At 32.8% G+C, this 63,755-nt stretch overlaps 6 protein-coding genes across 7 annotated transcripts; 3 read left to right on the forward strand and 3 right to left on the reverse strand.

The window, feature by feature from the left end:
- The first annotated feature begins 2,974 nt into the window (after positions 1-2,974).
- Positions 2,975-4,275, forward strand: LOC140811922 (probable carboxylesterase 8). The gene has a single exon (XM_073170047.1). It carries the CDS (start codon positions 3,001-3,003, stop codon positions 4,111-4,113), a length of 1,113 nt encoding a protein of 370 aa, XP_073026148.1. The 5' UTR covers positions 2,975-3,000; the 3' UTR covers positions 4,114-4,275.
- Positions 4,276-20,950: 16,675 nt separating this feature from the next.
- On the forward strand, positions 20,951-25,482 carry LOC140812109 (agamous-like MADS-box protein MADS3). 2 transcript variants are annotated; one of them, XM_073170306.1, is made up of 8 exons: positions 20,951-21,340; positions 23,380-23,458; positions 23,620-23,681; positions 23,904-24,003; positions 24,460-24,501; positions 24,865-24,921; positions 25,016-25,161; positions 25,238-25,482. In XM_073170306.1, exons 1-8 carry the CDS (start codon positions 21,159-21,161, stop codon positions 25,326-25,328), a joined length of 759 nt encoding a protein of 252 aa, XP_073026407.1. In that variant the 5' UTR covers positions 20,951-21,158; the 3' UTR covers positions 25,329-25,482. The 2 variants fall into 2 exon arrangements, with proteins under 2 accessions (XP_073026407.1, XP_073026406.1); XM_073170305.1 differs by having other exon boundaries at positions 20,959-21,340; positions 24,859-24,921.
- Positions 25,483-36,254: 10,772 nt separating this feature from the next.
- Positions 36,255-44,001, reverse strand: LOC140811692 (lysophospholipid acyltransferase LPEAT2-like). The gene is given in 15 exon segments (XM_073169744.1): positions 36,255-36,503; positions 36,505-36,564; positions 36,875-36,922; positions 37,012-37,122; positions 37,734-37,784; positions 38,095-38,161; positions 38,276-38,346; positions 38,668-38,712; positions 39,022-39,117; positions 39,269-39,337; positions 40,716-40,779; positions 40,877-41,040; positions 41,238-41,297; positions 41,511-41,691; positions 43,456-44,001. Coding segments are annotated over 15 exon segments (1,644 nt in total). The 5' UTR covers positions 43,902-44,001; the 3' UTR covers positions 36,255-36,392.
- Positions 44,002-45,550: 1,549 nt separating this feature from the next.
- Positions 45,551-48,646, reverse strand: LOC140812783 (CRS2-associated factor 1, mitochondrial). Its single transcript, XM_073171139.1, has 5 exons — positions 48,028-48,646; positions 47,120-47,247; positions 46,590-46,815; positions 46,392-46,519; positions 45,551-46,031 (listed from the first exon to the last, which is right to left on the reverse strand). Exons 1-5 carry the CDS (start codon positions 48,584-48,586, stop codon positions 45,813-45,815), a joined length of 1,260 nt encoding a protein of 419 aa, XP_073027240.1. The 5' UTR covers positions 48,587-48,646; the 3' UTR covers positions 45,551-45,812.
- Positions 48,647-50,517: 1,871 nt separating this feature from the next.
- Positions 50,518-52,954, forward strand: LOC140812979 (subtilisin-like protease SBT1.1). Its single transcript, XM_073171368.1, has one exon. The coding sequence runs from the start codon at positions 50,562-50,564 to the stop codon at positions 52,866-52,868; it is 2,307 nt and encodes a 768-aa protein (XP_073027469.1). The 5' UTR covers positions 50,518-50,561; the 3' UTR covers positions 52,869-52,954.
- A 6,077-nt stretch (positions 52,955-59,031) lies between these two features.
- Positions 59,032-60,331, reverse strand: LOC140812961 (transcription factor TCP19-like). Its single transcript, XM_073171349.1, has one exon. The coding sequence runs from the start codon at positions 60,256-60,258 to the stop codon at positions 59,221-59,223; it is 1,038 nt and encodes a 345-aa protein (XP_073027450.1). The 5' UTR covers positions 60,259-60,331; the 3' UTR covers positions 59,032-59,220.
- Between the last annotated feature and the right edge of the window lie 3,424 nt (positions 60,332-63,755).

A 63,755-nucleotide genomic window follows, 5' to 3' on the forward strand; every position in this document is an offset into this window, starting at 1 on the left:
GTTCTCCTTGGTGCTAGGAAGCTTGGGTAAGTTTTTGGTGCGATTCTGTTAAGGTTGTAAATTAAGAGTTGTTTAGATTGGTTGTTTAAGTGGATTTATGGATTATTTAGCTTGTAATCTTGGATATTTAGTTGATATTGGTGTTATTTGTGGATTATTTGTTGTAGGTGGTGATCAAGAGCTAAGTTGAGGTGTTTGTTGTGGTTTGTAAGTGGAAATTCATTCCTTTTGCTCACATGATTTTATATGTATGTGTTTCAAAGAGTTTATTGTGTTATTCCCTTTCATTTGATCCATAGTATGTATTGTTATATGTATTGGAGGCATTGATGTCTCATTATTGATTAAAGGGAATACAAAGAGATATATAGAGTTCAAAGTGATTGTTAAAACCAGAGAAGAGTTTAAATGTTTTCGGATTGATAAATACATAGTCAGAGATTGCATGCAATATTAGATGATCATCGCCCAGAGGCTTATATCCCTCAGAGTTATCGGTATTTATATCGATTTGGGATACGAGCAACCCCAGAGCAGAGATACTATTGATATCAATCCCCAGAGCAAAAGAGAAATACCATCATATTTTTATGCTATTGCTATGTTATTGATATTCAGAGTTTACAGTTCAGAGTTGATGGTATTTATGATTTCAAAGAGATGTTTTACAGAGATTATTGTTTATTGTTATATAAGAGTTCCACTTGCTGAGATTTATTCTCATTTCAGTTATTTTCATGTGATGCAGATCAGAGTGGTGCCCCGGGACGTTGACTGTGGATTTGGGGGTCATATGCATACACCGTGGAAGGAGGATTTTGGCATGATCATAGGAATGATGTTTTGTTTTTGTTATGTCATTTAAATGATCATGTATTTATTTTGTAAAGATATTTAAACAAATGTGTTTTGAAACTCCTTCCGTATATTTTAAAGAGAAAATTTTATTTCCGCTGCGTATTTATTTTAAAAGAGGTCAGGGTGTCACAAAAACCATAAATAATGTGTCATAAGGTTCAAACACTAGCTACACAAGGTTAGAAACATTTGTTAATTGATGAGAAACGTCATGAAAATGACGGATAACATTGCGTATAATTTATAAAACTCGCAATGAAAACAAAATATGATAGAAAATATAAACACTACAGTCGAAAATATGCATGAATTCATTCTCGAATTTAAAAACAATTTAATGATCGAACAATGAATGAAAAAAAAGAACCTTATATTTTATGAAATTCTGAATTTTATAGAGAATATGAAAGATGAAAAGATAGATAATATGAAATGAAACGACTATTTATCAATATGTATGAAGTATGTGACTCGTGAAGAGAAAATTGTACAAGCTGACCACTAATTTACCAACCTAGTCGAACTCGTCTTGGGCTACAAGTTAAACTGACCGACCATGAAAAAATACTATTAATTTTTTTTAATAAAAAATGTTAACATTTGAAATTCTAAGAAAATGAAAATATATCTTAATCAAATATTTCAATCAATATTTAAAAACATTACTTTAAAAAATTTAGCATTGTAATATTCCAGTGCTTCCTTTATTCAAACCATATAATATATATGAACAACACACTCAACGGTCATTTTCCAAAAGATCATTTTCAGAACTCTCAGCCGAAACCAGACCAATCTGTTATTGAGAATGTGAATCCCAACATCGGTAGAGTCCAGCATGTACCGAAATCATCCTCGGACCGACTTCTTACCAAGTTCCCGGAGGTGGGTTCGTTACCAAAGCCCAAAGTTTCGGTTAAAAAGATGGAGCTTGTAAGATTGAAGAAGAACATCATTACTGCTTCAGCACCAGCTGATCAGAGGATCTCACTTCTTCCTCCCCGGAAACAAGTGACCTTCTTTCGTCGATTCGGAGACGTGGGTAAGTGCAAGATGAGGTTGAGGGAGCTCAATACCAAATCCATAGTCGCTGCACTCGAAAAGGTATCGAGTTAAATCTATATATACTCTCGTGCTTAAGAGAACATCGTCTTCTATTTTTGGTGTTGGTCTGGTGATGCAAAATGAAATATTCTTCTTGTGATAAAGAACATCTGCCTTCATTCGTATTTATTAAACAAAATAGATTGCTTTTGCTAAAGTTTTGTATTTTCACATTGACAGAAACTCGATCGTATCATAAGTCGTATTTTATAAGACAGATATCTTATTTAAATCATCTATAAAAAAAAAAAAAAATATATCACTGACAAGACGAAAAACTTTTTTATAATATAATTTCAACGAGGGGGCTCCATTCTTTGTTAGCAAAATTTAAGAGCATTTATTAAAATATTATTGGGACCATTTCTGTAGTTGAAATAACACGACATCCATCATTGTTCTCCACAATAATGCACCTGCCCCCCTTATTTTGAGGGTTCTGTATATTAATCTCATACGTACTGAAAACTGAACCCTTTCGTTTACACGTCTATATTTCTTCAAGGCATTTATAATGTCGGACTACATTTTAATTAAGATTAAAGTGGGATATAAAAAAAATTAATTAAACTCGGGAAGAAAAATAAAAGAACTGGATCAGATAAGAAAGTCCAAATTAATTTAAATTAATTGGTGATCAAACGCAGTCCATCAATTCAAATTGATTTAGATTTGGAGTCTAAAATTTAGGTCTATTAATTATTAAAGAATTTTTTTTTTTGTTTAAGCATGCAATATTAGAAAATAAAAATTTCATGTCAACCAGTTCCCACTAGGCCACGAGGATATGGGAACTTGAACATGTGGAATGGAGTATGACCCACTCCAGTTCACATGAATTGGATTTATGTAATATATTTTTTAAAAAAGATAATTGGAAATTTTATACGTATATCCTCTCATCCTATATTTACGTATGAATTGCGGGAGTCGATGATATTACATACGTACTTTTTTTAATTAATGTTACAGTTGAGTTCATGGATGAAGAACTTTCTTATTTAATAGCACTGGTTTGCCACAAAATTTCTACCAACAATGGCTCTTCTTCTTCACACTAACAAATCCGTAGTCACTCTCGTTTTCTTCATCCTTTTCACTTGTTGCATCTCATGGCAGCAAACAATATCTGCGTCACCAAATCTTGAAGCAGGACACACATGGCAAGAAGCCTTCAAAGCCTTGGGGATCTCATGGAATGCAAACGGAACTTTAAACCGAGAGATCCAGATCCCGATGGTGCCTGCTACTCCATCCAAAGATTCATCCAATCCTCCCCCGATCGCACTTTCTACAGACATCACTCTAAGCTACAAATCTGATGCCTATGTCCGCCTATACATTCCCCTAAATCCACCCAAAAACAAGAAGCTACCTATCGTGATCTACCTGCACGGCGGTGATTTCGTCCTGTTCAGTTTGAGCACCGTCATCTTCCACAATTTCTGCAACGATATCGCGTCCCAGTTCCCCGCAGTTGTGGTCTCCGTCGAGTACCGTCTCGCGCCGGAGAACCGTCTCCCGGCGGCCTATGACGACGCGCTTAACGCCCTTTTCTGGGTTCAGGACCAGGCTAAGGGTACCACCGGGCGGGATCCATGGATGGAGTATGGTGATTTTTCCAGGGTTTTTATACTCGGCAGCAGCGCTGGCGCCAATATAGCCTACCATGTAGCACTTCGTGCTCTGGATTTTAATCTCAGGCCATTGAAAATAAAAGGGTTGCTTCTAAATCAAGCATTCTTTAGTGGAATGCAAAAAACTGAATCAGAGGCCAGGCTGGAAGATGATCCCTACGTTGCACTATACGTTAATTACGTGCTCTGGTCACTGGCCTTGCCCAAAAACGTGAACCGTGATCACGAGTTCTGCAACCCGATTTCCGGCGGGACGTACCTGGGCCGTGTCTTCCGGTTGCCCAGGGTCTACATCAAAGGTGATTACGGGGACCCGTTAGTGGACAGGTCGGTACAGTTGGCGCAGTTCTTGATGTCATGCCGGGTGCCTGTGACATATCGTTTCAATCCGGGAGGATTCCATGGAATTGAGCTTAATAACAAGACAGCTGCTCAGGAACTATATGATGATATGAAAAACTTCATCAATTCCATCTCAGAAATTGAGCCCGAGAATTCTTATGCTTCATATTGATTCAAAATCTTTCTGCATGTTTCTTATCACGGTACTAGAAAATATTCATAAATAACTGCAGATGGAAGGTTTGGATTTGTGTTCCATTTCCCTTCTTGTTTGAAAGTTGTACCTCCGCCAGTTTGTTGCCGATGAAATAAAATCGCGTATATCTTTTATTTATTGCTCCTTTTTTTATATATATATAATCAGTTTTAATTACTGAAAAAATAAACGAACACATTCACCGAATTATTTCCTCTCTTGCAATAATTGGTTTCTTTCGATTTTTTTCTATATGAAAAAAAAATTGTGTGAAACGGTATCACAGATCGTATTTTATAAGACAAATATCTTATTTTGGTCATCCATAAAAAAATATTACTTTTTATGCTAAGAATATTAGCATAAAACCCGACTCTTTCAATATCATATTGGTTTAACTGAATCATCGGTTTCTTGTTATTAGCTACAATATTTGATTTGCTATTATTTTTATTTTTCAAAAAGCAAAAACTTGTGTGAGACGGTCTCACGGGTCGTACTTGTGAGACGGATCTCTTGTTTGGGTCACCCATGAAAAAATATTACTTTTTATGCTAAGAGTATTACTTTTTATTGTGAATATGGGTAGGGTTGACCCGTCTCACGGATTATGACCCGTGAGACGATCTCATATGAGACACACTCTTTTCAAAATATACTTGATCATCTTGAATTTATTCGAGATTCATCAAATTTTACTGTTTAAAATTCTATAACGAATTTGAAATTTACACAAAGAATTCAAGAAATATTAAATAATCAAATGGCATGAAATCCTCCATTTATCCAAATGATTGAGATTCCTGTTCCACTTCCACATGTGAACCTCATAATTAGAATCATTATATTTATACGTGGCATCAAACAATCCAAATGAAAATCAGAAGCATGCATTATTATATTGATTTAACTTTTTTTTAATTTAAAAAAATGCATTCTTTCTACTTTTGACTAACTTTTACAGAGTGGAATGAAAAGAGTATAATGATATCACTCTCTGTTGTCCCCCAAATTTGTTCGGACTAATTTTGTCCTATTTTAAATTTTAAATTATCTTTTTAAAATTTGTATCCTGTTGCTTGACTTTTCAGATGAAGAGTATTTAAACAGTGATACATATTAATACCATCGAAGCATTTCAATCATGCCAGTAATATCACTTAATTTTCTGCATTTATATATCTCAGAAATGTTCACGTGCATTGTACGTGAATGATTAATAATTAAAAAATATAATCATAATCATTTAAATAATATTTTGTTTAAGAGTATTTATCAATCTAAATATATTAAAATACAATAGATAAAAATACATTATGACACTAAATCATATATATTCATTTATTCATATGATACTTTTTTACCAAAACCAAAATCACTATGTACTTAAATGTAGTACATTTAATGATTGTCAAATAAAAATTCCCTTAATTAAATAAATTATCATGATAATGTTCAAATAAAACCGATAAATTTGTTATTAAGTTAAATATCAATTGTGTTTTTTTCTAACTTTTAGTTAATTATGGATTTTGTTTAACTTTCTCTTGTTTGTTCTTAGAAAATATATTATAGATAATTAATTTTATATGATAAAAGATCTTTTGTGAATTAATATTGATTAAATTAATATGTAAACTCAGTTAAAAAATATCATATATAAAAATTTTAATCTCTAACAGATACTAATAAATTATCACTATAATTAATATTAATTATAAGAATTACCTTGTTTAGAAAAATGATAATAATTATCTCATAAATTTAATTCTAAAGCAGTAACTAATTTCCATACTTTTCAATTTCTTGTTAATTTCTCTTTGTATGAATGAAGTTGGAAGAAAATGAAACTAATCAAATAATACTACAAATAAAATATTAAAAAAATTTGCAAAAGAACATATATAATCTGTACACTCTTAATGCCCATAGAGAAGAACGTACATGAAAATTCACAGTTGAAAATGATATATTTATATATAAGTAGATTAGATGTAACGAGCTGTAATAATGTTGGGGTGATATTAGGGAGTTATATTTACACTTCACTTTGTATTATCTACATTTCATTTGATTTGTAAAATAAGCGATATATATAGAATTACATAGATCAGAGTGACATCAGCTCGCATTGGTGTCACATCATATTCGCATCTGTGTTATATCAGCGCTAAATACGTTTAAAAATTTACTTACATTACAACAAAAAAAGAGCGAACCAACCGTGAAATTTGACGACTTATATAACTTAAATCGCAAAGAGACAAAGATACATGATGAAAAAAAATACAATTTTTCATTATGTAAGCGCAAAGGTTCATCAAATTGTTTTGACTTTCAAGAGAGTATTTTCTGAGTTTCATACTCAATTCCAATATACATGCTCGGTGTATCCTTGTGAAAAATAAGCGTAAAATTTCTACCATATCTTGGCGCTACGTATTGTATTTATAACTCGTTTATCATTTCACCATATGTCTCATTTAATTGACAAGTTTTGTATATATTCTGTTCATATTTGATCGATCCAACTAACAATATATTCAAGATTCAAATTTAAAATGTATTTCATGTTCAGTTTAAGACACGAAAGGAGGAAAAAGAATTTCTCTATTATTTGTTTTTTCTTCTTATTTTTAAAATTTAATTCCTATATAAAGCTGGTACGAGAATACTTCGGTTTCAAGACTTTATATATATATATATATATATATATATATATATATATATATATATATATATATATATATATATATATATATATATATATATATATATATATATATGTTCTTCAAAGATAAGATGCCCATCCAAAAATGTGTCGTTTTGGATTACTACTAAAGTCAATGTTAAAAGAGAGTCGGGACCACGTTTAAAGTTACGTGAAACAACGTGATTATGGAAAATGGTACGAGTCATTAAAACATCCGGGAGGAGGGAATCTGACTTTTTAAATTTGATCAAATAGAGTAATTTAAAAGACAAGAGGATTAGTTTTTCATATATTTGGGATCGAATTTTCTATCTTTAGGATGAGATTTCACATTTAAATCGATGTTTTTATATTTGAGTTGAGTTTTACACATTTAAGATGAATATTTTGGGGGTGTAGTTTTTTGTTTGTGTTGAGTTTGGGGCGGTGTCTTTATTTTGATTAATTTATGTTTTTATTTTTATGAGCAAAAAGTAACATTGGGATGACTCTTTTTTTTTTATTATTTAAAATGTAAGTCGCTCGATATTCCCTCATTCCCCATCCCGGAAGTCTCCCCTCCTCGAATTGGTTATTGCATATTAAATCCTGATATTACCTACATTTAATGACGAAACGATATATTCGATCTATGGGATCCTGATTTTGATCTCTATACATTGAGAATGAAAGTGTTTCTTCTAAATCAAAGATGCTTCAGTGGAGTGCAAAAAAACTGAATCAGATATCAGGTTGGAAGAAGATTCACATGTTTTCCTCTATTCGTTAATGAGTTGCTCAGGTCACTGTCCTTGCCCACCAATGTGAACCCTGATCCTGACTTCTGCAACCTGATTTTCGGTGTGACGAATGGGGGGTGGGGTCTTCCGGTTGCCCAGGACTTACATGAAAGGTGATTATGAGTCTGAACTGTTGGCTCAGTTCCTTCTTTTCCTGATAAACCAGGTATCATCTCGCTTTTGTTATCACGCCTCGAGCTCAATTTTGTATAATAGACTCCTATAACAACTACTTCGTATTCGTCTTCGTTTTACGAAAATGATTAACTCAAATTGCTATAGAAGTTCATTGTAGCCCATTATAAACTCATTTTAAATTTTTAATTTTTACCATCAGGGACAAGAGGTATCACAATCACCCCTCCTTATGTCATGTAACACTTTGTCTCGCATGTTCAAAAAGCAGCTCACATGCATGTAGCACTTTGTCCCGCATAACACTTATTTCCCGGTGTTCCTTACCGGTGACCATCTCTAATACCATTTTGTCACGCTTCGAGCCCAGGCCCACGCCTGCGTCACTGCACAATGGACCCTATAGCAACTATTTTGTATTCGTCTTCGTTTTACGAAAATAATTAACATAAAGAAGTCCCTCGTAGTATATTATAAACTCATTTTAAATCTTTAATTTTTACAAGATTAATCACATTTGTCAAATTAATTATGGGGAGAACGACTTACCCCTATTTGGCTCCGAGATAACGTGGTCGTAAACTTGTTCTCACTTGGTTTTTCATCACTGTTGACATTTGAACTTGTGACCCTGATGTTGTAGTCAAAATACTTTACCGCTATGTCATGTTCATGGAAGTCAGTTGCGTATTCTTGATGTCCTTGACATTTGAACTTGTGACACTCATGTTATGCACAAACACTTTACCGGGATATATGCCCATGGAAGCCAATTGACGCAATTCTTGATGTCATGCATGGTCCAGTAAAGTATCGTTTCAATCAGGGAAAAGTTTATTTTTGTCAGGGGCGGATTTAGTGTAGGGCGAACGGGGGCCACGGCCCCCCCAAAAAAATTTAAAAAAATTTTTAGCGACGGTTGTAACGGAAACCGTCGCACATTCGCGACGGTTTTATCAAAAACCGTTGCTATATGGCGGCCACGGCCCCCCCAAATATTTAAAAAAAAAATTTTAGCGACGGTTATATAGAAACTGTCGCGGTTTAGCGACGGTTTGACAAAAACCGTCGCAAATCCGTTGCATATTGCGACGGTTTTAGAGAAAACCGTTGCAAAAGTGGCCCCCCTAATGCCAAAATCCTGGATCCGCCCCTGATTTTTGTGTTCCATTCTCTTCTTGCTTGAAAGTTGTGCAACACCCTTGTTTCCCTTTGAAATAAAATCGCACTAAATGCGCACAAGCTTCCCCCATCTCGGGTGCAGAAAGTTGTTCTTTGTAAAGAATCGATGTCGCCAAAGAAAAGATGCTGGAAAAGATTATGATCTTCAATATCAGAAATACGGTAATTATTCAGTACATGCCTTACGTATAAGATTTAATTGCATACCATGAATATAGATTATTCAAAGGATGGGCATTGCAATGAACATCGGTGGGAAATGTCAGAGAATTTGAATTTGAACTTTTGTTTCGGTCTTTCTGAGCCGAAACAAAATTCTTCTTTCGGTCTTTCTCAGCCGAAACAAAATTCTTCTTTCGTTTTCTTAGCAATCCCGTCATCCAATTACTTCACTCCATAATAATACATCAACTTTTTAAATTAACTATCTCGATCATTTTAATGGATGGATAAAATTACTCATTATTTCATTCAATAAAAATTATATAAAAACTTATTTTAATAAATCGTGAAAATTAAATAATTTTTTACTCATAATAAATAAATTAAATTATTTCAAAATAACTAATTAAATTAAAAATCTAAGCATCGCGTGAGTGTGTCTTGTTAGCCATTGATAATGATTTTGTAAAACTAATACACATTTGATAAGAGGCCAACAAATTATTAAGTTTTATAACTACCGATTGTTATATTTGGCCGAGCATAGGACTGATTAATATAATACAAAATTTTTGTGAGACGGTTTTATGAGTCAATTTTATGATACGTATCTTTTATTGAGTCACCTATGAAAAAATATTATTTTTTAATCAAATTATTACTTTTTATTTTATATATATATGAGATAATTGATCGATCTCACGAATAAAGATATGTGAAACCGTCTCACAAGATATCTACTTTTAGTATAATTTTATGAAAGTGTACAGATAAAAAAAATTTATTTTGTTTTTGAAGCAATTAACAGTTTATTTGTTTAATCACATATACTAAAAACTTTGAAAGAAAATGATTATTGTTCTGGAAGTTTTTGAAGCCAAGAAGTTTGTTAGATTGGAATGATATATATGGCAAAAAATTGTGTGAGACGGTCTCACGAGTCGTATTTGTGAGACGGGTCTTTTATTTGGGTTATTAATGAAAAAATATTACTTTTTATGCTAACAGTATTACTTTATATTGTGAATATGGGTAGAGTTGATCCGTCTCACAGATTAAGATCCGTGAGACAGTCTCACATTAGACACACTCACCAAACAAATTGATGCAGCGGATGAGGTTTGATTTATTATTATTATTATTATTATTATTATTATTATTATTATTATTATTATTTTTGTGGTAATTTTCAATTATTATTGTCTTGATATATTAATGAAAACTGATTAGGTGTATCACGATGCTGATCATGTCAATTGTTTTTCCTTATCTTCATGTGCTTCAAGAATTATTTGAAAAAGGAGCTGAAACTGCGAAGGAGAAGACATGTCGTCGAGGGAGAAAAGGAAGTTAACCAAGTGGTGGTGAGTCTTCAAGAATAGATGAGATCGACTAGCTAGTAGTTGATCAAGAGAGATGTTTAGAAAGTCTGGATGAGTTCGAGGAGGAAAACTTTCAACAAACTTTGATTCATCATGCATCATCCACATATGTCATATCTAAGGCTGTCAAGATAAAAAAAAATCAAAATTTGATGATCTGAATGAAAGACTGATAATTTGAACGATATAATTTAACAAATTGCTAAAGTAATCGATGCTAATTAACAAAGTAAACGTCGATGTCAAGAGTTATACTGTGAGAACCCGAATTTCCAGCAGCATTATTCAGTAGCAATGGAAAATTTCAGTAGAAGCTAACAATTCCAGTAGCAGTCAATAATTCAGAAGATGATATTTTTCCAGCAGACACAATTCCAGCAGACAGAATCCAGCAGCAGAAGAATTCAGCAGCGCAAGATTCCAGCAGATAGTTACTGATTCAGCTTAGACTTGTAACTGAAGCATTGACATGGAATAAAGGCTGTTAATGGCAGATTATGGCCATTAATTGAGAGTCTAACAGTCAGAAACATTGCCTATAAATATCACCCTCAAACACCTGAATTGGTTTACCAAAATCTTGAGTTGTCACTTGAAATATTTGAGCTAAGAGAGTGCTGATTTTGGAACAGCAGAAACCAGTAGCAAGAACAAGCAGACTTCAGATTTCAACCGAAATACTTTTAGCAAATTACAGTAAGTGGGCTTATGTATAAATATCTTGAAATCCGTTTGATAATTCTGTTTTAAAGTTCAGTTTCTGTATGATTTCTGATATATGATTTTGAAGCACTGAAACTCCCTAGTGAACTAATGGTAGGAATATATATTCTGAACATTTCTGAATTCTGATTCTGATTCTGGCCTCACCCCTTAGAGGAGAGAACATATAGGGGACTGATATCAGTTTAGCCATGAAATTCACTAACATGTTCAGTGCTTACTAATTCTGATTTCTGTTCTGAAATCTGTAAATTCTGAATTCTGATTTCTGTTATGAAAATACGAGTTTTCTGTATATAATTATATTACTGTTTCTGTTGAAAACGATTTCGAAAACTGGGAGTTATTCCCGCCCCTGCTTACTGAGTGACAATCATATCACTCACCCACCAAACCCATCTCAGATAAGAACGAGGAAGAGTTGATAGAAGAAGAGGAGCAACGTCAGTTTTGGGGCTGGTGATGAAAATCGTTGTTCTTAGTTCTGATTTATGTTTTATTTTTCCGCTGCATCTGTTCAGACATTGTAATTTTATGTTTTACATTTCCGCTGTAAAACATTTGTCATTGAGTTGTAACAGACAATGATTATTATGAATAAAAGACGGGTTTCTGAAATTCTGTACTTCTGAGGCTTGTTGTTTTCGAATGTAATATTTGAGAGCAACGCCGGTGTCAACCAACCCCCGTCCCGGGGCGTGACATATACACTGAATTGAAGAAACTGTATGGAGTTGACGAAAAATTTGTTTTTGCAGCAAAATAAGCTTGACTAGAGTGCCTAATTTCTTCTTTCATTTACTTTGACAATTAAATATGATCAATTAAGTATTTGCTTGTGTACGTTTATCTGGTGGGCTTAGCCCGATAGAATTGAGCGTTTTCCCACGGACTTTTGGCCCAGTACTTAATTGGATGACCAACCCAGTAAGATTCTCTAGGCAGTATGTGGGACTGATGAACATATGAACCTGCACAGGTAACAAGGTTTAATTTGTTTTTTAAACAACTAAAAGGTTTATTCGTTTAATCCTACACAGAAGGAATTTTTTTTTTTTTTTTTCAGAATTTAATTGCATCTTCAGTTGTGATCGTAGCTGATTACACCATATAAGTTACGAGTAGGCTTGTCAAATTGGGCTGGACCCATCAAATTAGTCCGCCCCGTTGTAGAAATGGTGAGTACAGGGTTGAATAAATCTCAACCCGTTTGGAAGCGGGCCAAACAAATTGAGCCTGCGCCGGTCGCAAGTTAGGGCAGGGCCGGCCAGCCAAATATGATTTTTTTTATATAGATTCATATTTTTAAGTTTTTTTTTATATATATGTATTTTAAAGTTTTATTTGATTTATTTTGAATGAATTTTAATGATAATTAATTTTGTAGCATTTTTTCTCATATTTTATTTAACTAGTTAATTTTATTAGTTATTAATTTCTCATAGTAATACTTTTAAATTTTAGTTGAATTATTTGATTAAAATTTATTTTTCATTTTCTTAGCATTTCAAATGTTTCAGATTTTTTAATTAAAAATTAATTTTTTTTCGAAATAAATTAGGCAAGGTAACACACAGCCGCCCAAAACGAGTCGGGCTTATGCGATTTTTTCTACCTAAATATCAAATTCTTCTTGTTCATTCAAATATTTCTCCAATAATTTCTCTATATCGGGTTCAAACTTAAAATCGATGACTAATTTTCTTCTTTATCCAATACAAATTGATTGAACATCGTTCTATATATATCTTTTTTAAAAAATTCATCTTTAGAAATCAATTAGGTTGGCTATGCGGTTGATTTTTTTAACGATGCATAGAGATATCATATTTTTAAAATATTGGATGAACCAAAGATATATGTTCTAGTAAAATAGAAATTAAATATCTGCATTAATACCTTTTAAACAAGGGAAAAAATTTAAGTAGAAGTGATTAGGACAAAGTTGCGCGCATGGGCTTTGCAATAACTGAAGAGACACCAAAGTATCTCAAAAATGTAGAATGTTGGATGGGGGGGCCCTTCTCTTATAGTACTAACAACAATTGTCAAAAGTCGCATTTTAACAGGTCGCGATTACAATGTATGTATCACATATGCATTGTAACAGTAGATTCGATCAGTCTTTTTTTTTTTTGTACGGAAGTCGCCATGCTCAGCAAAAAAGGCCACAAGTTCCAAGAAATGCTTTCCGATAATTTGCTTCATTAGTTGGCTAAACTGTCACAGTATTTGCAACAAATTAAGACCGATAACAGTAATTAAATCGGTTATATTGCTTCATCCATGACAAAAACTTGTGTGAGACGGTCTCACGGATCGAATTTGTGAGACAGATCTCTTATTTGGGTCATCCATGAAAAAACATAATTTTTTATGCTAGGAGTATTACTTTTTATTGTGAATATGAGTATGTTAGACCCGTCTCAAAGATTAGTATACATTAGACGATCTCACATGAGACTCACTCATCATCTATATATAAGTTAAGTCTTAAATAAATTTTTTTTTTGAGAAAAAGGAAATTCACGAGTGGTACCCAGAGGTGGAGCTACAGCCTCTTGTACCCGGGCTTTAGCCCGAGTGGTCCATTTTTTTTTTAAAAAAATTTATATGTAAATTTTTGTATAATTTTGGATAAATTTGATATTAGCCCGGATATCAATTTAAAAAATTAAAAGAAGTTAGAGTTTAAAATTTTAATCCGATAACGCCAGATTCTTTACTCCGCCACTGGTGGTACCATAAGGGCATCTCTCGATAGTTGAAGAAAGGGTGAAAGCTCAGGTGATAAAGAAGGGTTGGTGAAAAATGGCAAAAAGGGCAATCAACATTCCCACTTAACCATGAAAACTTTCTTTATTTAGAAGGTTTTGGCCACCACCACAGCCTACCAATGCCCCACCATACATTATTCATTACACAACTAGGCCTCATCACCCCTTTAATATAATCTTGTGACCCCATTATTCTACATTTATTGATCGCAAAAATATTCAAAACAAATTTAATACAAATACCTTTAATTTTGTTGACTGTTTACTATTTTTCCTATTTGCAAAGGGTATTTCCTTGATTATTTGTTCTTTAATATAATTAAAATACAAATATACAATATTATATGCATATATGCATACATAACATCATGGTACCAGAGGTGTTTATAGCAAGTCATCATACAAATTACTATGTTAGTGCTATGTTCAACATTATTGTATGGAGCTTGTGATTGTACTCTAAAATGTAGCCCAAGTAAATTTGGCAAGACTATAGTTATTGCCTGTCGGCACGTTGGACGAAATAAATATGTGCAGACGAAGTTGCATGTGGTGTCATGTTTTCTCTTTTTGAACCTTATTGAAAAGTGTTCTATTAATATATATATATATATATATATATATATATATATATATATATATATATATATATATATATATATATATATATATATATAAGTTTGGTGAAAAAAAAAGAATTCCCTAATTCAATGAATTCTAGTATCCTAACTCGTTTTCTACATTTTCTAACCAGTTAATTTTCAACATATTTAGATGTTTCAATATAAGACTGGTATGTCAAACTAGAGGTTCAAGTTATAAAAGCTTACATTGCTTTGATACTTACTTAAAATCTTATCATATCATATTGGATGGAAAATCTTGTCGTATCATATTGAGCAAAGCAAATCGATTGTTGATGATGAGTGAAATAACTGATAACATGATCACAACTAAAAAAAAAACAAGTTATACGATCAAAAATTGATTTTATGTTTTTACTATCAAATCAGTTAGAAGCTCGATAATCATGAGAAATCAGATAGTCTGATGATCAACATTTCTGATGCGCCAAATTGAACGTGCAAGTAGTTAAAAGCTTGAAATCGGGAGTGAGCAGACCTAAAGTCGCAATGTGTCGGAGATAATTTGCGAAGGATGAGTAGATGGTCCGAACCATGAAGGCGTTTAGGATGAGTAGATGGTCCGATCGAACTATGTTTTTGTTGTTATTATTATACCATTAAAGGTCCGTTTTAGCTATTTTAAGAGGACTGTTGACATAAATAAATTACTATTGATGCCAGATTGGACATGATATTTCTTATACAAACATGGCCGGACACACTCGGGAACAATTTAAACAGGTATACGACACGCTAAGTAAAATTCCTGTTTTCTGAATTTTTTATTCGATTCTAAGACTGATCAAATCAAACGGGGCACGTGAATTTCCCTAGTAAAAGACAATGGATAAAGAGAAATATGTAACATTAATCGATTATGTTATACAAAAGGTGTGGTCATTTCAAAGAAAGAAAAATTGAAGGATGAATAGAAGCACTGTGTTGGCTTTCGTGGAGGGAGAGGTGACCTATGTGGGGGTCCATTCTTTCTCCAGTTATATATATATATATATATATATATATATATTATAAAAGTAATACTTTTAACTCAAATCGACATATGTTATATAGTATTTTTCATAACATAATTAACCAAAAATGATAATTTTGTAGTGAAAAATAATAATTGGGACATAAATATATTACACAATATTTATTCATAATTTTTGCTAAGAAAAATAATAATTTGAACATAAAAAGAAATAAATTTTATGAATCGAGTAAGGACGGATATCCGTCTCACAAAGTTGATTCATCTTCGATTTTGTTGTTCAAAAGCGTCTAATATTTTTCAGAATTCGAAAATTGGATCCGAACATAATTATATTGAAGTATTTGATAATATAGATCGTAGGTCGTTTAATTTGATCGTCCGAGAAATATGATATTTTCCTATATGTATTTCATGTAGAATACATATATGTTGTTTAGGTAATCAAATTTGTGTGTATGTTAACTGTTCGAGGTGTATTTCCTCTCATGTTTTATATTTAACTCATATATTTGAAATTGATGAGTGGTAGTATTCCATTAACGAATATTTCATTAAAGATTGCACCATGTAAATCAAAAAATATTTTCATCAATGAGATATTAATTAGTATTTATCATCTCCAATACATCGTAAATATCTGCGTTAGTCCATATTATAACGTATAAGCTTCTTTCGAGGAAATGGTGTTTTTTCTCACGTGATTTGCACATTTTATATTTGTAGTCTCGTTTTCGGTAACTTCATGATCTTAGTTTACTAATTTAATTTTTTTCAATTTTATTTTATTTTTCAATGGAGTTCTGATATAGACATCGGACATATTAACAACGTCCGACGTCAAGACAACAATTTTTTGTCATGTCATGTCACATTATAGTACCGAAAAAATATATTTTTTCCTTCTTTTAAACCTACCTTTTGCATCACTCTCTCTTCTTGTAGCATATTTTGGGAATATTAGCCAAAATATTGGATACACAATTAGACATTATGCAAATCTATGATTAGTACTTGTTCGACTATGAATAAATCCACCTAGCACCAACTTCATGTTTTATCCTCTAATTTATGGGAAAGTATTCCTCGAACTTTAGAATAAGTAAAATGCTATTACAATATGTATAGTACGTTGGTTTGGTTAAAAAAAGAGAAAGAAAAGTAGAAGTTATATTACATTTAATTCGAGTCATGTAAGTTGTAACTAACACAAAAAATATGGAGTATGTCTCTTGTGAGATGATCTCACGAATCTTTATTTGTGATACGAGTCAACCTTGTCGATATTCACAATAAAAAGTAAAATTCTTAGCATAAAAAGTAATATTTTTTCATGGATGACCCAAATAAGAGATCTGTCTCAAAATACGACTCGTGAGACCGTCTCACACAAGTTTTTACCAAAAATATGATCATCTCTCGCCAAGAATATTCTATTTCAACTAGGGTTTTAATAAAAACTAACGATTATTTGTACGTGTTATGTGCATATACATGATATTTTTTGTGTTATTTTAAATTTAATGTTCTCTTATAAAAAAAATTTATATTATGAATGATATGATCATAAAAAAATTCAAAAGTTTGGATAATTTTTTTTAACAATATTTTAGTAGTTTAGTTTTCTTGGAAATTAGATATGTATTGATAAGAGAATATATAATTTATAAAAAAAATTTATAATTTTTTTTAGAAAATATAGTACTTTATAATTTTAAAGGGGTATTGTTGTAATTTTAAAAAATTCATCATGACATCGAGTTTAATCTAATGCTTCAAACTTAATAATATAGTATAGATAATACAATTTACTCAATTCCATTTAATTAATAATCTACATCAGATCACTTTAATACTCTAAAATTATATTGATATTCTCAGTAATCCATCTTCACAATTATTTTATTTCATCATGTATCTGTTGACAAATTTATAAAAAAAATTACACATTATATTTATGTTTAAATAATTTTATACATTAAATTGAATTAATTTCAATAATTTATTAAATCTATTTAAATAATTAATTTTACTTTATATTAATTCAAATAATAAAACTGTCTGAAAACGCAACTATTTACACTTGATTGTTTCTTTATTATTCTAATAATCTTATTGTTTATTCAGAGAATAAGTGCTTAAAGTTGAGTCTGAATTCAGTTGATTTGTATTTTCACTTTCATAACTACAAGTAGTCAAAATTAATTAAGGCTTAATACAATTGATTCATATTTTCTCATTCATCGGATTATTGACGAGACACTAGAGAGAAGTTTGTAATATCCAACTCATGTCAGCAAAATACAGCTGAGTTGTATTTTCACACCATCGGATTATTGACGAGACGCTAGGAGATACTTTAATAAAATCTTGAAATTGTGGGAAATTATAACTAGAAAATGACTAAGAGGGTCAATCTGCGGCAATTCAAAATCTCAGATAAACTCGAATTTCACCCATAATCAGCCAAATGTTCGGAAAGAAACATCATGTACAATCTTTCCTAATCGAACTTTTCATAGGTGGGTCACCCGTTCTGCCCATAATTGGGTCATTTGTAAACTTCACGCTCCAGATGTTCATTCAAGAGCGTGAGGGGGTGTGTGTTAGTTGTCTCACATCGATTGGATAAAATACCTGTGAGTTGTATATATGGTACGTCTTGAACAATCCTCCTTTGAGCTAGTTTTTGGGGTTGAATTAGGTCCAAATTCCAATCTTAACAAACTTCTCAGCTTTATTATGTTACGATAGATAAGATTTCTACTTTGGATATCTACAACATAAATTGCACACGTTTTCGTTTACATTTTCGGTTCGAAAAGGGTGGGGTTTTTCAAGTAGATTCATGAGATATATAGGTTTACTGAATGATTAATGCAATCAACCAAAACATAATAAAACAGCCAAGTATTTGAAGTTTAAATCATCAAACATTCTTGGTTCTTATCCAAATTCCAAATGAATGTAAGCATCCACAATTTGAGCCTATTTTCACATGGGGGCAGGCCAATTCTCGAATATTTCTTAAACCACCCTTTTCTTTTTCTTGTTTGACAGTCACATGTAGTACTAATTCTATCATTCAATCACTTCAGCTAGTTTACTATTCAGGAGTGAGGAAACGGCAGTCTTGGTATTGGACATAATGAAAAAGCAAACAAAAATTATTTTATATCTTAGATATGATTAATGACCATTGGACACCAACATTTATCGAAAGCACCATTTATAAGCATCAGTCTTTACACAAGAACATAGGAGTAAAGAAATTTACTTATAAAAAAGGAGATTGGTTTCGTAATTTATATTCTTTTTGTCAGGTTAATTATCCGTCAATTCACGGTCTTAGTATACCGAATTGCAATTTTTTTTTCTATTTTAGTACTTTTCCACTAGAATGATGACATGGAACCAAAACACTGATATGGTGCCAGATATAACTAACGTGTTCAGTGTCATATCAATATTCCAATAAAAAAACTAAAATATTATATATATATAAATTACAAGTTAGTGGACTAAAATCTTTAATTGATTGATAACATGATGAAAAATGGAAAATGTAAAATTTACGATATAAATTTTTTTTATACTTTTTAAAAAATGAAATTTACTTATGATCACACAATATTGTTGCTTGTTCCTACATTTTACATTTTTCCTCAAAAAAGGAAAAACTGCATTATTTGCGATTATTTACGATTTTGGTCAATAATGTTGTCCAATTTCAGTAGTAGTCATACACCTTTCAATTTTTTGCATTTTTTTTATCAGAAGTGTTGGTGTGACACTGCACAAATCAGCATCATGTTTGAGCCATAGGTGCGGCATATGTGTCACAGTATCGTCACATCGGAAAAATGAATAAAATTTCCAAAATAATGAAGATAATAGATTCAGACTGAAATTTGACAACATAGAATAACAAAATCTCAAAAAAAAACAAACAAACATACAAACTAATATTGCAGTTTTCCGAAAAAAATATCAATTAAAAATTCCTATTTACAATAGCTCACACAATAATAACTTTTAGTCCATAATCCCTTTATAATGCTACTGGTAATTGGATTAAAAGATGAAAGATAACAAAGCTAAAATTGTTCTCCACTTGTTAACAACCTATTGGACACGTAAATATCACCCGAAAGGATTTAAGCTAGGGATACAGGAATAAATATCACCACTTTTGGAATACATAACAAAGAGATATGGAGTTTAAAAGAGAATGATATATAGAAGCTTTAAACAAAAAACATTGGAGTTCTACTTCTTCAAAAGTTACATATGTGCCTTGTATAGATGAGAATCAGAACAACTTTTCCGAGAATATATAGTTGAATTTTCAAACCACCATTCTTTACACATTTTCAAGATTAGACTAAATAAAATATACGGTGGCTAGATATGAAATTGATCGATTAACATTCACATACCGTTCCATTAATGATAATGCGACTGATCACAAGTAGCTGGAAAAAACCGTCTCGTAAAATCTTATGGCCGGCGGGTTGGGACTTGATAATGAAGGTGCCGGCCATGACTAGAGCAATGTCCTCTCATATAGTTTTACGTTCTACAGGTTGTGACTCGTCTGTCAGTGATATTAATAGATTTCTATCAAGTTCGATCTCAACATTCTATACCTCAGAAATCGTAAGAGGACCTTAATTTCTCTAGGTTCAAGTGTTTTGGTCCAAAAAATGACTCACTTGCCATTCAATCTTGACATGTTGAACCACCATGTAACACTGGGTTCAAATCAAATTTTCAACACATTGGACATGATTATATTATATAACTGAGACTTAATTATTATCCTTAACACATATAGCCCTCAAGTAGAGCTTGTACACAGATCAAACTTCGCGTTATATTACTGTAATTAAATTTGTAAAATGTGGTTCTAATGCGGCGAATTAAAGATGATATAATGGCAAGAGGACGAGTGAACCACTAGGAATCTCGTGTTTTCTTACGTTTCATTTTTCGCCAATCATTTATTTTCAGTATTTAGAATTAGGGCTCTAGTCTTAACACCTAGGATTTTGAATAGTTTTCTGTAATTAGAATTAGGGCTGTAATCTTAATCTTAAAGCATAGTGTACGTATAACATATTAAATTGTACGTGCAGAGACTATTGATTCCTCAAAACTTAATGTTATCTTCTCATGTCCAAAAAATACTGTCACACGAGAAAAGGCGAGTCTTTAATTTTAGTTTTAATTTTTTACAGAAGAAATGAAAAGATAGTGTGTGCAGAGGTAAAGTTTTCAGCTTACATAATCAGCACATATTGCTAAAAGGAAAAAAGAAAAAGGGGGTGAAGAAAGAGAGGAATTATTAGATTACCATTTTCTTGCAAGAGAAAAATCCAAGAACTAAGCGTTCTACATTCACAAAGAGAAGGAATTTCAGTACCCTTTACTTTAATATATACTCACCCCACCTCCATTAATTCCCCTCAAATTCCTTTCACCACACACACATATATATACACACAGGCACGCGTTTACACTCACACTACACACTCACTACGTGAAAAAAATGGGTAGAGGGAGAGTGGAGTTAAAGAGGATAGAGAACAAGATCAACAGACAGGTTACATTTTCTAAGAGAAGAAATGGACTGTTGAAGAAAGCTTATGAACTCTCCGTACTTTGTGATGCTGAGGTTGCCCTTATCATCTTCTCTAGCAGGGGAAAGCTTTATGAATTTAGTAGCACTAGGTAATATATATACATACAAAATATTTACATATTTAAGCATACATCTATAAAACAGATCTATCTCACTTGAGTACTCCATGATTCCATGTGTGCACATAAATATCAATTCGTATTTTTACATGTTATGTATGTTTAACCTTAGTTTTCTGGTATGTTTTTTGTTCTTTTGGTTGTATGAACTTTCTGAAACACATCTAAAAACCACAAAGCTGGCAAATTTTCAAGTAGAAACTTCTTAGAATTTATGGGGACACGATGAAGAAGGATAAAAGAATTTTTATAGTTTTCTAGCTTCAAAAAAAACATCAGGATTCATATATATGTATATTTTTTATGGCTCAAAGATGGATGCTTTTTCCTACAACTCTCCCAATGAGGGGTCGACACGTTTCACGGATTTACTGGGAATCCCAGTGACGAGGTTTATTGTGAATTGTAAGGTGACCGTTTAGTTTCACTGTTGATCAATTGCTTATCTTTTCGGACCTCTGTGCAAGATCTAGGGTTTCTCTCTCCTTTTCATGCTCTCTTTCTCTCTCTCTTCAACTTTTTTTCTCGTCTTTAATTGAATGCTTCAGAATTTTAGTGGGAGAGAGACATAGAGTACCCAAGAAATTAAGCACTGTTGTTTACACCCTTTGGAGAAAATTAAAGCTTCAGATTTTGTCTTCTTTCTTGCTATTTGCACCGATCCTTATATTCTCAGTGGTTAATTGCTTCACTGGTTTCAGCCATTCCATCATGATCCCACCATGTACACACGATATATATTTATATATACATACAAAAAAATTTGGTGACACGCGAATGTTCGTGATTCATGAGGAAAAATACCGTGTTTATAAAAGACGCGCCTGTTTCAAGAAAAGACTGAAATATGTGAGGCTTATGTGTTTGTGAAGGCCATGATGCATATTTTGGTAAAAATCTTTGTTGTGGGAAAGAAGGTAAATTTATTATTGTTCTTTTGGGTTCTGTGGATTTTAGGATTTGAAGCATGAATTTGTTTCTGATTACGCATTTTGGTGAAAGAAATCTTTGGGGATGTACTGTGTGTGGAAATTCTTCATTAACTGCTGACTGCTGTCCACCAAGATTATCTTCTTTTCATTTCTTTATTTTCCTCGAAATTTTGGTGAAGTCTTTTCATCTTTAACTCGACTAGAAAAATCTCTAGTTTCCAATTTTCTGGTTTCTGATTTGTTTGTCAGCGTAGATTTTTTTCCTTCTTTTGCTTAGTCACCTAGTAAAAATTAATTAAGACTTTTAAAAGAAAAGGACACGCTAATTTTAGATTTTTTTTAATTTTTACTAAATAAAATTTCACTTGTTTTTTCCCCTCTAACAAGATATATTATTATTTTCTATTTTCCAGATTTTAAGAAAAAGATTCAGATTTCAGATCCAGGAAAGTTGTGATTTATGTTACTGGCGTAATGTCCCTGAAAACCTGATTTCTTACTGAAAGATGATGCACTCACCTTTCTTTTTCCTAGCTTTTATTACTTAATCTATGTTAACGAAATATAATATTTATATTAGGTCCATCCGTTTGGAAAATATTGAATCATAATGGCCTCGTATTTTTATAATATTCCTTAAAAAAATTCACAATTTGGGTTCACAAAAAACAATTGGAACTTAACCTCATCCCTAATGATCCGTTTAGATTAAAACTCTCTTTCTCCTGCAAGTCTAATTTGAAATTTAGTATTATAAGTTCGATCCAAATAATTAAGAACAATAAATTCATTGGATTTTAACATTGTCATAGTTAATTTCTGAATAATGTTGCTCTTTTTATATTTTTATAATTTATTATTATTTGATTCTAAGACAATGTATCACCCACTAGTTAACCGATGATCTCTGTTAAAAATGTGCAAACCATCTTAAACATCTCAACCTTAATTTAATCTTCATATCTGTTATTTCGATATATTCGCGGCCCTCGCTCATTCAACTTAACTAATCTTATTTTATCAACTATATAATTTATAATGTACATAATTTCTTCTTGATTTGTATTTTTTTGGCAGTATGACCACCACCCTTGAGCGCTACCAGCGTTGCTGCTTTACTCCTCATGATAACAGTGTTGATCAAACTGAAACACAGGTTAATTTGATCATTTAAGACAATCTAATTAATTTCAACTACCATAATTTAATTTGAACAAGATTTAATTTTATAAGTCCTATACACACACATACACACACACTCTTTGTAACTTAATCCATAAAGTTGAGATTATTTATTTATTTTCGGTGTCTACTAAGAGCTGGTATCAAGAAGTCGCAAAATTGAAGGCCAAGTATGAATCTCTTCAACGGACTCAAAGGTCATTGCCAATATTCTCTAAATTACGATGAGTTTCACTATATATAGGTTACACAAGATAAAGATTAAAAAAAAAGAAACTACCTATATTGTTCTTTCTATGTGTGGTCAATTAAAATTGAGAGTTAGTAATCCTAGCTAAGTATCATTGAATAGATGGATGGAATTATTTTAGACTGCTGATTCATGAATGAAATTTTTTGATATAAATGATTGATTATAGGCATTTGCTTGGAGAAGATCTTGGACCTCTGAGTGTGAAAGAACTGCAGAATCTTGAGAAGCAACTTGAAGGAGCTCTTTCTCAAGCCAGACAAAGGAAGGTACTATATTTACTGAAGTGTGTTTGTATAGTATATGATTTTCTGCACACATACATAGATGTGAAAATTTTCCTAATTTGTCTTCGATAAGTGTAGTGCGAAAACAATTGTTTTAGTCGATATACGCTACGCTATACCTGGAGAAGTATTCCCTATGAAACGTTAGATCTTCGATGCATTGAAAATATATGTATGTCATAAATAAAATTCATTTGAACTCATTTGTTACGGTGTTTGTCACATGGGAAGTACCACTTCCGGTCATATCGCAAGGCAAAATAGGAAGATTATTTTAGCAAAAGTTTTATACCTCAAAAATACTTTATGTTCAGGATGTGAATTGTTTCAGTTTCCTTATACTTACTTCTAAATGCATCTTTCTTATGTTGTTCTCAGTAAGACAATGTGTCAAATTTATAATGGAGTTCCTTTCTCCTGTTTTCTTAACCATTCCAGACACAGATCATGATGGAGCAAATGGAAGAGCTTCGCAGAAAGGTATATCCTCTTTCTTCCCTAAGATCTTTCTTCGTGGTATGTCATTAATGTTTCCTAAATCGGTTGAATTTGCTAGAAATGAATGAAACTTTGGAATGTAAGAAGTGGCACTTAAATTTCAATGATACTGACGTTAAATGGATCATCTGTTTTTTTTCATGAATCGATCCTCTCGTGTTGGTTCATGCCTTGTACTATATAACATTAGGGGACCTAAATTTAGTGGGAAAAGCTATCATTTTCTTTTTTAAAAGACATAAGATCAATAAATACGTAATGAATGATCGCCTACTTTTTGAAAGGTTTTACGTATGTATTTCACTCATTCATTCAAGTATTACATAAAACATTTGCCAGGAGCAGCAGCTTGGAGACATGAACAAACAACTAAAGATCAAGGTTTCACTAGAAATGTCATCGGTATTTATATTTACAACTCTATTGCTTTAAGACAAAATTTGTGTAAATATTTACAACTAGTCAATCCAGGGATTGATGATATTACAATGTGCAGTTTGAAGCAGAAGGACAGCAAGCTAGTCTAAGAACCCTTCCTTTCCCTTGGAACGCTGGTACATCGGCTGAAACCAATAACTACATCGTCCAACAGGCTTCCCATCCTATTGACATCGAACAAGAAGTACCTGTGCTGGAAATAGGGTATGTTTCAATATTTCTATATAGATATTAGCCCTTTTTTTTTCCTTTCCTACTATTTTTTTTTTCCTTTTCATAGGTATCATCACTACAATCTTGGAGAATTAGGATCATCTGTTCCAAGAAGCACTGGTGTTGAAAGTAATTTCATCCAAGGGTGGACACTTTAAGTTTCGCGTGTTTATAATTATCCGTCCCATTAGACTAATTAAAAGGACTTGTACTTTGGGGATATTTGAATCTCTATATGTGCTTTTAAAATGTAAGAATGATTGCATGAGATATGTCTTGGTGATATTAATGTATTTACGAATGGTCATGAGATCAGTTTTCCAAATTACAAAGTGAACAAGAACAAAATTTTCGAGGAAAATGAGTCAAAAGCAGCTTAAGTACAGGCATAACTATGCAAGACATGCTTCTATATCAGCTGCAAGAAGCTATTTCAATAATTTATCTTTTCCTTGGAAACCTTGCATTATCTTCTGTCAAAAGGTTGCATTTAATAATGCATCAGCCACAGTATTTCGATCACGGGTATTTTAATATTGTTTAAAATTGTTATTTTCTAATATATAATTTAATTATTTGACTTAATTATTTTAATTTTGTACTTTAAAATAATTAATCTCAATTTTTACCAAATAAAAATGTAATTAGCATAGGATCATTACAACTATACTCATCAAAGACTAAAACTTGATATTGTACGTTTGCGAGCGAAAAACACTCAACATCATGCTCCAACAAAGAAATCCTGTAAAAGTGACCCATACAACAATAAATGGCTGTTGTGACACTTTTTTGTAGACACTTTTAATTAAATGTTGTTACAAATACTTAATAATTACACTTGTAAAAATTAATAATGTGTAAAATAAAAAAAATCATATTAGATTAGTTATCATGACATTTTTAATTGATGTCATTTTTTATATGGAGGGAAACAATTATTTTTCTCACGTCGTAAAAAATCATTAAAAAACTAAAAATTGTCACTATAAATAAGTGTGGGAATATTTGGATTGGATAAATATTGGAGGAGGGAAAATAATTGTTTCTCTCCATATAAAAAATTATATCAATTAAAAATGTCAGGATAACTAATCTAATATGTTTTTTTATTCCCACATTTATTTTATCTATTTTTTTCTCCTCCTATATTTATCCAACCCAAATATTCCCACATTTGTTATTGTCACTATAAATAACATACACAATACTTTTAGTTGTCATTATAAATGATTTTAACTGACATATAAATTTGTCATTATTACTATAATAACAAGACATGTATAAATGTATTTAAAACATGAGTTTTCTAACATTTAAAATTGTCATTATATGAATAATTAGTAATACATATGAAGTTATCATTAACATCTTATAATGACATTAAAAAATGTCAGGAAGTTTAAGACGACATTGGAATAGAGGTTATTTATTGGAGGTGTCACTAAAACTTAAATGTCACTAAATATTGAATATGATGACATTTATTCATGTCACCATAAGCATTTATTCTTGTAGTGGACTAATATTTAGGAATTCGATTTCTCATAATAACACTCTCTCAAGCGGGTCTGAGCAATATAGTTTGTCCAGTGTGATTTGCAGGTCATTGTGTTAACCGGAAATTTACACAGTTGCACACGTCGTTAAAAAAAAAAAAAAAAGAGTCTAACAGTGCAACATAAGACAAGCTATTACATCAAGACTAATTTTTAACTAATTAGAAAATCAAAATCGAGCTCCCACTTAGACATTAAAGGGTAGCCCACAAAAATAAAGCCAAAAAAGTTAAAGCCACCGAAGATTTAATCTAATCTCGTTCAAAATTCTGAGAACTAGACCTACCAAATCAGGACTTTATTCTTCTCCTATAAATACCAAGTTTCATTCATTGTTTATTCATTTATATATTCACTCTCTCTGAACACACAAAGTATTCTCTCAGGTTTTTATTATCTGATTTGAGCGTCAGAGGGGCTACGCCGAAATAACCTTCTGGTCCTCTTGTTTGTGCTTCCAGATTTCGAGGGTCTGATCCGAGCTCCCCAAGAGAAAATCCAACCTCCCAGCTACTAGGGATGTTCATCGGTCGGTTCGGTTCGGTTTTCGATTTTTTATTTCGATTTTTTCGGTTTCCGGTTTTAAAAATATATAATCCGAATCCGAACCATTTTTCTTCGGTTCGGTTCGGTTTTCTACCAAAACGGTTCGGTTATTTCGGTCGGTTATTTCGGTTTTGGTATAATTATTTAAATTAATAATATAAATATATTGTAAAATATAATATGTTAACTTTCTATATGTTTTCTTAGTAAAATATTTAAATATAAGATCTAAATAATTAAACAAACAACAATCAACTAAAAATTGTTCAAAATGGTTTTTCATTCACTAAATATCATATCAAAATATATAATATAAATAAAAATATTAAAAAATTATTAATTTAATGAAATTTCGGTTTTTTCGGTTTTGACATATATAATCTAAAACCGAACCAAATAAACTTCGGTTTTAACATTTATATCCGAATTAAAAAATTCGGCTTTCGGTTCGGTTCGGTGTTCGGTTTTTTCGGTTGGATTTTGGTTTTTTCGGTTTTATCCGAAATTTGAACATCCCTACCAGCTACTATCGCAATTCTCAACAACATCAATTTCCGCCGTCTGTGGAAAATACTGTGCAAAGACATAGACATATAGGGATGAAGAGGAAGAAGAACAAGCCCTAGAGGTGATCAAGGAAGAGGTATGACGAATCTTAGTCTGGATCAACTAGCCCAGTTGATTAATAGATATGTCGAAGAGTCCCTCTGTCGAAATCAAGCTTCGCCGCCGCCGCCGCCTCCTCCACCTCCCCTGGACATCTAGAAGCAATATGGGAGGAAATCGGGAAGCTAGACAGACTAGTAGGAGGCCAACCTCCTCCACTGTATAGAGAGAGCTCGCTCTCTCCAGAAATACTGAATGAGGACCTCCCAGCTACCATCGCAGTTCTCAACAACATCAGAATGATAGACTTCACATCGACATCTCGAGATCATGCAACACTCCATCATTTGGTATATCAGCGCATCTTGCCTAACATTGCATGATCCAAATCTCATGAGATGCATGACCTCTTTGGGTATTTCATAATGATGTCACAAAAAGTGTACACCCTTCCTATTTCATGTACCCATAACAATGCTTACAAATTTGGAGCCAAATTACAATGTACTTAATTGGGCATATTAATGTTTGAGTAGGGATTTTATTTTTATTTTTTGGTATTGATATGGACCTTTAGCTTTAGGGATTCCATCTCATATTTGAGATAAAAGACACAAAATTGGGTGTGTTGGGATGCAACCAAAGTCCCACATTGGAAGATCTAAAAAAAGATCATAGGTTAATAAAGATGGAATGATATCTCCATTGATATGAGGCCTTTTGGGTTGTTTCAAAAGTAAAACCATGAGGACTTAAAACCCAAAGTGGACAATATCATACCAGTGTGGAGATATCCGAATTTCATTGGTCCTAACAAGTGGTATAGTTGAACTCTACTTTCTATAATGGGAACAACTATACCGTGAAAAAAGTGACCCGGAGTAATTTCTACCGTCTATTAATCAAAACAACAGATAAGTTTCGTATAATTGTTTTTAAAGTTTTTCCTCGGCACAACACATGATCTATATGTAATCTACGACCCTATTACATGCAAGAGCAGTGGATGAACCCTCTCCTCAAACGTTCCTGTGAATCTAAATCTAAAAAAATAGCAATAAATACAATCCATACTACGGTTTTCCAAATAAAATGCCATGATATCTCTGTGATTTATAACAGCACGTTTCAATAATTTTGATCAGAAGCTTCACAGTTCACCTTATCATTAAGAACTGATTTTATAAAACTATTCCCGCAAATTAATCAATGAATTGATTAGTTTAAAATTATTTCACACCTTTAAATCCAAGAAAACTACAAGATTTAATCTATATGTATGTACATGGTGACGAAGACATTTACGCTGTTTTTGCATATGAATGCGCTCAAAACGGAAATTTGGTTGGATTCTTTGATTTATACGTACCTTTTTTCAAGTTTCGAATGAAGTAAAAAGCGACAAGATTGACGAGAATGGTAAAAAATGTCGGTGACAAATTTGGAAAAGAAGCCAGGAGGAGATATAAGACTAGAAACTGAAGAAGCAAATCACACACACATATATATATATATATTGGGTGAGTGACATCGCATCGGTGCCCACATAAATGTGCACGATAGATGTGCATCATATCAAAACTATATATATATATATATATATATATATATATATATATATATATATATATATATATATATATATATATATATAGTTTTGATATGATGCACATCTATATATATATATATATATTTATTTATTTATCAAACATTTCTTTAATATACTGGAACATGGTGTATTGAATCTTCTATTTCAAACAATCGTCCATGTATCATGTATATCAAACCAAATAGTTAAAAAAAAAAAAGCATAGTTCAATTAATTATGATTTCATATAAATTAAAATAAAACGGAGATTCTATTTAAAAATGTCAAAGAACTAAAAAGAAACCATTGAACAATTCCCTAAATAATAATATAATATAATTTTTTTTCACGTGTCTTTTCATTTGGTAACCTTTATTTTCACGTTAATGAAATGATGGGAAGTGTAAAGATAGAGAATAGCATCAAAATTTCAAATTCGGGTATTCTTCATGTATACCAAATTTGAATATTTATTAGAAATTTGACTGCTTTGATTATTTAATTAATATACATGGTTGTGACCACCATTAATAGTCACATAAAAACTTCACAAAACACTTCAATACCATTACAGATCATACTTATTAATGACAATTAATTTTCTTTGGTCAAGCATCCTGGACCTCGATCACCTACTGTGCACAGCATCTTGCTGTGCATACACTGAATTTTTTTTATTTTTTTTTCAATTTTTTACCTCTCTTTTCCTACTTGGTTTTCCTCCATTTTTTTCTCTCTTAAGCCAAAAAAATATTAATTCTTATATGATAAAATTCATTTTATAATATTTATTCTTATTCAATGTAGGCACAATTTGATCATGCTCATCATTCTCTTGAAGCCGTGGATTTCAATGGAGATATATCCAATAATGCTCTTGAGTAATTTTTTATTTCAAGAATAACCGATTAACATTGTTAGTTGAAATAAAGTTTCAAAATGTATGAATTATTTATTTTTTATGGAAATGTATTGTTGAATTTTAGTTTTGATATTGCATGATGGAGATGTTCTAAATTTTAATTTAAGCATTAACATGTTAATAGTTTTATATTGTTAAAAATTTTGTTCATTAGAAAAAAAGTTAATAATACTCATAAAATTCGAAAAAAATGATATGGTTTTTCACATGTAAAAATTTAATATATTGATTTTTAATTGCAAAATTATTAATTTTAAATAAAAGAATTAAAATATTTATATTATTTCATAAACAATTGTCTGCTAATGTTTGTGGAAGATGGAAAAAATAGAGGAAAATTGAAAGAAAACAAAAGAGAAAAAGAGATGGAAAAAAGTGAAAAAAAAAAAGAAAAATTTAAAAAAATTCAATTTGTGCACAGCACACAGCAAGATGCTGTACAATAGGTGATCCGGGTTCCAAGCATCCTAGTTGAATGTTTGTTATCCATATTATAAATATAGAATAATTATTATATAGATTGAAGCAAACTTATACAATGTTTTGTTTAAGAAACTATAATTATTTTAAATTGTTTTATTAAAATGAGAAATTAATTATAAAATAAATTTGATATTGTGTATAAAGACCGACAGAAATGTATATATAAAATGAGGAAAATGAGTACGAAGTTACAGTCAGTCAGAATCTAAGAGATCAAAAGTAACCAATCAGAGCTCGAAACGCGTCAGCAGTCATAATAATACCATAATAATGTGTGGCCTACTTGGCTACTTTTCTTTACTATTTTGCTTTGTTTTTAATTTCTCTGCACAGTAGGACATATTGCAGTATCTTATTGCCCCCATTCTTCGTTAGACAGTGTGTATATATATTTATCATATCATTCAAAATTATTTAGTTAGTTAGGCTATACAATTAAATGTATGAAATATCAACTATATAAAGATTTCTTAAAGATTTATAAAATAATTCTCCAACTCTCAAATTCTGAATTTACTATGAATAATCATTCAAAAAAACTCAAGCAATTCAAAGTCTCAGAAAAACTAGCACACACTTAAAATTTTATAAAGTACATAACATCATTTGTGCTATTCTTATTCACATTCTTTCATTGTTCCAACTACCTGTAAAGTGTGTAGCATTTGTACTCTATGGAAAGAGTATTTCCCATAATTAAATCTCATAAAATGTTGAGTTATAGTACTTGGAGTTTAAGTAGGTAAGAGTAAGACCTGTTGAATAGGTTTGTACAAGTGTGTACCAATCAATGTCTTCTAGTGATACTTTGTGAAAACTATAAGAAAGAGAGACGTAGAAGGATTTTGTCCTTTAGACTTCTAGAAAGAAGTCTTGTATCTTGTTGTCTTCTATTTCTTTTAGTATCACTAAAGTGTTGTGAACTGATTCCGCACTTTTCAAAGTAGTCTGCTGCACTTTCAAAGATCGAGACTAGCTTCTGATTTCTTAAAACATTTCAGAAGCACACTAAACCAAAAGATCATAGTCAGCAGAGATGTTAATTTTAAGAAAGATTTTATTTCTTTAAAGGTTCACACTGTTGAAATAAAATCTATTGGAGATTTAGATGGGACAAAATGCAATAAAATTAAGGTGGATGGAGCTAACTAGAACATAATCATATGATCAAAATGAATGCTTGAGAGATAATGATATGGTTGGACATAGATACACAAGTCTCATCAAATCTACAGAATTATAAATTAGCAAGACAGAGAAAAAATGATCATAAAACCTCCTCAAAAGTTTGGGCATGCGAATTGCATGTCATATGCATATCTCTGTTGCATCTCAAACTGAAGATGAACCAGTAAACCTTCAAGAAGCTATGAGGTCACGAACAAAGGATAAATGGCATGGAGCCATGACATATGATATGGACTCCCTTAGAAAGAATAATACATGGACACTAGTTCTGAAGCCTAAAAATCGAAATCTAGTTGGATCCAAATGGATTTGTAAAAGGAAACAAGGAATACCAGAGGTGTTGAGGAACCAAGGTACAAAGCAAAGTGACCATTTCTCTCATGATGAAGGGATAGATTTCCATGAAGCATTTTAACCTATATTCAAGCATAGGTCAATCAGATATGTCTTAGCATCGGTAGCAAAGGAAAATATCGAACTTGAACAACTTGATGTTAATACAACTTTCCTCCATGAGGATCTTGATGAAAGGATTTATATACAACAAAATCATATGTTTGAGAACAAATATGATCCAGAACTAGTATGCTTGCTAAATAAATCTCTTTATGGCTTAAAGTAGGCTCCCAGGCAATGGTTCATGATATCACATGAGTTCACTAGAATTAATTAGGATCAGTGTGTATATCATAAGGAGCTAAGCACTAGGAAATTCATATACTTACTCTTATATGATGATAACATGCTCGTTTCATGTCAATGAATGGAAGAGATAAAGTCCTGGAGGCTGAATTAAGTGAAGAATTCGAAATGAAAGACTTAATACATGCCAAGATGATATTAGGTATGATTCAAAGAAACGGAAGTAAAAAATGAATTGTTTCTATCACAACAAGGATATGCTCAAAAGGTGCATGAAAGATTTTAGATGCAAGTGAAAAATCTGTGGCAGAATCTATGTCTCATCACTTAAAACTTTCAGTAAGTCAAGCCCTTCAAACATATCATGCCAAAGAATACATCAGAAAAGTGCCCTATGCAAGTGATGTAGAGAGCCTAATGTATTTAATGGTGTGTACCAGGCCTGACTTGGATTACTCAATAAGTATGGTAAGTAGATTTATGGGCAACCCAGGTGAGGAACACTGGTTGGATGTAAAGTGGATACTAAGGTATATCAAAGGTACTTTAAACTCTGGTCTGGTATTCAAAAACACAGTGAAGGGAAACTTGGTGAATGGGTATGCTGATTCGGATTATGCTGGAAGCATAGACACCAGGAAGTCTCTAACAAAATATGTATTTAGTGTGAATGGCACTGCAGTAAGTTGGAAAGCAACTCTTCAACCAGCAGTTGCATTATCATCCAAATAAGCTGAATATATGACAGTGACTGAAGCCTTCAAGGAAGCGAAATGGATGAAGGGTTTCATGAAAGAACTTGGATTTAGACATGAATCTTTGACTGTCTATTGTGACAATCAAGGTGTTATACTTATATCAAAACATCAATTCTTTCACATAAGAACAAAACATATATATGTAAAAGAATCCATTTTGTAAGAGAAATCATTGAATCTGGAGATGTGCAAATTCATAAGATAAGCACCAATAATAATCCATCATATATGGGCACTAAAGTCATATCCACATACAAGTTTCATCATTGTGTGCAGCTAGTAAATGTAGCCAAGGGCTGCATCACCTAAGGAGAAGAGGAACCTGGAGGCGTTCTTATAGGAAACTTAATTTGATGAAAAGGTGGAAATTTGTAGTTCCAATGTCAACCATTGAAAATGAATTAATTAAAGATTGGTTGGAAGAATTTGGATCAATGACTGACATGCAAATGGTTGAAAGTGAAATAGATCAAGGGGTTTTATTTTCGACTAAGGAAGGTCAAAGCATATTTATATATATGCTGGTTGATCAAGTCAATCAGAGAATATGACAAGGAGTGATCTTACTCAATATAGAATGAGATTATCTCAAAATAGCCAAGAGTGTTCTTCTTACAATCAATAGGAGAAGAACAAGAGTAAACTAGAGATTGGAGAGCAGTGTGTTCTTGTATTCAAAAGTATATTGTAATCGGATACTGTCAAATTCTAATGAGATTGCCTCTCGATCAATTTATTAATCGAACCAAGTAAATCTCATATGTCTTTTGCATTATATTCTTCACGATTCATATTTGTATGTTTATCATTGTTCTCGGGTGATTACTGAATCTATATGCAATATTAAATGCTCTGATTTTCTCAAGTTCTTGAATCATAATCTTGTTCATTCACACGCTAAGAGATTCAATCTTTTACACTGAATGAGAAAGCGTGACGTAGTCGTTATTATTTAATAATAAATCTAATAAATAGCTCCAAAATTCAAATTGTTTGTGTTTAGTCCTAAAACATCATATAATATTTCTCATCTTCTATCACTCGAATCTAATATACCAAGAAAGCTCGACTTAAATTATTTATAAGATCGAGCGTTTGTAACTTTAATAAATTTATAATTTATGATAACGGTACTCTACTAATAGAGACAATTATTGCACATAACAATATGCCTCTCAATAATTGCATTTCTTGTGATATATGAAACAAAACTTATGACTTTTGATCTGATACCAATTATAGACCAAACGTTAGTGATAACCAGTGCACCTGAAATTTTTTGAAACCACACATCAGTTTAAACTCGATGGATCTACACAAACATAGACGATATCCCACTCAACCCACACACACATATATATGTCACATAGTTGGGTAATTGAATTGATACCACAGTTTTTTGGCATAATTTATGGTATTTCTACCGTAATAGTTTATATCTAATTGGAAGTTTTCAACATTAACGAATAAAATAAAAATACATATTGCAGCTACACAAAAACATGAAATAATATAGTAATCAATTTAAAAAGTCTGAGAAAATAATAATATTGTGTTACTTTTAGATATAAATGAGCGCTACAAAAACTTGTGTGAGACGGTCTCACGGGTCGTTTTTGTGAGACAAATATCTTATTTAGATCACCCATGAAAAAATATTACTTTATATACTAAGGCATAGTTTGGTACATGGGATAAGAGAGAGATTGATAAATAATCCTCCTTATCTCATGTTTGGTACCTTTTTAAAAAGCTCATGATAATATCATGGGCCTTTGATAAATAATTTTTTAGAATGATAAAATATCTTCAATAGAAGGTGTGATAATTTTAATTTAATGATAAAATACACTACAAATGACTTAATTACCCACAATTTATAAATGATTTTTTTATAAATCTATGCTAGTAGGTAGAAATTAAAATAAAATAAATATTTTATTTATTTTTATATATTATATAATATGATAATTATATAAATGAATTCGAGATAATTATATAAATAATTTTTATAAATCTCAATAAAATTATTATTATCACTCGATTAACCTTAAAAATTGATATTTGACTTTACTCAAAAAATCAAAGGCTCAATTATGAACTCAAGCAACAACTTTGAAATTATAAAATTTATTATGATAAGGTTAATTTTGTCATTACAATCTAATATATAAATCTAATCACTCTTATTAAAATCATACCAAACATTAAATATAATATCCTACATCTTATTTATCCATAACTTATCATTATATTATATATCACATGTTTATCCTATCATGTGTACCAAACTATGTCTAAGAATATTACTTTTTAGGCAAAAACTTGTGTGTGACGGTCTCACGGGTCATATTTGTGAGACGGATCTCTTATTTGGATCATCCATGAAAAAGTATTACTTTTTATGCTAAGATTATCTTTATTTGAATATGGAGGTGACATCTACGGATACGGTGAAGTTCACAGAGACCACTTACAAATAGGGTAGATTACCCATCTTATTGATCCGAAGACTAATAAAAATGATCTGAAGGGATCTGAAAGGTGAAGCGATTTACAAAATAAAATTATGCGAACTATAAAACAAACTCCAAAAAATATACATACAGATTTCAAACACACCCAAGGTCCAGTGCTGCAGAACATTCAAAACTTTAAATTATTGGCAAATCCCTTATCTAATAAAATAGAATTTTATTTTCAAAATTACAAATGAACACAGTCTTAATTTCATGTACCACATATAACACATACGTGAACCAAGAAATCGTGCCATAACGCAGAACATAAAATTTGGGATGATAACCTTAAAAACAAAACTACGAGCCACTTGTAATACACAAGCTCTGAACACAAAGGACATTGTACATATAACACCTCTTTAATACTCACTCCACACACACATACCCCCCTTCTTGCGTTGCCATTATTCAGACCACTTCTTGTACCAAATCTGGATCCATTGCCAATGGATTTCTTTGTAATAATATGGGTGCAAAAAGGGCTATGAGTAATGGTTTGCTTCTCAAACAGGATTCGAAAGTCGGCCTTGCTAACTCTCCCATCATTATCCGAATCGAACAAACTAAAAAGGCTATGAGCCTGCAAACCTCAAAGTCAACAGTTTTCTAAGTTAGTGCAAGAACGAAGAGGAAAAACAAAACAAGGCATCCTCAATGCAGTCTAGCTTATCCTGTATGAACTAGGTAATATATAATGAGTCTATCTAAGAATTACAAAATTAGCACGATCAAATTTTTCTACTCTCAACTAATTTCTTCTGAGCTTAGATGTAGTAATTGTTGCGTATGATTAACAGGTATTATGTAGTGCAAGTTTATTGATTCAGCAAAACAGAATTATGATGTGTTTAGAGGGAAAGGGGGTCTGTGTTCTTCATCACATCAATCACCTCATCGCGGTTCAAGTTTGGAATTGCAAGTGAAACAGCATCTTGAAACTGCGACATTACAATAAGGTATTATAAGACTAAAAGGGATGAGGCAATCACGAGCCGGAGCTTTAAAGAGGTGAGATATGAGAACAAACCTCGGGCTTCGAAATGTAGTTGTTTCCATCTGTTTCGATTTTAGTAAATGCAAATTCGCAGGCATGCCAGAATAGTGGCTGCTTCAAGATATGAGCTGAACCAAGCAAGAACTGAAATAACAAATCTCCAACTGTGAGAAAGTCAGGAATCTAATAACGCCAACACTATAGTTTCAAAGACGTTATTGAAGAACTCAAGGAATATGTCATAGGACCGAGCATTAATCAATATATCAAAAACTATAGTTAGTTGTAACAATATGACTCAAATATTTTAAATTGTTCAGCAACCTAATTATTAAATTTTCAGATTTGTGCCTTGAAAGAACAATTTTTGCTCCCCCAACATATACTTACGAATTTAGAGCAATATTGTCTGATTTTGTGCTGCAAATGTCAACTTAAATAAAAGCATTGTTATCTAAATATTTAGTGCTTTTGAAGGATATAAAACCCAACAAATCTTCCAAATTAACTCTGCTGCACTCGTGGGTGGAGAGAGAGCTTCGAAGGGGTTCTCAACTTTGAAAAATACAATTTTTCCCCTCTTAAGTTTCTAAGGAAATTTAGAATAAAATTGTCCGCACTTCACCCTCCACTCTTAGCTCCAACATGGCTGCACTTGACGAAAGACAAACTCTTATGCCGTTCAAACAGGACAGCAGAGCAGCACATTTAAAGGTACGAACAGCAGAATGTACCATACAGACGTGGAAATTTACCTGTTTGAAACTGACTTTCCCGATCTTCTTCACATCAATGAATCCAAACATCTGCAAAACAGTAATGTTCCTTCGCGTTGGTAAAAGAAAGAAAACAAGAAATACAATGCCACCTTCACAATTGAAGACTGATGCTGCTGTCTTTAGTAAATATCTTTTACCTAAAATTTTACATATGGCAAGTGAATTTTCTGAAGTAAATTCAGCACGTACGGGATATAATCTATGAACCATGACTTGCAATAGTTTTAAGGTCAAGATGGTATTTGTTACTTGGTAACTAGTAAGCAAAAGATCCTAGAAATTGACATATTAACATGTATCTCCTTTAATTATCAAGTAAAGAATCATATCATATCACCTTTTCAGAAAGACTGCAAGGCTTCAGTTTCAGAACTCTGAGGAAGTCATGGAATTCAACAAGTCCGCTATAAAATCAAGGAGAAGAGAATTTCAAGTAATCACCAAAAAATAATTAATTTGTAACACCTTGGATCTATTTTCCAATATAAGTACGTGTGTGTGTTTGTGTGTGTGTGTACCTTGAATCTGGATTCATAGACAGAAATATCTCCAAAGAGGCCACAGCTTCCAAGGCTTTTAGATGAAATGTCTGAAAACAAAGTCACACCATGAATCCCGCAGTCGGTTATATTAGAAATAAGAAAAATAAAATATTCTCCAGCAGTTAGGATGAGGCAGGACTTCGAAGTACCGCAAGAAAAACTTCTTAGATTAAGACTAAATTATCTTATTCTCAAGCATCATATAAGAAAATTTAGCATATGAAGCCTTACAAAGTCGGAAGACAAGTTATGGCTGGCATCACACGTAAAGAGCCAAACACTTTGGTTTAGGTGAACTAGACTAAAGCTATAAAATGACAAATTAATCTGTTTGTCTGCCACACTAGAATGAAGAAATTCTAACATACCGTTTCCACCCACGCCATTTCTACCATGTATAGAGATGGATTTTCCTGGCAAAAGGAAATGCTTGCATTAAAGTCTATATTTAGAAAACCAAGAAAAAAACAGGCTAGCAAATGGTCATGCATAGTACCTTGAATAATACTACCATTTATCTGGTTTTTGCAAATAGCACACAACAAGAAAAAACCTAGGGAGTGAATTTTTATTCAATAACACATAATAACCTATATCACTATAAAATATAGATACAACTGGATTTCTAATTTTTTTAAACAAGCAGCAGTCTAACACATTATTGCAGTGAGTTGAGCAATTCAACAGGGCTATACAAGCAACTATGGAAAGTAACTAAAAACCTGCTTCAGCTCTGCAGCCTTCGAAAAAAGCATCGTGTCACCATACGAGTGCGACGTCTGTACTACATTGAGAGCTCTCGCAATGACATGACCAGTCTGCATTTAATCGCATATATTATGTAAGCATAGCAACAAAAGTTGAGCAGAATAGTAAAGTTGAACCTAGAAGTATGGATTTTCCATATTTGTACGGGTCAAAAATTAAAACTGGAGAGAGTGGTCAATTTTTAAATTAAACAGGACTCACCCTCTGAGCAAAATCCATAGCATTTTCCTTCCGATTTTCAAGAGGTGACACTAGTGGAAGATACTCAACCTACGATAATAATTTCAAAAAACGATGAAACTGCATTAGAATAACATGCAGCATTACAATATCAGTTCAACAAGCCATACAAATGTCAATAGATCAGTCAAATCTAAAAGCTCCCTCTTGTGACCTTTAGCAAATATGTCACCCAAATCAAATATTATTTCTTCTCCACTTTGTTATATGACAAGTAACTCCAGAGATGATCAGGAAAACATTAGAAACAGAAACATATGGATATCAAAGTGAGAAAAAACAAAAAATAAAAATCATAAAAGTTAGTAGAAATAAGGTCTATTCAGTTGATATAATTAAAAACATAGTTCAAAATGAAATATGTGGCTGCTGAGATTCAAGCCCAGATCTTCACGGCCACAACATGGAATTCTTACCACTAAACTACAGCCACCTCTTGTCCTTTTGTTCTGTAATACCATATCAATGGGGTTACCCTAGGAATGAAGGTTTGATACCTTCGTTGTTGTAATATTACACTTACTCAACATAACCGACATATCCATTTGCTGATATTCAATAACGGGACAAAAAAGACACTATTGACCAACTCGTCAATTCCTGGATTAATTGACCATTCAACTTTGAACGCTTGAAATTCTGACTTTCTAAGTATGTTAAGTTCATGCCATTTTGTTGAGTTGACTTTCCAAGCTGCTAACGTTGATCTGTATCATAACGTTTCAACTGTACTAGTTAACGGTTCAGTTTTGAAACACCCGAGGCCCCAACCTTCTAAGTTATGAAGGTAATATACATAAAATATGTATCCATGTCTTTTAAGTCAAGCCGATGACAGTGCCTGGCATGCCTCGTACACTGCATGTATTTCTTAATTGTTCGACTTAATCTTTGTCAAGGTATGGATTGTTGGATAGGACTTTAATTAAGTATGTGGAGGGTGTTTCAGCACAAAACCCATAATTGTTAGGTTTTGTAGTCCATGAATACAATGCATAATTCAAGATTCTGGCTAATTTGGCTGAGAGGACGCCAAAAAATTTTCATTATTTTTGGTTTAGCTTAATTTTTGCCAAGGTCGTCAAAATTATCAGATCAATATGGCTATAATTATAGAGTTTGTCCATAATTTTTAAATTTGTCTATTTCAAGAGTGACACAAGACTAACACATATTTCTTCTTTCATTTTTGTTTGAGTGAAATTATATCAAAGATGTAATAGTTGCTCTGATATTCTAAATAAGTAAGTCAAATTTTGTTTCAGAGTCTCAATACAGGAAATTTGCAATGAAGCTCAGCATGTAAGCATACCAAAAAACCCAGAATAGCCCCTCCTATGTGGCATAGCTCAAATTGTATGAGACGTTTGAATAAATGGAGAAGGTAGAGGACACACTTCAAGCATACCTCCATGAAATTGTGGAACTGTGTAAACATTCTGAACATTAATTTTGCAAGAGTAATATTTCCCCTGAACAAAAATGGAAAATCTTGTTCAGGTATAGATCGTAAGAAACAAAACAAGACAACCAGAGAACGATAGTGCAAAAGGAAAGGGATAGTAATACCAGGACTGATCAAAGTGTACATGGGGATAACGGACTCTGACTGGTTGCACAGTAAAACCAGGGATGAATGCACCGAGTTGGAAGGAGATTAGAGCTCTTCCATTGGTTGTTGTTCCCTCAGGAAATAAAAGCAGCCGAGGAAATCGATTGCTAGAAGCTTTTCTCTGTATTCAAATCCTAGAAAGCATATTTCTGTATCAAATAATTTATATATTTGATAAATTTGTAATCTCAAACTTCATTCGAATACAAAATATTGAACATTGACAAAACCAGGCGACCGTCCTTAGCTCATGGTTTCTTCAACTACTAATTTAGAGTTGATATCAATATTTATGGAAGTTTATACAGATGCTTTTACCTTTATTTCATTTACAGCAAGCTTCCGGGAGGATCTTGAAAATCTATTAACATATATCACCTACATTATGATAAGATGCACCAAGATGACAACGTTACTTTCAAATATAAATTATTCGGAGTTAAAATGCAGTTGATTATAAAATTTTGTTCTAAAAAATTTCTGACAGCCATCACAGGCCTTCCCAGAATTCAAGAAGACCAAATAAGGCCAATGAAACTTGTGACTAAAAGGAAAAAACTGCACACTGGTTGTCTGGGAACTTGAGATTACCTGCATGGCTCTGATGATGGTTCCAACAAAAGGCATGGAATCATGCGATTCAGAGGATACTATAGTCGGAAATAATTCATAGAAAAAGAAAATCGGGTCAATATATGATACATGATTAGATACAACTATAGGAGCTGTCTCCCTTGGAGCAGGTTTTCCTCTTCTTTTTATCCAATGATAGCTGCAGAAACAATGCAGAAAGAAGATATTTAAATTTCTGATTTAGACCAAAAATGAAAGCCAACAAAGAAAACCAGAAACATATTGCTGTGAATTATCTAGTTACTCCACCCTGAACTGAATCAATTAGAACTGTATATAAACTTAGTACTCGTTAAGGAAATTTTTATTCATTATTTGGTGTCAAAGCAGTCAAACAAACCAATTATGGTATGTATCCACTTTTTCACTGTTTATACTTTACACCGTCCAAAGTTAGGAAATGTGATTAAAAAACAGCACAAATTCCATGCTCTAGCATACATTGTGTGCGTGTAATCTTTACAAGTACAATGCATTCTGATTTTTACACATTAAAATTTAATGCATAAATTCAATATTAGAGCAAGTAATATTTTATGAAATTTAAACATTTAAGAAGATCAATAAACAATCAATCTTGTGTGTTAAAATCATATATATTCAATCTTCATATAATCATTAGAGGTGATATTTTAGAAAAGATAAAAACATAAAAATATCGACCAAGAAGTCATTTTCATCCAAGGTTATTATTGCTTTTGAAGGCGATACAATTGTCAGTGTTACCATCGATTTTTTTCTACCACTGAAAAGGAGGAGTGCCATACCAACAGACTGAAGAAGTTAGTATAACACTCACTCACTTAACATATATCAGCATATCGTAAAGGAAAAAGACAGAGAGTCTAAGAAAACTGCCGGAGCATAAAATCTGCAGTAACTCACGTCTCACGGGAAACACTACTAAGACATTAACGATGTTTCTAAAAGTGAATAAGAGTCCACTAAAAACATTCAACAGAATACACCCCTCCTTATCTTGCTGTAATTAATGGAATCTGCCATTATTCGCAGATCCTTTACCTTTATTTTTCTTTCTTACCATAGTTAGTGCGGGAATTTTCTCCATTAATTGTCTTGTTATCAATTTAGATCCTGGTTTATGGACTGAATAAGAATTCTCTCCACTAAAATTTAGATAAAAATGCCTTAAGCGCGCTTGAGGAAAGCTCTTGAAGTGTACCAAACCACCAACGTCAACAATTTCACTTTTTCAATCAATAATTTATCTTAATCTATTTACTTAAGACTACCTAAAAGCAGGACATAATGCGTTAAAGATTATCGTGTTTATCATCGTACAGCTAAAACAAGCAAAAACCAACCGGAAGAAGTCGTTTTCAGCCATAAAATTGCTTCCTGATCAAATTGTTTCTTCAAAAAATAAATAAGTAGATAAACCACAAAGTATGTGCTCATCGCATAAGCAAGCAACAAGAGTCGCCTTGATAATTCCACAAAAAAAAAAAAAAAAGAAAGCTGACAAAGCCAAACTATGGTTGTGACCTTTGTCATCCTTGCGCAATTTATACTCATGCATATCGGTTTCCTTCCACCATAGTCATTTGAAATTTGAAACTCAAATAGGAAGGTCGACTAAATCGCAGAAAAGATAAATGAAAAAAAGAGTTTTAAAACAGATAATTAAGACTTTAAAAGTGGATTTACGAGGAGGTCTTCTCCGGGGAGTATATGTTGCGAAACCACAAATTGATACATGCTCTAACAAACTCTTTTGATTAAGATCAAATCTACCAACAACAAAAGTTCAGCTTTGGCCACAAAAAAGCACCGTAAAAAGACAAATTACGTCCAAAATCTGAAATTAAAATTTCCCAAACATTACCACAAGTTCGAATATTCCCAGAACTTCAACTCGAAAGAAAGAAAGAAAGATAGATACCCAAAAGAGAACAAGATTGCGCGAGAACAAAAACGGGTGACCCACATAAGCCGACACCGCCACTTAGGCATGGGATTCTGCTTATCCTTCCACCCCTGCAGCGCCAAACGTGTGGCCACGTATCCCACCATCAAACACAGCCCGAATAAGATAAGCCGTACAGCCGCAACAGGCAAGCATATCACGATCTTTACCCACTCGTACAAACCCTCGATGTTTGGCGTTTGGTTCCGAAACGGGTCGACCGTGCTGGACCCGGGAACTTCGTAATCCTGATTTGCACCGATGAAAGCAAACGGGTTCTGACGCGTTTCGTCACGCGGCTTAAAAACGACTGGAGCAGGGGATTGCTGCGGGTCCTGGATGTCGAGGATGACGTGCGGTTGGTGATCGGACTTCTGGGATTGGAGGAGAGGAGTGGCAAGAGAGTGGTCAGCAGCCGCCATTGATGATGTTAGGGAAAGAGCAGGTTTGGCGAATGCAATTCAGACAGCAGGTGAAGATGAGGAGTCGTACGTGCGGATGATTTATTGTGTCGGCATGAGAAATGCGTAGTTGGATTTCTTTAACTATTTATAGAAAAATAATTAATTAATTATATTTAGTACAATCGATCAAATAATACAGTAGTAACTCAATATTTTCATTATTTTAGTATTTTTCATTTTATTGCCTCCAAATATAATTAATCAGACGTCATCATTCACAATTTATCATCCAAGAAAAAACATTTGATCACATCATAAAATAAAAATTATTTCAAATATAATATAAATAATCCCAACAATATCATGGATTTATTCTCTTAACGACTTCAGACGACTGACTGCTCTACTTCCTGCTTGAAGTCAAGTCAAGATGTGTGTTTGAGAACCCTAATTTTATATCTTTGGAGATGTTTTGCTTCTGGTTCTTCGGAAAAAATCCACTTATGTCTCCCTTCTTCGTTGACATGGGGGAAAAGAAAATGTCTACCAGTTGAGAAGCTAGACATCAAGTAAGTGGATTGATGAGAGACAATCTATGCCAAAATTCTTAATTTTTTTGAAAAATAAATTATTTTTTTCATGTCCCACTATATCTTATTCCGATAATCGACTTCAGAAATGGTTTTCTTAATTTTTTTAAAGAGGATTTAATTTCTAAATAATTTAATAATATGAAGACACCTGAATTATGATCACTACTTTGTTTAATTGTCGGGACGTTTCCTGCAATCAATACGTTGAAATTAAGTGTCGATTTATTAGGGTAACAAATGGACTGCTAGGTAGCACGCCACATTCGACGATCTTGTCCATAAACGTGTTTCTTTTCTATTTCTCCTTTTTTTTTAAACAACGACTTATTTAAGTTGTCATGATTTATCTATGACTGTCGTTTCTCGTACCTTTTTTATTATTACTATTGATTAATATACCAGTTAAGGACGCCAACATGTACACCATCACGAATTTTTCTCAAAATCGTCGTACAACTTATTTTTAATATTATCTTTCTATTACTATTATTTTTTACTAATTTTTATATAAATCAAATTATTTAAAAAAAAACTTTGTGGTGTGCGAATCTACTAGTAATTATGATTATTTTGCGTTTGTAAAAATGTTAATGATTTTTTACTTGCAAATCGAATAATTTAGGGTGCATTTGGAGATGGATTTGACTAACGTGTTTCGATTATAATTTTATTATAAATAATAAAATAAAAGATCAAATATTAAATTCATATTTTATTTATTCACACAAAAAATAAAATAAATTTCAAATGATATCGTCGTTGAGAAAATTTGAATTTCATCTTAATTAATATAAAACACTATTTAAACAATCAATGACGAATCTTTCTTCTCTCAAACAACGAAAATACATGTATCCATTCAAATACAACCTTATTAAATATATTATCATCACACAGAATTAAATAACTTGACCATTTCGTTTTGAAAGAGATATAATTAAATATATAATTCTGTCCCCTGAAAATTTTATTTTATTTTTTGATGAGATCCTCTGAACATTTATAAAAGACTCATTTTATCCATAATAACGCCGAAACCAAAGCAAGCTTTATAGAGAAACGGTAATTGATTAAAAATAATATTACTTTCATTGAAACATAAAAAACTATGTTATGCACAGTCTCAAAACATACAATTCATCTTTACCCTCCCGAACATTTTCAAACACAACTTCATCAGGCTTCATCACTCTTCTAGTTCTGCCATTGCAATCTCTAGCGTTTTCCAAAGCCCTGTTAGCAATCTGTTGACTGTAATGGTCCAAGATTTCCCCATTACTCCGCAAAAGTCGGGGGTGTGTTCATTCTATTCCAATTCGCGTGTACAAGATCGAGATCACTCGTCACCAGAATCACTGGAATCAAAATCTGTTTGGTCTTGATAGGCACACTTGCTCTCATTTCCATTGCTAATGCTTGTTAAATTGTCATCTGAATCATCAAACAACTCCCTAGCATTCAGAAAGTAACCACCCTCTGTGGGTTTGTAATCTTTTCCCCTCCATATCACTATCTGCTCCTTTTCAAATGTAACCAGAATGCAAGGAACTAAATCCTATGCAGACAAATATAAGCAGACACATTATTGAACACTTGAACCCAAAAGATAGATGATTGGTACGGAATATGGATTATATTCTACTGTTTATAATGTGTCTGTTGACTATCTACAATGATAAGAAAGATTACAGAATACATAGAGAAACCATAATCAGAGGAAACAAGAAATCAATAAGACAAGTGGCTGAAAATGGTATTTTCCACTTGTTCAAACTTTCAAGAAATCCAGATTCCAGCTCTAGGTGCACCAATAATAAGCATCTCTAAAAGGAAATATCGGCATCCCTAAGAAAATTTTTAAATACAAAGAATAGTATATAGCAACTCCAAACTTGAATCAAGAGAGAATTATCACCTTAAGTTTGCATCCAATTTTCTTGTAGTCACTCGTAGGTAGGCCTTTACAGTCTATACGAACCAGCTCATCGGCAAGAAAAGCGTCCCGGACCATGGGTACAAGATTACCATAGTATCCATTTTTAGCTGCAATAATAGTTCACATGTTGGAAAAGATATAAGCTATTAGTGGCCAAGTAGCACAAAAACAATTTACCAAGTCTAGTCAAGGCGGGGACAGATGATCCTCTTTTCCTCATCTCTTTGGTTTCCTCAATGCTCAGGCCATCAATAGTAGTTTTGATAAGCCTCGGATATACGGGCTCTTGAGGTTTCCACATCATTAGTGGAACAACGGGCCTCATTTGGCACTTGTAATGCCTACCTCTGTATAATACAAGTTGACCACCATGTCTATGGATGATCTTACCAAATGTTTTATCCTAGAAAATAAATAAAATGAATTATAACCAAACAAAATGAAAGCATGCTTATAAAATCAAAGATTTTAGATGTATGAAACCATGGATGAAAGCATACTAATAAGATCACTGGATTATACAACCACCAAAAAAGGGGGATACTAAAATTTTTAAGTTGGAAAATAAGACAAGGTTGTGGTAAAAAGGAAATTCGACACCTCATCAGACTTGCAGATTCAATTATTCATCAAAACCATGATAACCTAGAAAAGATTCACATTAAAAAAGCAGAGCTATGGCAAAAAGTTCTTAAACAAGATAATACCTCCAACTGCGTGCATACATTTTTCATGTCAACAGTTGGAACTCCCATACACTTTATCCTGACAGCCTCCGTGCGTTTCCAGTGATTGTGAATATCACTCAACATGTTGTGTGTCAGACCATCTCTCCCTAGAATGAAGACACAAAAGCACAATAAAATTTAAAGACAAAAATACGAGTCACTCAATTGCTTGTCTTAAAGATGTGTAAAAACACATTCTCTACAAAAGTTGTTTCTTTCAATTCCAACTATCCAAATGTAAAACTTCATAAAATGTTTGACTGAAGTCAGTACATTTATAAAGGTAGCACGAAGGTCAGAGCATCCTCATCATAAAACACAAATCCAAGCAAACTCAATTTAACTGAACATCGCTCTATCCAACAACCTACAAGTTGTCCATTTGAATTTCTTTACATTTCAAGAATTACTAACTCAAACTAAATATTAGCATAGGCATGCAGTTTAAAAGACAATTGTAAACAATAATAACCATACACGGTAATGGACCTACAGGAACAATACAAGATTAATTAGCTTTTTAAAGCACAAGCGTTGTCCCATAAAAATAATGGCCAACAACCGGTTTTTTACAAATATGGCTTCCTACCAGATCAAGACTCTGCTTTAGTTGAATTTTTCCAACAAGAAAAATACATGATTTAGATTTAAGTGAAAATTGAATCTAAAGTTAGCTATTACAAGCAACATATAGAATGCATGAAACCAAATGTTTTATTGTCATCTGGCACCAGATTGAAAGTATAAAAGTTGTTGCGAAATCTCTAACGAGATCAATTACATTGCTTAAAAAAAACAGAATCGAAGAGCTATTAAATTCATAAAAGAACAAAAGAGCAGCATTTCATCAAGAACAAAAAACTCAACTCCGAAATAATAAAATTTACCTAGATTAATTTGCCTTTTCATTTTATGCCTTTGAAATCTCTCCACAAGAGCTTTTCTTTCAGTATTACTTAAAGGTTCTCCCTGAATTCTCTCTCTCATTCCTCTCCTCTTCTCCTCCAACTCATCGTTTTTCTCTAAAGAACCCTCTTTCGGATCGATGGCTGGGGCACAAACCCCAGTCCATACCCGGTCCAAACGACCCGGACCGAAAGGAGAGTATTTGGGCTCCCTAAGCCCAATAGGCCTGACTTTTGAATTACTCTCTGTGTAGCTGAAACGAAAATCGAATGGAAGGTCGGACTGGGCCGGAGATTCGGTCAGTTCTAGGGAGGAGGGCGGACGATATGGGGTTTTGGAGGGCCTTGAGTTAGTGTTATTGGATTCGCGTTGAAGATGGGTTTTAGTAGGGGTTTGTGGGTACAGCGAAGGAGGGGAAACGAAGTTGTATTTGGATCGAAGTTTCGAGGAGGAGACGGAAGTGGTTGTAGAGAAACAGTGGTGGCAAGTAATCGCCGGTGGAGGTTTTCGGCGGGAGAGCTGGCTGAGAAAGGTTAACATTTCTTGGCATACCAAGGAAATTCGCTACTTCACAACTAGTCATTCAGGTGGCAAAAGTGTAATATTTGTTTTTCTGGTGATAAAATAGAATTTTCCAAAATAACTGAAAATGTTATTTTTTAACTTAAATAAAACTATATTTCTTGCTCAATTTCAAGAAATTTCGTCTTGTTTTTACAATACGAAGTGTCCGTTATCTACAAACGAACTGGTTAACGGCGGGCGGGTATCTAACCAGACAGTAATAAAGAAGATTCATGTTCACATTTACATATGCTTTTATTTGTTTTTTAGTTGGACGTAGATATATTGCAGTGTTTTAATTTTATGTGTATCTTCTGGAGATGTTCAGTGTACTTTGTATTTGTAACTCTTTTTATCTTTTGTAATGAAATTACTTCATTAAAAAAAGAGTGAGGGACTGAACCGTGAATGCCCTAAACTATAGGGATATTGATGTATTATCCCTTAATTAGGAATATAGTATGATGAAAACCCACAAGAGCATTAAGAATTAACAAAATCCTCAATTATCAATGTTTATTAAACTCAAAATTGTTTATACAAATATTAATGATTATATAAAAAAACTACAATATGATTTAATCAAAATTTTGAATTAAACAGAAAATCAAAAAACATAATCTAAATCTTAAATTTAAAAATATGAAAAATATACAAATTCAAATATATTGATTTTATCATCTAATATATTAAGATAAAGACGAATCTTTAATTAATACCTTTTTAGTGTATGTTTGGTATGAGTGATAAGCAAAGGATAGATCGTTAAACTCATATTTGTCTCATTTTTTATGGGTCTAATTAATCAAGAAGCACATGATAAAAAAACTTATTTAGTGAAAAGACATCTCATTAGTTTAGGGAGGATTGAGAATCCAATTCCTAAAATATAACATGAATTACCATTTTACCCACATGATTTTGAAAACATTGTTATAAATATCATTTTATATACCAAATTGTCATCAATGTTAGTTTATGGTATTTTTGTCTCAACAACAAAAAATGTAAAATTTATCATTCTCATTAAAATCTTACCAAACAAAACATTCTTCATCACTACACATTATATATCTTTACCTTAAGTTTTGTCATCAATTCAATTAGTTATCCTATCATACACACCAAACGTAGCCGTAGTCATCGACTCATCGTTGGTCAGCGTGAAGAATACACGGTACTCTGAGAGTGTATAACTCTTATAATTCCAATAATTTGTTTAATCGATATAAATTGTACACCCGATCCAGGAGATATTTCAACAGGTGCTTTCGGAAACAACCCTTTAAGCCACAAAAATAAAAATTAAAGGTTTTTGAGTTTTGCGCATTCGGTCCACAGCATGAAGTGTAATGCGTTTGAAGCGATTGGGCATCATTTTGGTCCATTCACCAACCTGATGCATTATGCTTCAAGTCGAAGCAACAGCACCATAATGAATGGGATGGTCCACATCAATCCTTCACAAACAAGTCCATTAGACCAGAAGCCATCCAAATATCAAAAATGTTAAAGTTTAATCATTTGTTTTCGGATTCCAATCTCCCAACTGACCCTATCTTTGGTATTACGTACCCAAATAGTTGATCCAATTGCTACAAATACACTGGACAACAACAAAAAATGTGACTCGTTTACAATAATTGGATGGATGGATACTTAGGGTAATTTCTTAACTTAAAAATAGTTTAGGAGACTGAAAATCTAGACTTAACGTCATGCATAACAATAAAGGACTAACGAATTCAACCAGCTCAACAAGTAAATTTATTTTTATTTTTAAATACAATCTGCGCGTGCACTGTTACTTAAAGAGGAAAAAGTTGGAACGCGCACTTTCGATTGTTGGAAAGAACATACGAGTATGATTTTCAAGTTTGGCTATAAAAAGCCACGTTCCCTTCTGTTCGATTCATTTCCATGTCTTTTACTTCAATCTTCTGGAGATAAAATGATATCCAGGAGATCATTATTGATCCTATTTCTAGCTATTTACGTGTCAGTGTTATTTGCTTCGGCATTAGACTCAGAAACATACATAGTTCACATGGACAAGTTCAAGATGGAAGCTTTGGACGTGTCTCTAGGCGCTTTCAAAAGATGGTATGAATTTATCATCGAATCCATCACCGTCGAAGATGAAGATCAGCAAAGCGGAGCGATGGTGCCACTTCCTCAACTCCTTTATGTTTACCAGACTGTCGTTTCTGGTTTTTCTGCCAAGCTTTCAAAGCATCATCTCGAGTCTTTAAGAAAGGTCGATGGCTTTCTCTCAATGACTAAAGATGAATTACACGACCTTCATACAACTCATTCGCCACGGTTCCTTGGCCTACGAGAGGGCAAAGGTCTTTGGAGTGAGCAAAATCTCGCTTCTGATGTGATCATCGGTGTAGTCGATACGGGAATTTGGCCTGAACATGTCAGTTTTAGTGGCTCGGGCACGACACCTGTGCCCGCTCGTTGGAAAGGAAAATGTGAGGCTGGCACGAAATTTACTGCTTCAAATTGTAACGAGAAACTTATAGGTGCCCGTGCCTTCTTCAAAGCATATGAGTCCATAGCCGGAAGAATTAATGAGACAACAGATTACCGATCGCCGCGTGATTCTCAAGGCCATGGAACACACACTGCATCAACTGCCGGGGGTAACCTTGTTAAGGGTGCTAGCCTTTTCGGCTTGGCTAAAGGATCAGCTGCCGGTATGAGGTATACAGCAAAAATTGCATCTTACAAAGCTTGCTACAGATCAGGATGTGCGAGTTCTGATATCTTAGCTGCCATAGATCAAGCGGTCACCGACGGGGTAGATGTGCTGTCCCTTTCTTTAGGAGGTATTCCGAGGCCATATCACAGCGATAGCTTGGCTATCGCAGCATTTGGCGCGATCCGCAATGGGGTTTTCGTTTCGTTTTCAGCTGGAAATTCCGGTCCATTTGATTCAACTGTGAGTAACGTTGCGCCATGGATGATGACGGTTGCTGCCAGCTACATGGACCGAGTTTTTCCAACCAATATCCGACTAGGAGACGGCCAGGTTTTCACCGGGTCATCACTGTATTCTGGCAAGCCCACGAAACAATTGACACTCGTATACGACAAAACTGCAGGCGGCCGAGGGGCTAAATTTTGCACCAGTGGCTCCCTATCTCCAAATCTCATTAAAGGAAAGATTGTTGTTTGTGATAGAGGGATCAATAGCAGAGTTTCAAAAGGAGAGCAAGTGAAAATGGCTGGCGGAGCCGGCATGATTCTAGCGAACATCGGAAATCAAGGAGACGAACTTTTTGCTGATCCACATGTCTTGCCAGCCACGTCGTTGGGAGCTTCAGCAGCCGATGCCATCAAAAAGTACATAAACTCGTCATCCAAAGCAACGGCCATGATCAAGTTTGAAGGATCAAAGTACACTAAACCCGCCCCGATTTTGGCAGCATTTTCTTCCCGGGGGCCAAGTTTGATAGACCCCAACATAATCAAGCCGGATGTAACCGGCCCTGGGGTGAACATTTTAGCTGCATGGCCATCAAATATCAGTCCAACGCAGCTTGAAACTGACAAAAGACGAGTGAAATTCAACATAGTCTCAGGCACGTCTATGTCTTGCCCACACATAAGCGGCCTTGCAGCGCTACTCAGATCTTTCCATAAAGATTGGTCACCTGCAGCCATAAAATCAGCCCTAATGACCACTTCTTACGTTCTGGACTCCCAAAACGCACCGATATCAGATGCTGCTTCAAGAAACTCAACATTTGCAACCCCTTTTGGATTCGGTTCTGGTCATGTGAATCCGGAAAAGGCCTCTGATCCGGGGCTAATATACGATATCTCCACAGAAGATTATCTTATGTATCTGTGTAGCCTAAATTACAACTCCTCCCAAATAGCCCCTTTTTCGAGAGGTAGTTTCGCTTGCTCAAACCATACAAAGCCTCGTCCCAGAGACTTAAACTACCCTTCTTTTGCTGTCGCTTTTACCAAGAGTGCTCGAAATGCTACCGCGCATTACAAGAGGACGGTCACTAACGTTGGAACTCCGAAAAGTAGATACACAGTTGAAGTGACTGAACCTAAAGGGATATCCATTAATATTAAGCCTAAGGTTCTGAATTTTAAGAAAATGGGACAAAAACTGAGTTACAAAGTTAGTTTTACTTCAGTCGGTGAAAGTGATCATAACTACTCATTTGGATCTGTAGTTTGGGTTTCAAGAAAATATGTTGTAAGAAGCCCTATCGCAGTTACTTGGATGTAGTAATCTTGACTCTTCTTGGGTAGGGTAAGATTTCTCATTTTCATAATTTAAGAATGAATTATTGAGATTTATTAAATAATTTTTTTATATTTTGTTTACACAATTAAAATTGTCAAAATTATTTTACTTGATGACTTCTCCTTTTTTTAAAAAAATAACTTATATCATTTTTAAAGTAATAATAAATAAATAAATTTATGTTTAACATACGAATTTGAGGGGGAAAAAAGGCAATATTATAGTTTATAATGTTTACATATCGAATTGAAATTAGTTGGATTTGTGGTAAAGTTATATCGAAAGGCCAAGTAAATATACATTTATTTCATTATACGTCTATAAGAACTTTTGAAAAAAGTAAATGTATGTTATTGTTTTCAAAATAAAATCGTCGATTTCATCTGATATCGAAGTTTCAAATTTTTATCAAAATCTCGAATTCAAGACTCAATTATAACAATCTTTCCTCCAACTTAAAAAAAAAATACTATCGTTACTTTAAGTTGTAAATGACACCAAAATTCGTTATTCTCAAATAAAATAAATTCGAACATATTCAAGATTGAAATAATTGTTTAACTACAAGTAGTAAATAACTAAAGAATTGTGTGTTTCAATTACTGATTAGCCCCCATTTCAGTTGGAAATTTCTCAAACTATCTAAATGACGGATCGGATTAGTCAAATCTTTGATATGTTTTGACAATATAATTTAGTTAAAAATATATATATATATTTTTATACTAATGCTATGGTATTTAAAAATAGTTAATATGTAGTCAGCCCGTCATAGTATCTTTTTCACTAATTGGCAAACTAATATTTAGTTTTAAATATTTTAACTTTATATTTCATATATATAATCATATTTGAATTATTTTAAATTATACTTATAGTGTGATATTTGATTTGAGCGTATCAATTTTTATTTAATAAATGAGACTTAATATATTTTTTACTAACTTTTGTTATCAAATTTAATTTTTATTTACTCTTTTATTAATCAAATTTTACACTATCGCATTAGTTTTTTCTAAAAAAATTAAACTAATATTTTATTTGATGGAAAATTCCCTATTCCATTTTTACATGTTTTTTAAATAAATTTTCAGATTTTAACCATGAACGAATTTAATAATATGTTTGTTTGTTCATGCAAAAGGGTTCAAATTTCAGAATAAATTTAAAATGAACTTAATTTAAAGAATATAATTGTAACTTATTATAAGCTATATTTTTTTTTAGCTTAATTCAAGGCCATAATTCATTTTAGTAGTTTGTAGATTTATTCAACCGATTTGAATTGGGCTTTATTGTGACAGATGTTGAAGGACGAAGGTAGCCCATTTATTTAATCCACTCATTGGCCCCAATTGGGCTTCACTTTACTAAACCCGAACTAATAAATCTAATGGGGTTTTTAACATGAGTGAGTCTCATGTGAGACCGTTTCACGGATCTTAATCTGTGAGACCGGTCAACCTTATATATATTCACAATAAAAAGTAATACTCTTAGCATAAAAGGTAATACTTTTTCATGGATGACCCAAATAAGAGATTTGTATCATAAATATGACTCGTGAGATCATCTCACACAAGTTTTTGCCTTTTAACGTATTATCTTAATTTTTTAAACCTTTTTATTAAAATATATAAGAAATAAATATATATTTATATGTTATATTGTATACACGTTCGCATGTCCCCAGCTCTCTAGTATTTAATAATTAGCCTATTGGGACAGAACTAAAATATATGTGCAAAAGTACTATACTATACTATCGTCCCATGTTGTGGACCACTGAAAGCTGGCCATCTTCGTGGGCGGACCAAGGTGGCCATTTTCTCAAATAATTGATGTTTTATAAATTATTTTATTAAAAAAACTATGCAAATGTTATTTCATTTAGGTTAAATTTAGATTAATGGATTAGAAATTAATAACAAATATTTTTGCTTTATTTCGACAAATTCATTTGACAAATGATTCTGATCTCAAATAGTTATTTTTTGAATCGTTACGGTGAACATCAAATATACAATAAAATGAAGTCATTTTACGTTATCCTCTCAAATACTTCGTCAATCCAAATCCTGATATCCAAACGCAAGTCAAGATTCATTTTTGGATTTAAATTCCATTTCAAATATTGGAGTCCAAGACTTCATTAATTAAAGTTAAATCCATCTAAATAGCCGACAATTTTCTTTATATAAAAAAAAAAAAATTCAATTTTGGAAGGAAAAGAAGAGCCTGATTGGGCTGTGAGGCAAATGAGCAGCATTTAAATTCCTTCTCCTTCCTCCATTGGTGGTTCGTTACACGGAACACCCATAGCCCACTTTAAATATTGTCCAAATGCGGACCACCTACCTAATTGTGGTCCTGGGATGTCCACTCAGCCATGGGCCCATAGACCAGCCTATTGCGGCCCACATTATTCACTATAAAATAAGGCCCACGTATTATTTTTTATTGTTTAATGCGAGAGGTGGCTTTGGTTGACTAATGTCCATTAGCACGCGATATATATATATATATAAATATTAAAAATTATGGTGTTATATACTTTTTTTTTGGATTCAAGAGATTATATTAGAATTTAAAACTTTAAAAACATTTTTATAATAAGTTTTTATGTTATGCGTGATATGATTATATAGTTTTAAAGGTCAAAATATAGATATAGGTAAAAAGATATCTTACTAGGCTATGATATATAGATATATAGATAAATATATTAAATGCAATTTACTAAAATGATTTTAATATATTTTTTATTAAACAAAAATAGAATGTTTTGTAATTTGAGAAAAAATTGTATTTTTGGTTTGTTAAAAAAATATCATAACACTAGGTTAATTAATTTAAGTGAAGTATAGATTCTCAATTCGAGTATTCTACAACAAAACAAGTGATCAATGGTTTTTGTCATTAAAAAAGCAGTTTTATATATTTCTTAAACATATTTTATGTTACTTGATGAGATTTTGATTTTGGTTCAACAAAAGTGATTATTATAAGAAAAATTAATATTAAAAAACTTATTTATCGAACATAAGTGACTTTGATTTTCAGATTTTCATTTTTGTTTACAAATACTTATAATTTCTTCATTTTTTTCCAAATATATAAATTATTAGTCCATAAAAAACATAAGCAGTTGCAAATAGGGATGTAAATGAACCAAATCGTTTGCGAACTATTCGAAGCTCGGTTCGATAAAAAGCTCGCTTGAGATTGTTTGTTAATCATATCAAACCAAGCTCAAGCTCGATTTTGAGCTCGAAAATTTATTCAAACCAAGCTCAAGCCTGAGAAAATTCGGCTCGTGAGCTCGCAAACATGTTTGATAATAAGCTCGCGAGCTCGAGCTCGCTCGTTTAGGTGGCTCGTACTTGAGCTCGTTTAGGTGGCTCGCAAACATGATTTTAGAATGTTCAATAATAAACTGATTTATGTTTTTTTTAGCTCTTATTTGTGTCGTTTTGGTTATTTATGAATTAATTTACATTTTTATGTCTGATTTAAAATTAGTTTATAGATATATTTAATTTTTAACAAACTCGATTCAAACTCAAACTCAAACTCGAGCTCCATTCTATGCTTATCGAGCTCGAAAACGAGACGAGCTCAATCCAGGCTGGTTAAATATGATAAACGAGCTATTAATGAATCAAGCTCGAGCCTGACTTGATTAACATGCTAAACGAGCTTTTCTCGAGCTCAGTAATTTTAATATAAACCAAGCTCGAGCCTGATAATAGGAGCTCGAATCGAACTCGAGCCTCAAACAATCTTAAACAAATCAAGCTCAATCATGATACTGTTTGGTTTGGATCGTTTACCTCCCTAGTTGCAAACATTCTTTCAGTTATTTGGGGCTAAACACCACCGAAAAAAAAAATTGAGTCCTACGACAGGCAATTGAAATGATAATTGTCATGCGTCACAAATCCCAATCCGCAATTAGTGTCCTAATTTCCTAGAAACTGTATTTGAACAATTAAGTATAAATCAACCACGAGTTGAAAACATACTAAGATGCAATCGAAACGCAACCTTATGATGCATTTGAATTGATGTATTTGAGGTCACAGATTTCAAGTTTTTATTTTGTTTGATTTGTAAAAGTTAAATTTTTTTTGAGTGAGTCTCGTGTGAGACTGTCTCACGGGTCATAATCTGTGAGACGGATCAACCCTACTCATATTCACAATAAAAAGTAATAATTTTAGCATAAAAAGTAATATTTTTTCATAGGTGACCCAAATAAGAGATCCGTCTCATAAATACGATCCGTGAGACCGTCTCACACAAGTTTTTGCCATTTTTTTTAATGTATGTATTCGATTTGATGCACTTGTATCTGGCACGTACACATTATCGAAATTTTGTGCTAACACTTATATTATAAATATTAATACAAGTAAAATAAAATAAAATATAGTATTGAAAGGACAAATATGCCCATGAGGCCATGACCAACGAGGCCCACCGAAACCAAATAATAGCCACGTCTAATAGCCCATAAACTTCCTTTGTACGGGTCCACTTAGCAGTGGATAACATACAGGCAGGCCCTTCATGCAGGACCACCTCGACGCTGCCATGGCACCAAATTTTTTCTATTTTTAAAATTTTTTAATTTTTTTTTAAAAAGGTTCTCGTTAAATAATCTTTTTCTTAAAATAAAATTATAGGATTTTTTTCCTCCTCTGGGAAAAGGGTAAAACATTTGTAAACTCAAACTTTTCTTATATATATAATAATATTATACCAAACAAATATATATATATATATATATATATTAAAAAAATTATTGTAAAAATAGTATTTCAATGATTTTACAATCAGTATACAAATCCTTTTTAATATTAAAAAAACCAAACATTAATTTTTAAAATGCATTTTTGAATACTTTTTTTCTGAAACGTGGGTCCTGCTCAATTGTTAAACAGGTAAACATGTCTGTGGACCCTACATCAACCAGATTAACACGTGCGAATTGCTTCTTTCACCAAACCTTCGCAAAAAAGAACCAGCGTTCCCTAAAATATTTTAGAAATTAAATTAGAAACATCATGTGGATATCACTTTATTTCACTTCTTCCATCATAATTCCAAAAATCAGGTTAAGGAATCCTGAAATTTATTGTTCTCATGTTCGAGTTTTACTGATATCAGATAATTTTGTTGTAAATTTAGTTGTTTTTTTGTAATTCGATTCAAGTAAGTGTACAGTATATACTCAAGTCTCTTCAATAATACGAACAATTACATTATATTTTGTAATCTAGAATAATATAATACTTCTATCTAATTTGTTTTCTTCAAAAAATCAATACTTTTATATCGACATTAACACACAAATATACCAATCATTTTACGAATGAGTTCATCAACAAACTTACCAGTTATTTTAAATTTACTCATGTTTATAATTAATAATAATAATCTATTATTAATATTTCAGTATATACATCTCGACTCAACTTATTATTTAGCCCGGCTTACCAAATAATTATACTAAATCAAATCTTATGTTGAATCTCAATAAACATATCAGTGTCACCCTACTTCAAGTGTAATGAATTAAGACAAAAACTTGTGTGAGACGGTTTCACGGGTCATATTTGTGAGATGGATTTTTTATTTGGGTCACTAATTAAAAAGTATTACTTTTTATGCTTATAGTATTACTTTCTATTGTGAATATGAGTATGATTGACCCGTCTCTCAGATTATGATCCGTGAGACGGTCTCAAATGAAACCCACTCATGAATTAATCCTCTTTCAATATAAGGGAAAAGTATGGTTTCGAATCCAAATGACAATGAAAACCCCCAAACCAAATAATCAAATAAAAAACAAACATTAGTGCTTTTCTAGATGGGGGGAGCTTACCAAATTCATGGACAACTTCACAATAGGTAAGTATGATACGAGACACAAAAATTTTCCCGTTTATATCCATCCACCGGCGTCGGAGTCCGACGACAAATGAAATTCAATCGATCGAGTCTTTGGGTTGTGCTCATGTGTTTTAAATGTTGGTTGGAAAATCAAGATTTGAACTTACAAGCGAAGTGCCAATTAGTATGTAGAGGAAATTACGAATATGGCTACATTGGCTTTTAAAAATTAATAAATAGTTGATACGAAAATTATCAAATTTAATTTGGTTAGCTAAACTTAAATTCGTTCACTTACAAATTTATGGAATCAACCAAAATCAAATATGCTGTAGATAAAAGGAAGTTGGTAAGATTATAAGGTTACTAGATCAGAGGACAAAGAAGGAGATTTTGCTACCAACTTTTTGACTTTGGCCCAAGAAATCGAACCTCAACGCTCGGCCGAACGAGTGGGAACGAAAGTAAACTCTTTTTTCTCTCGAATTTCCCAAGAAAAATCCCTCAGCATTTGTGTCCTGATCGATCCAGAGCCATGGCTCGAACTCGGCAAACTCTGTTTCTCCGCCTGGGCTCCCATTCTATTGCTGCTATAAATCGTAGCGCCGGGATTTTGAAGATAATTAACACCGACAACTGGCTGCGTGGCGGCGATGGACGCGGAAACAGGCCTTGCAGCGGCGGAAATATTCACAAGATTGAGTGCAGCAGCGGGCTGAATTGCTACAACTTGTGGGGTTTGATTGGGTGGGAGTATGAGAAAAGTTGGAGATGAACTCGCGTTGTTTGGGACGACGGTTGGTATAGCCCACATGGTGGGGATTTGAACTATTGACATTAATGGAGCTGAAATCGAAGCGTTATTGCTTGAAATGATTGCTGAATTGTTAGCAGTCGTAGAGGAAAAACTGTCACAGGTTGTGGTCGTGTTTATGTCGATGTATTCGCTGGTGACGGGCCGCTTTCTTTTGTGGTTCGTCAGGTCTTCGGTGGCGGAGGCGACTGGAGCGGTGGTTGGTATTTTTAAGGTGCCGTTGACTGACATGGCTATGGAGGGGACGGTACCAGTGCCTGTGGCGTTGATGATGGCAGGCTCAGCTTGTTCTAAGAGCCAACGTATGGTTTCGCCGTCGGACTTATGACCGAGTTCTCGGGTTAGCTGGAAAACTCTGGCGGCGCACGTGGCTGGCATTCGGATTCTCCTGCCACGGCCTTCCACTTTAGTGTGTCGGTCTTTTCTCGACGATTTTATCGCCGGGGGCGCTTCTGGTGGAGCTGGTTTCTCCTCCGCCACCTCGGGTTCTTCTTCTTTAAGAGATAAATTAATCTTGGGCGGCACCATGCGGATTGGCTGTGCAATCGTAAGCGGCGGCCGCGGGGGGCCGGATCCCATGCTGTCTCTTGTGGGATTCATTTCTTTTCCTCCCATTTCTCGATTCTTTGGTGAAGCCATGATTTTGGCACGAAGCATGTAAAAACGAGAAATTTATTTCATGGTTTCGAGTGAAACAAGTGTGCAAAGCCAATAAACGTATCATTCGATCTCTCCTGTTTGATACTTATCCATTGAATTTTCCAAATTTTACTATTTTCATTATAACTTCATTAATTCAAGAGCAATAAATTTATTTGAACAGTAGATGTATTTCAGATTTTTTTGTGATTTTTATAATTTTTAACATTATGTTTTTTTATTATACTATTTAATTTATATTCCATTCAAAATTAATAATAATATCAGTAATAATAATAATGTTTTAAAATGATAAATCTCGTTTATATGAAAATTTTATCCGGTTACTAAACGTATGGGGCCCATTAAAACATTTTCTGTGATTCTGTCTACGTTAGGACCAATAAGAGAGCGTTAGGGGGTCCATCTACGGCATGCTTAATTTTAATTTTAATTTTAATTTATATATACAATAAAGTTTATTCCTCGAGTTTTGAGGATATGCTTCTCTAGATTAAATTACTTTTTTATACCCTTTCGTACGATTAAACATGAGAATTTTGCACTACAAATACTTAGATAAATTACTTTCAACGTATAAAACTCGATCAATTATATGAATTAATAGTTATAGTAGGAATGACAACCTTTTTCAGATTATCTATTGCTAACATTAAAAAATTGGATAACAGAGACAAATTTTGTGTCTTGGTCACGAGTTTTTTTAATGGTTTGTTTTTCATTAATTATTACAGTTATGATTTTATAAATTTTTTTTTTTAATTTCAAATTATCTCGTTGATTTTTATAATTATGATTTTATTTTTAGTTGAATATAAATCAAATTAATTTTAAAAAATTAAGCAAAGCAGTTGGCTCTTGGTAAATGCAATATCTCCCAGTAGAATAGAATATAAGATGAAGCTATCCCATTGGAATACACGCGGCATAGAAGAAGGCAATGGGGCCTAAACCTATTCAAAGAATTGAATTCAACCATCCCTAAAAGGCTCCAACTGGGTAGGGGGTGGCGGTGGGGTAGTGGGGGACCGGCTGCGGTGGTGGACGCCAGCTCTAGGTTGGGCCCGAGTTGGCCTCTCTTAGCCCGCTTACTTTAAAAGGTAGCCCCACATGGTTTGGTTACGATGGCGACTCTTCATATGAACCAACGTAGTGTTTTTTCCCATCGTCCGTTCACTCTAAACCATGTCCAAATTTTACATTAATTAGTACAAAAAGGAATCATGATGCATCACATAATATCAGATTTGCCTCTGTTTTCGTACACTAATCTTTTGTATATGTTTGTAAAATGATGTTATCGAATGATTAATTCGTAAATTTAGTCGATCTGTTTTTGGGTGTAGCCCTCACTCATGGTGAGGCGTACCACTTGTCGGGATCTATTTTATAAATAATTAGCTAGTTATGACGTTTCGAGTAGCATCGATCATGTATGTGGAGTCAATAAAATTTAATGGCAAGAAGAAATCGCTGTAATTTAAAACAACAATATAGATTTTTTTTAAGAGTATGTCTCTTGTGAGACGGTATCACGAGATGGGTCAACCCTACCGATATTCACGAAAAAAAATAATACTTTTAGCATAAAAAGTAATAATTTTTAATGGAGGACCCAAATAAGAGTTCTATATCAAAAAATACGACAGGTGACAATGAAACAAATTTATTTGGAAATATTGTTTGCCCACACTCACATTTATAGCGAGTCCACCACTAACTTTTACCAAAATCTTGCGCTTAAAAATGAGATAACTTATTACCGGTAGTGCATGCATTGTGGAGTGGTGTGGAGTGGAGTGGGGTGTCCCCTTTCTTTATTTTCAGTAGGGGCCAAGGGACTTGTACGAGAATGTAGCTTTGGGCCTACTCTCCTCCTATTTATGTCAAATTTCTTGCCTAATCAAACATCCCATTTCCCACAAATAAATAATAATAATAATAATAATACCATAATAATGTATCATTCATCTAATAAAAATAAAATAGATTGGATAGAAGATCACGAGTAATTAAGAACTAAATCCCAAGCTAACTCATACAGATTCAAACTATGCTTCCATTAATTGGTCTAATGAGCAGAATTTATAAGGACTTGATTAAAGTTAGGCACTTCATCAGAAAATAGCTGAATAATAGCTCATTTCTTTAATCCAAAGTCAAGCCAAATCTGGGATTTGAGTTCAAATTCAATGTATTGTTGTGTGATATTTAATATCATTTAAAAAATGCATAATTTTTAATTATCTAAAGTAGGCAAATGAAACATCCAATTTTTCACGAACGGGGAACGGACATGGAGAAAAACACAAGTTTTCAAAAGTTACATTCTTTAAATTATGACAGGATGCAATTATGCCTTTGTTTGTGTTGAAAAAACATATGTTCATAAAAAAAAGTATATACAAAATATGAATAGTGACCACATATGCGTGTTAATACAAATCTTAAGGAATTTATTCTTGCAAAACATGGGCATGTAAGTGTTTAGTGGAAACCTAGTCTCCCATTAATCCAGGGCTTCTTGCCCCAAACCTTTCATTTCTCTGTTTTCCAGCTCTTCATCATTCGCATGTTTTTGGATATACTATTTCATAGATAGTATGAGATGATCATTGAAAGATATATATGTATAATAGTCATGATGAAAAAATTAATAAATATCAATAATTTATCATAATACTAGAATTTTCTGCAATACAATAAGCTAATCCAAAAAGTTCTTTTTCAGATTAAGATTTGGACATAACTCAATCTCGAGGGCTTGCTCAAGAGAGATGATTGTCCAAGTCCATATATATAAATCTCAACGACTTAATTCATCCGATACGGGACATCCAACACACCCCTCACATCCATGAATAAACAATTGGAGCGTGAAGTTTACAAGACATTATCGAGTGGGGTCAATAGGACAGTTCAACACATAACGATGAGTGTGTGCTATGATATCATGTTAAGATTATGAACTTTGACTTAACTCCAGTCTAAAAAGCTAGCTTAAAGAGGATGATTATCCAAATCTATATATACAACTACAAACTTAAATCTGATATGAAACATATAATATTTCTCAATGTCTCTAAATGTGTGTTTTCTATTAATTTTTCGAAAGTCATCATTTCTATTATGTATATATATTGATTATCTCTATTTCAATTACTTTAGACAAATATTATATAATCGATATAGGCTATCTTAATATATCATATTTCTTCGCTCATACAGAGAGAAAAAATATCACATGCCCGACTTCCAAAGTGCATTTGTGTACAACAATCATTATGAAGCTAGCATCAAGTCATGTATATTCATCGTTGTATGACACTATTGAACGATCTTTTGGAGTGTGGAAGAAAAAACTCGTCATGCTAACTAGTATACCCGTCAACATTATGTGGCCAAACCAAATGTTCTTCCGTCGGCTAAAACGGTGATTTACAATTTCATTCGTAAGATAGACTTGGAGGATAATGATTCTCTGGAATACGAGG

This window comes from Primulina eburnea, chromosome 14 (assembly GCF_022965805.1).
Source record: "Primulina eburnea isolate SZY01 chromosome 14, ASM2296580v1, whole genome shotgun sequence".
NCBI classification, from domain to species: Eukaryota; Viridiplantae; Streptophyta; class Magnoliopsida; order Lamiales; family Gesneriaceae; genus Primulina; species Primulina eburnea.

Excerpts from the sequence above, each read along its gene's own strand:
- LOC140811922 (XM_073170047.1), top strand. The coding sequence starts at position 3,001 with ATGGCTCTTCTTCTTCACACTAACAAATCCGTAGTCACTCTCGTTTTC.
- LOC140812109 (XM_073170305.1), top strand. The coding sequence starts at position 21,159 with ATGGGTAGAGGGAGAGTGGAGTTAAAGAGGATAGAGAACAAGATCAAC. Across the intron at positions 24,502-24,858 it reads TGGAAGAGCTTCGCAGAAAG|GAGCAGCAGCTTGGAGACAT; the intron begins GTATATCCTCTT and ends AACATTTGCCAG. Across the intron at positions 25,162-25,237 it reads GTACCTGTGCTGGAAATAGG|GTATCATCACTACAATCTTG; the intron begins GTATGTTTCAAT and ends TCCTTTTCATAG.
- LOC140812783 (XM_073171139.1), bottom strand. The coding sequence starts at position 48,586 with ATGTTAACCTTTCTCAGCCAGCTCTCCCGCCGAAAACCTCCACCGGCG. Across the intron at positions 47,248-48,027 it reads GAAAAGGCAAATTAATCTAG|GGAGAGATGGTCTGACACAC; the intron begins GTAAATTTTATT and ends TCTTCATTCTAG. Across the intron at positions 46,816-47,119 it reads ATGTATGCACGCAGTTGGAG|GATAAAACATTTGGTAAGAT; the intron begins GTATTATCTTGT and ends TTTATTTTCTAG.
- LOC140812979 (XM_073171368.1), top strand. The coding sequence starts at position 50,562 with ATGATATCCAGGAGATCATTATTGATCCTATTTCTAGCTATTTACGTG.
- LOC140812961 (XM_073171349.1), bottom strand. The coding sequence starts at position 60,258 with ATGCTTCGTGCCAAAATCATGGCTTCACCAAAGAATCGAGAAATGGGA.